Source organism: Rhinoraja longicauda, chromosome 13, assembly GCF_053455715.1.
Source record: "Rhinoraja longicauda isolate Sanriku21f chromosome 13, sRhiLon1.1, whole genome shotgun sequence".
NCBI lineage: Eukaryota > Metazoa > Chordata > Chondrichthyes > Rajiformes > Arhynchobatidae > Rhinoraja > Rhinoraja longicauda.
In genome coordinates, this window is record NC_135965.1 from 19,707,078 (window position 1) to 19,779,166 (window position 72,089).

Below are 72,089 nucleotides of genomic sequence, written 5' to 3' on the forward strand. Positions count from 1 at the left end.
TGTCCTTTCCATGTGCCTGCCTAAAATGTTTCTTAAATGTTGTGATAGTACCTGCCCCAACTACCTCCTCCGGCAGCTCATTCCATACACCCACCGTCCTTTGTGTGAAAAAGCTACCCCTCAGGTTCCTAAGAAATCTTTCCTCTTTCCTCTCTCACCTTAAACCTATGTCCTCTGGTTCTCAATTCCCGTACTCTGGGCAAGGGACTCTGTGCGACTACTCGATCTATTCCTCTCAGGATATTATACACCGCTATAAGATCACCCCATATCCACCTGCATATGAAGGAATAGAGCCCAGCCTGCTCAACATCTCCCCCTTAGCTCAGTCCCTCGAGTCCTGGCAACATCCTCATCAATCTTCTCTGCAGCCTTTCCAGGTTGACATAATTTTATTCCGTTTTCTAAACGCATTGCAAAGGGAATGGCCTAAACATTCCCTTGTATAACTCTGCAAAACATGGTTCTGAATATATAAAAATAAGCTTCACCCAAATCTCCCTGCGACCGCGTGGGTTTCATTCGGGTGCTCCGGTTTCCTCCCACATCCCAAGGACGTGTGGGTTTGTGGGTTAATCGGCCCTCTGTAAATTGCCCCTAGTGTGTCGAGAGTGGATGTGCAAATAGGATAACATAGAACTGCTGTGAATGAGTGATCGATTGTCAGTGTGGAGTTGGTGGGTCAAAGGGCCTTTTTGCATGCTGTATCTGCGTAGCATGAAACCCACGCAGCCATAGAAAGATCACGAAGACTTTACATAGGCAGCACCTGAGGTCAGAATCGAACACAAGACTCTGGTCCTGTGAGGCAGAAGCCCTACCAGCTGGGCCACTGTATGCCGCCTTTTGGTGAAGTACAATAAATGTTAGTCTTGCAAACCGTAACACCATTCTGAATAATGAATTGGAATGAATCATACATGCCCAGATCAATAGGAAGCCATCGCAGAAGACAACTAATACATGGTTGCATTATCATCTATCAAATTGATGTACTGTTATGTTATTCTCTCTTGCAGAACAGATTAAGGGTCTTGACTTGAAACGTCAAGGTAGCAGAGTGGCAGGGCAGTGGAATTGCTGCCTTACAGCGCCAGAGAACTGGGTTTGATTCTAACTACGGGTGCTATCTGTACAGAGTTTGTAGGTTCTCCCTGTGACAGCTTGGGTTTTCTCCGGGTGTTCCAGTTTCCTCCCACACTCCAAAGCCAGCACCACCATTAAATGTGATCATGGCTGATCATTCTCACTCAGTACCCCGTTCCTGCCTTCTCCCCGCACACCCTGACTCCGCTATCCTTAAGAGCTCTATCTAGCTCTCTCTTGAATGCATTCAGAGAATTAACCTCCACTGCCTTCTGAGGCAGAGAATTCCACAGATTTGCAACTCACTGACTGAAAAAGGTTTTCCTCATCTCCGTTCTAAATGGCCTATCCCTTATTCTTAAACTGTGGCCCCTGGTTCTGGACTCTCCCAACATTGGGAACATGTTTCCTGCCTCTAACGTGTCCAATCCCTTAATAATCTTATATGTTTCGATAAGATCCCCACTCATCCTTCTAAATTCCAGTGTATACAAGCCTAGCCGCTCCAGTCTTTCAACATATGACAGTCCCGCCATTCCGGGAATTAACCTAGTAAACCTACGCTGCATGCCCTCAATAGCAAGAATATCCTTCCTCAAATTTGGAGACCAAAACTGCACACAGTACTTCAGGTGCGGTCTCACCAGGGCCCTGTACAACTGCAGAACTACACTCAACTGCTCTTGTTATGAAGGTCAACGTTCCATTGACTTTCTTCACTGCCTGCTGTACCTGCATGCTTTCTTTCAGTGACTGATGCACTAGGACACCCAGATCTCGTTGTATGTCCTCTTTTCCTAACTTGACACCATTCAGATAATACACTGCCTTCCTATTCTTACCACCAAAGTGGATAACCTCACACGTATCCACATTAAACTGCATCTGCCGTGCACCCGCCCACTCACACAACCTGTCCAAGTCACCCTGCAACCTCATAGCATCTTCCTCACAGTTCACACTACCACCCAGCTTTGTATCATCTGAAAATTTGCTAATGGTACTTTTAATCCCTTTATCCAAGTCATTAATGTATATTGTAAATAGCTGCGGTTCCAACACCAAGCCTTGCGGTACCCCACTAGTTACTGCCTGCCATTCTGAAAGGGACCCATTTATCCCCACTCTTTCCTTTCTGTCTGCCAACCAATTTTCTATCCATGGCAGTAACCTACCCCCTATACCATGTGCTCTAATTTTGCCCACTAATCTCCTATGTGGGACCTTGTCGAAGCTTTCTGAAAGTCAAGGTACACCACATCCACTGGCTCGCCCCTGTCAATTTTCCTAGTTACATCCTCAAAAAATTCCAGAAGATATTGTATACACTGGAATTTAGAAGGATGAGAGGAGGTCTTATCGAAACGTATAAGATTATTAAGGGGTTGGACACGTTAGAGGCAGGAAACATGTTCCCAATGTTGGGGGAGACCAGAACAAGGGGCCACAGTTTAAGAATAAGGGGTCGGCCATTTAGAACTGAGATGAGGAAAAACTTTTTCAGTCAGAGAGTTGTGAATCTGTGGGATTCTCTGCCTCAGAAGGCAGTGGAGGCCAATTCTCTAAATGCATTCAAGAGAGAGCTAGATAGAGCTCTCAACGTGGGTTGTTTTTAAATGTGCTATACAAATAAAATTGACTTGACTTGACTTGACTTAAGGATAGCGGAGTCAGGGGGTATGGGGAGAAGGCAGGAACGGAGTACTGATTGAGAATGATCAGCCATGATCACATTGAATGGCGGTGCTGGCTCGAAGGGCCGAATGGCCTCCTCCTGCACCTATTGTCTATTGTCTATAAGATTAGTCAAGCATGATTTCCCCTTCGTAAATCCATGCTGACTCGGAACGATCCTGTTACTGCTATCCAAATGCTCTGCAATTTCGTCTTTTATAATTGACTCCAGCATCTTCCCCACCACTGATGTCAGACTAACTAGTCTATAATTTCCTGTTTTCTCTCTCCCTCCTTTCTTGAAAAGTGGGATAACATTAGCTACCCTCCAGTCCACAGGAACTGATCCGGAATCTATAGAACAATGGAAAATGATCACCAATGCGTCCACGATTTCTCGAGCCACCTCCTTAAGTACTCTGGGATGCAGACCATTAGGCCCTGGGGATTTATCAGCCTTCAGTCCCATCAGTCTACCTAATACCATTTCTTGCCTAATGTGAATTTCCTTCAGTTCCACCGTCACCCTAGGATCTCTGGCCACGAGAACATCTGGGAGATTGTTTGTATCTTCCTTAGTGAAGACAGATCCAAAGCACCAGTTCAACTCGTCTGCCATTTCCTTGTTCCCCATAATAAATTCCCCTGCTTCTGTCTTCAAGGGACCCACATTTGCCTTGACTATTTTTTTCCTCTTCACATACCTAAAAAAGCTTTTACTATCCTCCTTTATATTATTGGCTAGCTTACCCTCGTACCTCATCTTTTCTCCCCGTATTGCCTTTTTAGTTATCTTCTGTTGCTCTTTAAAAGATTCCCAATCCTCTGGCTTCCCACTCTTCTAAGCTTTTGGTAAGTTGTAAAACATTGGGCCTAGGTGTGTGCATTAATGGGTTGATCTCCGGTGAACACGGACGCGGTGGGCCGAAGGGCCTGTTTCCGCGCTGTATCATTAAAGTCTAAAGTCTATAGTCTAAAAGTAATGTCTAAAGTCAACTGCCCATTTCCCACCACAGACTCTACCCAACCCGCTGAGTTCCTTCGGCAGCGTATTTGTTTACTGTTATTATACACCATTCATTCCTGGATAGCAACAGTGCTCAGTTAGTTGTTGGTGTGTCGACAGAAGGAACAGTAGATGCTGGAATCTTGCGTAGAACACAAAGTGCCGGAGTATCTCAATGGGTCAGGCAGCATCTCTGGAGCACAGGGATAGGTGACGTTTCGTGTTGGGGCCCGTCTTCTAGTTGTTTGTGTAATGGAGTTTCCTGTAAGCAAACTGTTTACATGTGCATCTAGCTGATATGGAGATCGAATTCTGTCCACCTATTTATCAAAAGTGCACAGTAAGTAAAATTAACGATAACTAAATTGGGAGTATTAGATAAAATGTAGCATTTATAGTGTCACAGATACATACAGCGTGGAAACAGGCCCTTCGGACCAACTTTCCCGTACCAACCAACATGTCCCATCTACACTAAACCCACCTGTCCGCGTTTGGCCCATATCCCTCTAAACCTATTCTATTCATGTACTGTCTAAATGTTTCTTAAATGTAGCGATAGTCCCTGTCTCAACTACCTCCTCGAGCAGCTCATTCCATACAACCACCGCCCTTTGTGTGTAAAAATTACCCCTCAGGTTCCTATTAAACCCTTCCTCCCCTCATCTTAAACCTATGGCCTCTTGTTCTTGATTGCCCTACTGTGCGCTAGAGACTCAGATCCATCTCTCTCATGATTTTGTACACCTCTATAAGATCTTGTGGAGGATTTTCCTAACCTCAAAGCATTAAACAGCACAGCTGGTAGAGTTGCTGCCTCACAGCGTCAGAGACCCGGGTTTGACCCTGACCTTGGGTGCTGTCTGTACGGTGTTTGCACGCTTACCTGTGACCGCGTGGGTTTCCCCCGAGTTCTCCAGTTTCCCACCACATCCGAAAGATGTGCAGCTTTGCAAGGTTTGTAGGTTATTTAATCTTCGTAAATTGCCTCTAGTGTGTGGGGAGTGGATGCAAAAGTGGGACAACACAGAGCTAGTGAGAACGGCTGATCAATGTAGATTTGATCGTCATAGATTCGATCTATGACGGAGATTCGGTGGGCAGTAGACTCGATGGGCTGAAGGGCCATGCTGTATCTCTAAACTAAACTAAATCTCACCACCCTCCACAAGTAACAATGGATAAAAAGGTAGAAAGTTGAAACAGATTTGGTCACTATTGAGTAAGATCATGAATGATCTTCTACCTTTGGTTCTTTCTTGTATGAAGCCCACATTCTGTGGTTCACTTAATATCTGCTGGCCTGTTTCTTGCAAATCCCATTTGAAAACAAAATCCAAACACATTTGTGTCTAACAAGCTCCCCATACAAACTAGCATGTCATTGACCAAACAATCTGCTTTACTGATTTTGGTATATTGATAAATATTAGGTGGGATATTGAGTCAAAGAGTTATAAAGTACAGAAACAGGCCTTTCAGCCCAGGATAACCATGTCAACCAAGATGCCTACTTGAGCTAATCCCATTTGCCTACAGCTACCCCATAACCCTTTCCTATGCATTGAGTTATAAGTTACCTTAAACCTTGGGCGGTACAGTGATACAGTGGTAGAGATGCTGCCTCACAGCGCCAGGGACCCGGGTTCGACCCTGACTACGAGTGCTCTCTGTATGGAGTTTGCACATTCTCTCTGTGGCTACAAGGGTTTCCTCCGCCCACCTTCCAAAGACATGCAGGTTTGTAGGTTAATTTGCTTCTGCAAATTGTAAATTGTCCCTAGATAGATCTAGTGTTTAGCATTGAACTGGTGTACAGGTAATCGCTGGTCGGAGCGGACTCGGTGGTCCGAAGGAGAAGAAGAGTCCTCACCCAAAATGTCACCTATTCTTTTCTCCAGCAAAATCAGCATTTTTGTGTCTATCTTCAGTGGTCCGAAGGATCTGTTTCCACGCGGCATCTCTAAAAACTTTAAAAAACTATGCCCTTTAGTTTAAAACTCCCCAACCCTAGGAAAAAGACTGACTATCAACCCTATCTATGCTCCTCATCGATATACTAACACTCTTGTTTATTTGTTTGTTTGTTCCTGCACTGCAGCCAAAACGGTACATGATAGCACGACAATTTTAGGCCCACCTTACTCATTGTCGTCCCTTTGGTGCTAATGGAAGAAGTTTCATTGAAATCGGTGTTATATTTTTGAAGTTATTCACATTTTGAAGTTTAAATCTATGTCCTAGGGAGGGAGGGAAGGAGAGGGAGGGAGGGAGGGGGAGGGGAAAGGGGGAGGGGAGATGGAGGAGAGGGGCAAGGGAGGGGGAGGGAGGGGGGAGGGGGTGGGAGGGGGAGGGGGAAGGGAGGAGGGAGAGGAGGAGGGAGGGAGGGGGAGGGAGGGGGGATGGGGAGGTGGGAAGGGGAGGTGGTGGGGGTGGAGGAAGGGGGAGGGGAGGGGGGGGATGGGGGAGGTGGGAAGGGGGTGGAGGAAGGGGGAGGGGAGGGGGGAGTGGGGGAGGGGAGGGGGGAGTGGGGGAGCAGAGGGTGCTGCACCAATGAAGGAGAGGTTTGGGCTCAACAGGTCCACTTGGTCTAATGATTTTATAAATTTCCATGAAATCACTCCTCAGTCTTCTGCACTCGGTGGAAAAAAGTCTCAGCCTATCCAGTCTCCCCTTATAACTCATGTTACACCCTTGTGAATATTTTCTGCACCCTCACGAACTTATACTGGAAAGAATATTAGTGCTTATAATGTATTGGATACAGTGTATAATTCCCCTCTTCTCGTTCAAAATGGCAAGAGTGGATCTTTCCCATCCACCCGAGAGGACAGGCCAAGCTCCAAACTATAAATGAGATTGCAGAGCCTAAAGTGAGAGGGGTAAAGATTAAAGGGGAGGTGTGGGGCAAGATTTTTACACAGAGGGTGGTGTGTGCCTGGATGAGCTGCCAGGGGTGGTGGTGGAGGCAGAGTTAGATATGATAGTGGCATTTATAGATTCTAGTTTAGTGTAGTTTAGTTTACAGATGCAGCGCTGAAACAAGCCCTTCGGTCCACTAAATCTGCTCCGGCCAGTGATCCCCGCAGAGTAACGCGGGGATCACTTCATCACGCCGAACAACATGCCCCATCTACACTAATCCCACAAGCCAGTCCTATCCATGTACCTGTACAAATATCTCTTAAACGTTATGATAGTACCTGCCTCAACTACCTCCACTGGCAGCTCGTTCCATACACCCACCACCCTTTGTGTAAAAAAGTTACCCCTCAAATTCCTTTAAAATCTTTCCCCCCTCACCTTAAACCTATGTCCTCTGGATCTCGATTCCCCTTCTCCGGGCAAAAGACTCTGTGTATTTACCAATGCCTCAGTGTAATTTAGTTTAGTTTAGAGACACGGCACGGAAAAAGGCCCTTCGACCCATTGAGTCCATGCCAATCATGAATCGGTAGTTCACACTAGTTCTACATTATCCCACTTCCCCATCCACACCCTACACACCAAGGATGATTAACAGACACCAAATTAACCTGCAAATCTACATGTCTTTGGGAAGCTGGAGGAAACCGGAGCACCCAGAGAAAATCCACGCTGTCACGAGGAAAATATGCAAATTCCACACAGACAGCACCGGAAGTCAGGATGGAACCCGGGTCCCTGGCTCTGTGAGGCAGCAGCTCTACCAGCTGTGTCACTGTGCTCTCCTTTGTGTTTTTAATAGTCTGGCTCCTTGATCAGTTGAGGGAGGATGGTAGGGGGATTAAATGGCAGTTTAATAGTAATCTACTATTCTTACACTACAATCATTGCACTCTTGTGCCTGTGAATAGTAAAATCTTACTGAATTGGATGCAGAGCAAAGAATTTAACTGTATCTAGTTATGCAACAATAAAGTACCATTGAGCCAGTACCATTGATGGAGATTCTGTGAGGGGCAGCATAAATATAAAGGACCAAATGATGTCCCTTCACATCTTAGAAGAAACTTCTTTTGATAAAAAAAATCTAAATGTTATTCCCTTTATCCTGTATCTGTACATTGTGGACAGCTCAATCGTAGTCAAGTACAGACTCTCCGCTGTTTAGCACGCAACAAAAAAAGGTTTTCACTTTTCACGTGCCAATAAATTAAAACTAAACTAGATGTATTTCTTGAGTAAAGCAAAGGAGAAAGTAAATGGAAAAGTCACAGTTTAATATCACAATTAGAAAAATCCATGAAGCCTTTTAAATTATTAATATATTAAGATTACAGAACAATGATCTGATATACAAAAGATATATACATTTTTCAGTAACATTGGAAGCATTTCAGACGGAAGGCACTGATGGGACTGAAACATTGTTCACTGGAACATGAGCTGCCTTGGATAGTTTACTGAAACACAAAGGTCTGGAACAACTCAATGGGTCAGGCAGCATCTGTGGAGGGAAATGAGCAGATGATGTTTTTATTGGTTCATAAATCTTCTTCAGACCAAATCCGAAAAAGGGTTCTGAATCAAAACATCGTCTTTCCATTCCCCCCATGGATGCTGCCAGACCCGCTGAGTTCCTCCAGAGCTTCGTATTTTGCTCGAGATTTCAGCATTTGCAGTTCCCTGAGTCTCCATGGATAGATAATTACAAGCTGATCTGTTCCTCTCTCGTTTGAGAGATACAACGCAGAAACAGGCCCTTTGCTTGTGTATGGAGTGATCGCTAATCAGAGTGGACTCAGTGGGCCAAAGGGCCTGTTTCCACGCTGTATCTCTGAGGTCATAAGTCTAAAGGGTGCTACAATCTGTGAGGACGATGAGAATGTGGCTACATTTTTTTTTTTAAATGGGATTAATGTAGGTCTGAAGTGGGCTGAAGATCTTTGTGGACTTGGTGGGTTGAAGGTCTTGTTACCACACTCAATCTCTCCATACTCTAAACAACGTATGAGGAAGCCATTTTGTTCCACTGAGTTTATGCTGATTCATGGAGTAATCCCCATGGCCATGATTACTCATTCATTTACATATATTTATGTCACTGCATTTATTCATGGGGTTTTCCCAATGACCCATTCTCCCCTCCTTCCTGTCAACACTCATATTCCACCACTCACAATGTAAGTAATTTATAGTTTCTGGTTAATCTGCTGACCTGCATGTCTTTGGGATGTGGGAGGAAACTGGAACAACCGGAGGAAACTTGTATGGTCACAGGGATATTTGCAAACTCCACACTGAAATGGCTGGAGGCTGGGATTGAACTATATGGCAGCAGCTCTATGAGCTGGGCCACAGTCCTGCCATGTATAAGAGTTCATGAATGCCATAGCCTAATGTTTAGCCATCTGATCCTCAGAGAGTCATAGAGTCACAGGCCCTTCGGTCCAACTTATCCACACCGACCAACATGTCCCATCTATACAAGTCCCACTTGCCTGCTTTTGGCCCATATCCCTCCAAACCTGTCCTATCCATGTTCCTGCCTAAATGTTTCTTATACGTTGCAATTGCATCTACCTTAACTACCTCCTCCGGCAGCTCGTTCCATACATCACCACCCTTTGTGTAAAAATGTTACCCTTCAGGTTCCCATTAAATATCTCTCCCCTTACATTAAACCTGTGTCCTTTGGTTCTCGATTTCTATCCTCGAGCTTCACATGGACCACCTCCTACTGATTATTCTAACGCTCTCCGACCCTTCCACTCTTTTCGCTGCATCTGGTTGTCTAAACACCTCTGCTATTGCCAGACAGTGACAAATCTTCGGAAATAAATTTTCTCTCCTCCCCCTCCCCCTCCATTCCTTTCTCAGACTTCAGAATTCGCAACTCTTTACCCTTTTGACTTTTGGCAGCATGGTGCGCAGCGGTAGAGTTGCTGCCTTACGGTGCCAGAGACCCTGGTTTGATCCTGACCACGGGTGATGTCCATATGGTGTTTGTACCTTCTCCCCATGACCGCTTGGGTTTTCTCCCACACACCAAAGATGTGTAGATTTTTAGGTTAATTGGCTTCGGCAAAAGATTGTAAATTGTCCCTCGTATGTTGGATAGTGCTAGCATACGAGGTCGGCACAGAATCAGTGGGCCGAAGGGCCTGTGTTTGCACTGTATTTCTAAACTAAACTGAACTGGACTCTCACCTATTTTTTCATCCCAGGCCTTTGTCCAATAATCTGCCTATCAAGAAACTTGATAGCGGCCCGATACCTATTACCGGCTATGATCTGTCCTGCTCCTCCTCCCTTCCAGCCTTCCTTCACACCGCGCACCACCAGTTATCAGTCTGAAGAAGTATCCCAACCTGGAACAACACCTATCGAGAGATGTTCTCCAGAGATGCTGCCTGACCTATTGAATTACCCCAGTACTTTGTGTCTTTCTTTAGGAAATTCTTTGATGTTAAAGGCAAGTTATTGATAAAGGTAGAGAATTATTCAAAGTTATAGCATGATATGGAATTAATTACTTCCTGAGAGAGATGGCAGGAAGTGAACAGTGATTTAATGCACTAACACAGAGTTACTGAAGTGCAGATTTGATCCAGTTTATCATGAAACACCATTCATTGTCAAATGTATCTTGTAAACATTTGTTGAGTTCCATACATTCGCAATGGCTCATTCTTGTTTCCGACCACTTTATTCTTATTATTCCAATTTATTATCCTTGAGAGAGAATGTCTTTCCCAGTAGCCAATGAGTAAGGGCACAGTCAACTCTTGCATTTAAAGAGATGATAATCTAGATGTTAATCCGTCTGAAGAAGGGTCTCGACCTGAAACGTCACCTATTCCTTTCCTCCAGAGATGCTGTCTGACCCGCTGAGTTTGGGTCTGAATTCTCTTAATCTAGTAACAGTTGACTTCAATCTGACGCACTTCCATAAATTGAGTTCTGAAGGAAAGTCTTGCCATCGTAACAGATTTAACAATCAGCTTTTAATCAGGAATTATGTGGAGCTTATCACATTAATGTTCTTTTTCTCCTGATTTTCCAGTTTGAGTATTTTAACTTTTATGTTATCCTTCAAGCAAGTTGATCCACATGATTTTGGGTTGTGAACCTCCTCAGGATATCTACATTCATAGTTCAATGGTGGAACTCTCACTTCCGGGTCAGAGGTCACATGTGAGTTTGAGGTGACCTTTTTCCAAGGCCTTCTTGAGGTTGACTCGGTATACTTTACAACAAAGTCTCTTGGGGATTGTACCCCTAGAATGTCTTTAAAAAGTCAACAAATATCTACAGTGCTGGAATGTGAGGTATGGAAAAACTTACTTCTACGATCACATTTTAAAAAACGATTTTAAAGCTTCTTGATTAAAGCTGCATTGTTTAAAGTCATGCGCATATACGAGCGACTGCTGGATGAGAGGGGAGAAAAGAAGTCAATGACATCTTGTTCATATTCTCGAACCCAATATTCTTGAAATGCCTGCTTGACAATCAGGCAGAAATGATCCATCGATATGGTCAGATAGCCTGTCAGTTAACCCACTGGCAAACTTGCCAGTAAGCCAGGCTAACTCAAAGTAGGTTAGTTTTGTTGTCCTGCTTGGCCCTGTTATGGTCTTTCTGGGCTTCTGCAGTGCCCATGGTCGGTTCAGGTTGTAATGGTGCTAATGTGGACATCTCCAACTCCCTGCTCTGCTGTATGTATGCCAAGCTGATGGCAAACGTGCTACTGGAGGTGTTGTAGGCCGGGTCAACCTCTTTATTCCTCAGCCACATTTTGATGAAGGTTCTGAAGCCTTGCCCCACAAAAATATAGAGCAGGGGATCAAAGCAACTGTTCGCCACGGCCAGGCACAGCGTGGCCACCACGGACCTGCGGAGGATGTTCTCCAGGTCGCAGTTGTCAGGGTGATGTACCAGGAAGTGTAAGTGCACCGTCCTTTGTATGTGATAGGGGAGGAAGCAGATGAAAAACACCCCCAGGACCAATATGGTCATCGCCACGTCTCTCTTGACCCGTTTCGATTTGCAGTCGAACCTCACCAAGTGTCTTATCATCAGCACGTAGCAGATGACAATGACCGTGAGTGGGAGCAGCAATCCGACAATGAGAGCAAAATAATTCAATTGCACAATTCGAGTCCAGGAATCCACATGCACCGGCTCGAAACATTTGACTTTGCCGTTGAATGGTTGACTTCCGTTCAAAAGGAACGGAGCTGAAGACGCAAGCACAAACAGCCAGACGCTGACGCATGCTATAATGCAGCGGCGGAAGGTCAGCACACTTTGATGCATGGCCTGGTGGACTAGAGATAGATATCGAGACACACTGAGGCAGGTCAGGAAGAAAATACTGCAGTACATACTGACGTAGAAAAAATAGCTCGAGATCCTGCACAGAAAATCTCCGAACGGCCAGTTACCTTGTCTCAGGTAATACACCACACGCAAAGGTAGGCTGAGGCAGAAGAGGAGGTCAGCAATGGCAAGGTTCATCAGATAGACAGTGCTGGCATTCTTTCTCTTGGCAATGCGACAGAACACAAAGAGAGCCAATATGTTGGAGAACAGACCAATGACAAACACAAGGCTATAGACCGCAGAGTAGACCATATACTTATACTGGTCGTTGGATTGGCAGGACTTGGTTGTGTTGGCATGTGACGCGTTGGCGGAACTTGCTTGAGGAGTTGTGTCGGTCAACATCTTCAGTATCTATAAGAAGACAAGAGATGTTGTGTTAGTTGTGTGCTCAAACATCAGCCAGTGATGGTTTGGTGACCAATTCACATGTTCAAGAGACAGGAGATGTTAAAACTGACTGACATTCCAGTTAGCAGGTCTTTCTATGGTAGGACACATTGGGCAGAGGCCCCATTTGCCCGATAACCTGGTTCAAAGATAACCGAGAACATAGGACTCGCAAAGCACAAGAATAGGCCGATCATTCCATCATATTAAGGCAATAGTATCAAGAGAGTCAAGAGTGTGTAATTGTCATATGTAGCAACAACAGAACAATGAAATTCTTCCTTACAGCAGTATGACAGACTTGCAGACACAATACACACAGATAACATAATAAAAAGATTAACAAATTAATCACTCCAATACGAGTGCAAAAATAAATGCCATCCATGGTGCAACCAAAGACAGTGTTGTGTAGTGTTCAAGAGCATGATGGTTGTTGGGGAGAAGCTGTTCTTGAACCTGGTGGTCATGGTTTACGGAAAATGACACTGAATAACGAGCTAGGCTTCTAGGCATAGACCAATAACTTTACGATTAAAAGACGCAAAGTGCTGGTGAAACTCAGCAGATTAAGCAGCATCTCTTGGGAATTTAGCTAGGTGACGTTTTGGGGTCAGGACCCTTCTTCAGACTGATTGTGGTGAAAATGGAGGGAAGGGGGGGGGGGGGAGAAAGCTGAAAGAGAGGCGGCACGGTGGCGCAGCGGTAGAGTTGCTGCCCCACAGCGTCAGAGCGCCAGGTTCAATGCTGTCTTACGAAGTTTACACGTTCTCCCCGTGACCACATGGGTTTTCTCCGGGTGCTCCAACTTCCTCCCATATTCCAAAGGCGTACAGGCTTGTCGGTCAATAGGCTTCAGTTAAAATTAGAAATTGTGCCTAGTGAGGAAGATAGTGCTAGTGTACTGATCGCTGGTGGCATGGGCCGAAGGGCCTGTTTCCGCGCTGTATCTCCAAAACGAAATAACTTAACTAATAAAAGACACTAAGACACTAAGAAAACTTAACTAAGAAAAAAGTTCAGTATATATATATTTTTTTTCACAAAATGCTGGAGTAACTCAGCAGGTCGGGCAGCATCTCTGGAGAATATGGATAGGTGACGTTTCGGGTCGGGACCCTTCTTCAGACTGATTCAGATAGGGGGGGGGGGTGAAGGCTGCAAGAGAGGTGTGGTGGGACAAAGCTTGGCAAGTGATAGGTGGATACAGGTGAAAGGGGGGGGTTGATTGATTGGAGGGAACAACAGATGCTTGCAGTTCTTTGTCTAAACTTAATTCTAAACATCCTAGCCTCTAACCATTTGCCTGCTGACTTCCTTCCAAAATAATCCATGTTACTCCATTTACATGGGAACAAAGTCGTATAGACTCTTCTCATATCTGCAAATTTTCCAATCCTCGGTTACTTTTAGTTATCAACTATTTTGTGTAGAGCTTATCTGCCTCTTGAATCTTTTACTGACGCCTAGCCCCACTCACCATTCTGCACATTCACCACTCTATGCAAAAGAGCCCTTGCACTTGTGTTTTTTTACACATTTAAGCTTTTTTTTTCCAGTTTTGTTCTCTCTAGACTTTAGGCTTTTGAGCTACAGCGTGGAAACTGGCCCTTCGGCCCATCGAGTCCGTGTCGACCAGCGATCTCCCCGTACACTAACACAATCCTACTCACTAGGGACAATTTTACAACTTACCGAAGCCAATTAAACCTACAAACCTGTTGTAGAATCTTCCATGAGAGTAAACATCCTCTCCACATTCATCCTGTCTAAGAAATGGATACGTCTCAACTAGATTTAGTTTAGTTTAGTTTAGAGACACAATGTGGAAACAAGCACTTTGCCCAACCGAGACCGTGCCGACCAGCCGACGCTGACCAGCGATCATGTGTACACAAGTTCGATCCAGCACACTCGGGACAATTTACAAAAGCCAATTAACCTACAAAGCTGCACGCCTTTGGTGTGGGTGGAAACCGGAGCAGCCAGAGAAAACCCATGCGATCACAGGGAGAACATACAAACTCCATACAGACAGCAGCTGTGGTCAGGATCAAACACAGGTCTCTGGCGCTGTAAGACAGCAACTCTTCCACTGCGGCGCTGTGCCACCAGACTGACCCTCATCCCACAATATTCCCTTACCTGTACGACACAAAAGACTGCAGATGCTGGAATCTTGAGCCGATAAGAAACTGCTCGAGGAACTCAGCGGGTCAGGCAGCACCAACAGTGGAAAATGGACAGTCACTTTTTTGGGTTGTTACACTTCATAAAAGTCTGAGGAAGGGTCCCGACTCAAAATATTGTCTCTATGTTTCCCTCTATGATGCCGCTTGCCCGTTGAGTTCTTGCAGTAGTTTGTTTTTTTGCTACTTAATTGGTCCTCATGAGTAATGGCTGCATTACTGGGATCATCCATGTAAGCATTCTGTGAACACGTCCAATGAGATAATATCATTTCTTAATAAGCCAACCAAGATTATTGCACTGCTCTACTTTTGGTTTCACCTGCACAGATGCACTAAAAACGACTGTGTATTAGATCACGAGAGGATTAGATAGGGTGAATGCACAGAGTCTTTTACCCAGAGTACGGGAATCAAGAACAGGAGGACAGCTTTAAGGTGAGGAGAGAAAGATTTATTAGGTACCCGAGAGGCAACATTTTCACACAGAGTGGTGGGTCTATGGAACGAGCTGCCAGAGGAGGTCGTTGAGGCAGATCCTATAGCACCATTTAACGTAGTACAGCTTTCTACAAACTTTTCTTTGCTTAGTTTAGTTTAGTTTATTGTCCGAGGTACAGTGAAAAGCTTTTTCTGCGTGCTAACCAGTCAGCGGAAAGACTATACATGATTACAATCGAGCCATCCACAGTGTACAGATACATGATAAAGGGAACAACGTTTAGTGCAAGAAAAAGTCCACTAAAGTCCGATTAAAGATCGTCCGAGGGTCTATAATGAGGTAGATAGTAGCTCAGGACTGCTCTCTAGTTGTTGATAGGATGGTCGACAGTATCATGTAAATGATACTGTCGTTTTGATATTCTTTCTAAGATTATGAATTTCACATTTTCCTGCCTTATATTCCCTTTGCCAACTATCTTCCGCTTTGCTCTATCTATTGTACTTGGGGTTGACTTAATTATGTTCATGCATGCATGGTATATCTGCTCCGTTTTGCTGTACCTCGATAGATGTGACAATAATAAACCTAAACCTAATCCTATCCTTAATCTCTTGTCATGCACCTTGTCCAATGCCTTCTAGTTGAGGTGTAAATATTCTCCGTCACTGGTGAAAAGTGCCCTGTTTTTTAAAGTACGGCGATATTTTACAAGACCAGCGCGAGTGGAAGGGTTCTTTCAGGGGTACCATCTCTGGGAACGCAGCACTCCATTGGGACCATACTGGAGTAAAAGTCAAGAGTTTGGATACAGCTCTTAAGGTTGGACATGAACTCTTAACCTCCCGACTGGTGAAGACAGGATCATCTCTTGAGAATAACATTCAAAGCAAAAACTGGAGAGCAGCTGGAAGAACTCAGGAGGGAAATAACGTTTCAGGTCGAGAGCCTTCATCTAGACTGGGAAAATATTTCAAAGGTCTTGTTCACAAACTCCTGACGTAGTACTTTGTTAGTGTCAGGCCCAGTTACATTGAGGGACCTGCTTGACTGAGTTTTGCAAGTTACATGATTTCCAAAAATAGATGTCTTGGGAAGAAGAGCGACATTATCCTTCTGCATCATTGATTTCTATATTTTTATATATTTTTATGACATGAAGGCCATTTGGTTCATGGAGTGCTTTTTGGTTCCCAGAAGAATTATGGGCATCTCATTGGAAAATACAAATTGTTGGAGTAACTCAGCCTGTCAGGCAACATCTGTGAAGGGATTGGACAGGCGATGTTTCAGATCGGAACCCTTCTTCAACATCTGCAGTTACTTGTCTTACCTTTATCTATCTCATTCCTGTATTTGTTTTCATCTAAGAAATTTTAATTTCAATCCCCATTAACTCCTGCCAACTTCTACATTTGGGATAATTTACAGTAACCAATTAATCTATAAAGACAGATTAGAAAATGTCACCTGCCCTTCTCCTCCAGAGATGCTGCCTGACCCATTGAGTTACTCCAGCATTTTGTGCCTATCTTTGGTATAACCAGCATCTGCAGTTTTTTGTTTCTACCTTTGGGATGTTAAGTTTAGTTTAGTTTTAGTTTAGAATTACAGCATGGTAACAGGCCCTTCAGCCTAAGCTAACCATTAATCACCCGTTCACACTAGTTCTATGTTATCCCACATTCTCATTATACACCAAGGATAATTTACAGAGGCCAATAACCCTACAAACCAGCATGTCTTTGGGATGTTGGAGGAAACCGGAGCACCCGAACAAAACCCACATGGTTACAGGGAGAACAGGCATATTTTGTGGAATTGTCATTATCGTAAGGAAAAGGGAACTTACAGAAAAGGAACTGGGGTTGTGGGGTATAAAGGCACATAAATGAGCAGAAGAACCACCAAAACAATCTGGGTCATTGGCTACCTAGATGTTTGATCTATCTAGATAAGGTGGGCTGATACAAAGAAATGCTTGATACAATATCCGCTGATAAAGTGCGTTCAGAGCCAGCCACTAATCAGTGTACAGCTGCAAGAATTTGTCGAGTCCCTTGATAGAACATAACAGCACAGCACAGGATCACGGCCTTTGGCCCACAAAGTCTGTGCTGAACATTGTACCAAGTCCAAACTAATTTGCTATGCTTGCACATGACCCATGTCCCTCCATTTCCTGCTTATCCAAAAGCCTCTTCAATGCCACAATTGTATCTGCCTCCAACACCACCCTTGTCACCAATCACTCTCTGTGAAAAAACACTCCCACACATTTCCTTTAAACTTTGCCCCTCTCACCTTAAACCTATGGCCTCTATTCTTTGTCATTTCCACCTTGGAAAACGATGCCTCTCATGCTTCTGTCAGGTCCCCCCTCAGCACCTCTCCATTTCCTGCATTTCTATGTGCCCAACAAAAACATCTGGGCGGCACGCTAGCACAGCGGTGCAGTTGCCCCCTTACAGCACCAGAGACCCGGGACCGATCCTGACTACGGGTGCCGTCTGTACGGAGTTTGTACGTTCTCCCCGTGACTGCGTGGATTTTCTCCGGGTGCTCCGGTTTCCTCCCTTATTCCAAAGATGTACAGGTTTGTTGGCTTCGGTATAGATTGTAATTTTTTCCCTAGTGTGCAGGATAGTGCTTGTGTAAACTAAACACTAAAGTGAAACTAAATGAAACTAAACTAAACTAAACTATGGTATCTGTTCCCTTTATCGTCAGAGGATGGTATCCTCGAAGCTCTCCCCCGTCAGCTGCTGGCGGATGTCTCGCGGCAACTGCTGCAGGTAGGTAAATTCAAAGAGCGGGCAGGGCTGGTGGTCGTCCATGAGCGTGAGCATCTCGCTCATGAGGGCCGAGGGGATCCGGTCGCAGAGCCCGCCCATGTTAAGGACCTGACAGGCGCGCTGCATTCGGCTCGGCCCGTAGATCCGGAGCAGCAGCTTCTTGAGGCCTGTGTATTTATTCGCCGCTGGCGGATTATCCAGGTAAGGAGCGACCCAACCGGCCGTCTGCTAGTCCAGGGCGCCTACCACATAGTGACAGCGGGTCTCCTCGGGTGTAATGCCACGGATGTAAAATTGGGATTCGGCCTGTCGAAACCAAACCCCCCCGGCTGCGAGTTCCAAAATGTAGGGAGCTTCAGCGATACCGCGTTGAGTTCGGTCTCGAGGCCTTGTGGGCGGCAGCGGCAGAATGCATTTTCTTTTCAAACTTACCCTCCAGGATTACCCTTCCTGGGCGTCGGGGTCACCAATGTAGCGGGACGAGAAGGAGTCTCGCCAAAAACTAATCGGACACGAGTTGCGTGCACTAGACGTGTTTATTCTCTCCAATACAGCTCCCTACTCCACCCCGGGTCACGGGCGTTGCCTGGCCTTAAATACCAACTCAGGTACCGACCCCGTGGCTAGCGCCTCCCACACCAAGATGCCGCCCTCTAGCGCCGATGGTTCGTTCTGCCCTTGGGTTGCCACCAGGTGTCACCACACCACTATTATTATCTTGCCACCTTTATTGTCTATATATATATATATATAAATAAATAAAACTTTCCCTTTCTTCCCCTCCCCTTCCCAGTTCTCCCTCTATCTTCCTGTCTCCACCTATATCATTCCTTTGTCCCGCCCCCCTGACATCAGTCTGAAGAAGGGTCTCGACCCGAAACGTCACCCATTCCTTCTCACCTGAGATGCTGCCTGACCTGCTGAGTTACTCCAGCATTTTGTGAAAAAAAATATATATATACTGAACTTTTTTTTGTTTATTACAGATTTTACAGTCTTATGTTTACATGCTGCTGCAAATGAGAATTTCATTGTTCCGTTTCGGGACAAATAACAATAAAGCACTCTTGACCCGTGACCATCTATCCTTGTTCCCTGTCATGCCCTGCCCTGCTCTGCCTATTCCTGTCACCTGCTGTCATTGACTTCTGTACAACTTCCAGTTTCCTATCTGCCTCACTACTGAATTGGAATCTATCACCTTTCTAATTGAGATTAAGATGATTGAATTAAAGATGGACTGGCTTTGGAGGGGAAAGATTAACAAATGCGTATGTTCTGTGCAAAATAAAAAGTCTCAAGCAGAGAGTGGTTGTAAGTACCGCTACATTGCCCCACTGACTGCTAAAGTTTGTTTGCAACTTGTGGAGTTGATCAGCCATATTACGGACGGGAGCCCTGATTACATGTCATGCTCACTGATCATCTCTGGAAAACATGGATAGGTGAATTATTAGGTGGTGTGATCACGAGAGGACATATGTCCAGCAAAGTCCAAGTAAAGACAACCTATTGCTGTTTCTTCTCTTCCTCAGCATCACCTCGGAGTTGAGGATGATTTACCTTCCAAAAGTTACTGTGAGTGTGAATATTTTAACATCATGCACCTGCTATGTACATAGACCTGCTAGATCGAGGTCTTGTTCCAGTGGCAAAAAGTTCCAGGACAGTTGGATCTGAAAAGAGGGGTCTTGACCCAAAACATCACCTATTCCTTTTGTCTAGAGATGCTGTCTGACCCGCTGAGTTACTTCAGCTTTTTATGTCTATCTTCAGACCAGTTGGAGATTGGACACCAATGTAAAAAGTTACTCTGACAATCATAGACGCACACATCCCTCATGCACCCACTGACCAACTTCCTCAATGTAACACTTGAAGGAGTCTTAACAATATTTCATTTAGTTTAGATATACACCATGGAAAGAGGCCCTTTGGCCCACCAAGTCCACACTGACCATCGATCACCCGTTCACACTAGTTCCATGTTATATCACTTTCTCATCCACTCAATACACACTAGGGGCAATTTACAGATGGCTAATTAACTTACAAACCCACAGGTCTTTGGGATGTGGGAGGAAACCGGAGCACCCGGAGGAATTCCATGTGGGTCATGGAGATCATGCAAACCCCACATGAACAGCACCCGAGTTCAGGATCGAACCAGGGTCTCTGGTGCCGTGAGGCAGCGGCTCTACCAGCTGCTCCACTGAACAGTCGGAGCGGGACCTTTGTATAAATGAGGTGGTATTGTAGTCCTTGACCCACTGACTAACTTCCTCAACATAAAGTTTGAAGGAGTCTTAACTCAGACCGGATGGGCTGAAGGGCTGTTTCCACACTGTATCTCTAATCTAAACCAAAAATGAAACGAAATATGATCCAGCACAGGAAGATCGTGCATCACATTGGGGCCGATATTAAGCTGTGCACTGATCATAGCTTATGGACCTTTGACTTGTTCATCTACTGGAGTACTTAATCAATTGAAAATGAATTGGCTGCAAGATCTGACCCCCACGTATCAAGTGCTAAGAGATAAATTACTCAAATTACAAATTAAGTCACTTTCCGATCAGCCAAAATTTGACAAAGTACAGACTCTCGAAATACTCAAGAAAGGAAAACAACATTATATTTCAGAAAGAAAAATTAGTTTGTCTGAGTTTTATCCCAAGATACTCTTTGAAGTTCTAAATAGGGGCAGTTATCAAAATTCACCGCCTTCAGATAATTAACACTGGAATAGGATTTAATTTTTTTTAATGCACTTAGTAATGATGATGTGAAAGATTGGTTGATCTACATTCACTAATAACTTTCAGATAGAGCCGGTAAAATACTACCAAAGGAAGAGATTGCAGGCTCTGGAGAAATAACAGAGCACAGAACACAAGTATCGGAGTAACTCAGCGAGTCAGGCAACATTTCAAGAGCAGAAGCGTCCGGACATGAATCGTCACCTACCCATGTTCTCCAAAGATGCTGCCTGACCCACTGAGTTAATCCAGCACTTTGCGTCTTCTTTTGTGAAGCAGCATCTGCAGTTCCTTGTTTCAACAGAGGAGTAGGATTAATTCAGTAGCATACTCAAAGGGACAGTATAGCTGTGATGGACTGAAGGGCCTCCTTCACCGCTGTGTGATTCAATGATCCCTGGAAGCAGTTGCAGTAGCCCACCAATCAGGAAAACAATTCAGTCAACATTCTTGAGCAGTAGTGCGCCCTTGAAAGTTCAAAACAGACAGGCTAATTAGTATCGCGTTACTGTCAGCGCGTTACAAAGGCTGGAACTCACATTTCGGGTTGCCTCCGAGAGGGTAGATTAGTTGGACAGCTGCTGGCAGTTCAGTGTGTTCTGCTCGAAACCAATTACAGCTCCACTTCCACCTCTGAGCATGTCTGTGCTGCTATTTATCTGAGTAATGGCAATGTGGTCAACTGCGCAGTTCACACCCACGCAAAACTCACGCAGCAACCGTTTCTAAGGTACGTTGTATTGGCATATGGGTGCAGAGGAATTAAGGGAAACAGTGGATTGTGAAAGATACAGGGCACTTCACACTCACTCATTCACGCGCACACACACACACACATAGACACACTAACGCACATACACATACGCACACATGGACACACAAACGCACATATGCACACAAACGCACATACACATGCACACACGCACACACACAGACACAACCGCACATACACATGTGCACACAAACGCACATGCACATGTGCACACACACGCAGATGGGCACGTGTGCACACACATCCACACACACAATTACGACCTTGCTCACAACACACCTGGGCACACATACACACACACACTTACAACCATGCTTAGGACACATATGGACACACACACACACCATGGCCCTGAGATTTTCTGTACCCTCAACAGTCTGTATCCACTGGAAGTACATGTAGGCCGGCGGTTCCCTGAAGTCGGTGGAGATGTTGCACTTCATCCCCTCAAGGTGCCTGCTCCACTGTGTAACCTCCCCATAGAATGGCTACTTTGAGGACGTTGTCTCGCCGGTGGAAATTCTGTGAGACCCTCTCAGCTGGGGTGGCACATTGACGCAGCAGTAGAGATGCTGCTCTACTTACAGCGCCAGAGACCCGGGTTCGATCCTAACTATGGGTGCTGTCTGTATGGAGTTTGCACGTTCTCCCTGCGACCACGTCGGTTTTCACCTATAGCGTTCAACTTAATGCAGTCTGCCGTGTGTAAATGGGGTCCTAACACCGGAAATGGTGGCCTGAAGAGGACACTGATTATTAGGATGTGTTTGTAATACGAAAAAATGTGTTTGCTTATAGTCATAGAGTGTGGAAACAGGCCCTTCAGCCCAACTTGCCCCTGCCGACCAAGATGCTCCATCTACACTAGTACCACTTGCCTGTGTTTGGCCTGTATCCATCTAAACCTATCCTATCCATGTACCTTTCAAAATGCTCCTTAAACATTGTGATAGTACTTGCTGGCTCATCTGTTGGCGCATTTATCGAAGCTTATGAGAAAGTGGGCCTTACACTCAAAATCTGTAAGACCAACTGTTCTCCACATACCATGTCTGTCACAGCCCACCACACCGTTCTTTGACATTGAAGGTTCATGGTGAGACTGTGGAAAATGTGGAACACCACCCTGAACTCGGGAGCTTCCTGTCGGCAATGATGAAAGTCTCACACGTGACACCATACATGCATCCACGCATGCATGCTTGCACACATGCACATGTACACAAACATTAGGACATGCAAACATATGAAATTGCATATAAATATGTACACGCACACGCACATTGAAACAAGCAGGTACACATGCACACACAGGAACACTCAGATGCACACACATACACAGATGTACACACTGAAATTTTGTATAAACAAATTTGCACACAGACACAGGCATATGCTGCATAGTCACACGAATAAACAAGCAGCACACACACGCATACACAAGTGCATGCACACAAACATTCACACACATCACCAAAGTCACATAGAACTGAACGTACACGCATATACATGTATACGCAAATAAATACACAAAAGCATGTTCTCGCACTCATATACAGCAATACACAAACACACACAGCCACACACACCCACATACAAATATATAAATGCAAAGCATGATCACAACACACACACACACACACACACACACACACACACACACACACACACACACTGAATCACAAATATTCAAAATCACTCTGCATCTCACTTACTGATACAATGCCATTTCCATGTCTTAAACACAACCTGATTACATCTGATTCTGGTCAGATCAATAGATGGCCTTGTGTTCAGAAGCAGAAGTGTGCAGATGAGTACTGCAGTGTATATATTTTTTGTTTTTCTCGTAAATCCCCAGAAATTCTGAAAAGATATAGCTGCCTGATTTTCACTTTAGTCCGTCTACAAAGCATTAAAGGTTCGGCGCTGCAAAGAAATATTTCACAAAGGGTTGCAGTCTGTGTCCCTGCATGCATTCGGGCCCTTGTCAGTTTTAATGCATTTTTCATAGCCAAAGACGGAAGGTTAAGTTTCAGTGAACCTTGCTTCTATCCTGTTACCAAATCAAGTTCTGCTTTTTTTTTTCTTATTCGTTTTCTAATCCAGTCCTTGAATTCTTGGTGGAAGGAAGGAGAAGAATATATGTGTGACAATTGAATTGAATTGAATTGAGTTGAATACTTTGTTGTCACATGTGACAAGCCACAATGAAATTCTTAGCTGTAGGAAGGAACTGCAGATGCTGGTTCACACCAAAGATAGACACAAAATGCTGGAGTAACTCAGTGGGGCAGGCAGAATCTCCGTATAGAAGGAATGGATGAAGAAGGGTCTCGACCCAAAACGTCAACTATTCCTTCTATCCAGAGATGCTGCCTTTCCCGTTGAGTTACTCCAGCATTTTGCGTGGGTTTTCTCTGGGTGCTCCGGTTTCCTCCCGCACTCCAAAGACATACGGATTTGTTGATTCATTGGCTTCAGGAAAAATTGGAAATTGTCCCTAGTGTGTCGGATAGTACTAGAGTATGGGGATTACAGGTCAGCTTAGACTTGGTGGGGCGAAGTCCCTGTTTCTGTACTGTATCTCTAAACTAAGCTAAACTAATCTTATTAGATGGCAGAAGAGTGTGCTATTCTTACAGTTTCCATGCACTGTGGAAAGCACCCTGACTGGTTGCCCCATGGCCTGGTATGGCAATTCTAACGCACAGGAACGCAAGAGGCTACAGAGAATGGTGGACTCAGCCTGGTCCATCACGGACAAAGCCCTCCTCTCCATCTAAAGCATCCACATGAGGAGCTGCCGCATGAATGTGACATCTATCATTAAGGATCTCCACTATCAAGGCTATTGGCTTTTCTCGCTGCTACTGTCGGGTAGAAGGTACAGAAGCCTGAAGTCGGGAACAGCTACCTACCTACATAAGGGGCGGCATGGTGGCACAGCGGTAAAGTTGCTACCTTACAGCGCTTGCAGCACCGGAGACTCGGGTTCGATCCTGAATACAGGTGCTGTCTGTACGGAGTTTGTATGTTCTCCCTTTGACTGCCTGGGCTTTTCCAAAGACGTACAGGTTTGTAGGTTCATTGGCTTGTGTAAGTGTAAATTGTCCCAAGGGTGTGTAGGACAGTGTTAACGTGCATGGATTGCTGGTCGGTGCGGACTCGGTGGGCCAAGGGGCCTGTCTCCATGCTGTACTTCTAAACCAAACTAAAGTAATAAAGAAACAATTAGACTGGTACATGGATAGGAAAGGATCATGGGATATGGGCCAAACGCAGGCAGGTGTAACTAGTGCAGATGGGACATGTAGGTTGGTGTGGACAAGTTGGGCTGAAAGGCCTGTTTCCATGCTGTAATACTCTATCATTCTCCTACTCTATGTCTCGATGACTCGATAACCATCATGTTCTTGAACCGACCTGCATAACCCTATATTCCTACCTGAGCAACAGAACTCTGTGGACCACCTCTTGTGCTGCCACAGACCCTTTTTGTCTAAAAGTGTTTTGCACAAATATCTTGATTTTTGCAAAGTCTTTATATTTTCGCTGTCTTGTAGAATTGATGTATGATTGATGTTTTTGTGTTTTGCCTTTGTTCACGTGACTCTGCTGCAAGCAGAGTATTCATTGTACCTGTTCCTCACCCTATTTGACTGTCATTGATCAATCGTTACCTTTAATCACCAGAATGTTACCTTAAAGAACAGGATGGGGTTTATCTTGGTGGAGAATATTACGGTCTGTGGGAACTTCTTGTGTGTGCATCGTTTTCCTTACTTCTTCCACATTAAGCATCTTGCAGTTCATGGAGGGACCTTCGGGTGTATGTCCACAGATTCCGCAAGTATAACGATGGATGGAGGGATGGAGGGATGGAGGGATGGATGGATGGAGGGATGGATGGATACAGCCTGGAAATGGGTCTTTCAACCGACTGAGTCCACGCCGACCATCAATCACCCGTGAACTCTTCTTCTTTCTCCTTTTGTATGTCAACTACAACAGTCAAAAGTGGCAATTGGTGCTTCAGAGTACCGTAGTTGACGCTTTGCTGCAAATTTCACCAGTTCCGTGGAACTACCCAGGGTGGACGACGAGGACATAAAGCAGCTCCCACCTCGCCCGTGAACTCTAATTCTACATTAGCCCACTTTCGCATCCACTCTCTTTGCACAATGAGCAATTTTACTGAGGCCAATTAACCTACAAACCGGCACATCTTTAGGATGTAGGAGGAAACTGGAGCACTCGGGGAAAACCCACGTGGTCACAGGGAGAACGTGCAAAGTTCACGCAGACAGCACTCGAGGTTAGTATCGAACCCGGGTCTCTGGCACTCTGAGGCAGCGGCTCTACCAGCTGTGCCACCGTGCCACCCACAATGACGCTCAAAAGTGTTGTATTCTTTCCCATCTGAGGCAAGAAGTATAATAGCAATGAGAATATGCTACAACTGCTTGACTATGGCATTTAATTTAGTCCATCAAATTGCTTGAAAGATGTAAAAAGGCAAAAAAAGTGCAGATGCTATAAATCCGAAATAAAGGCCTGAGAATATTCAGCAGTTCAGTGGAGATAGGAATAGAGTTACATTTGTGGCACGGTGGCGCAGCGGTAGTTGCTGCCTTACAGTGCCAGAGACCCTTGTTCGATCCAGACCCACACACTAGAGGCAATTTAAAATTTGTGCCGAAGCAGATTTCCCCAGTAAATATAGTGAGGCATTGATCTCCCATGGGATGAGAGAGTGTGCTGCTCGAGTTTAATTAGGGGTCAGGAAATATCACTCACGATTCGAATTCAGAGGCACAGAGTTCAAGACCCCTAGCCCGCAGAGAAAAAAAAGGGTGGTACAGTGGCGCAGCGGTAGAGTTGCTGCCCTACAGCGCTTGCAGCGCCGGAGACCAGGGTTCGATCCCGACTAAGGGTGCTGTCTGTACGGAGTTTGTACGTTCTCCCCGTGACCACATGGGTTTTCTCCAAGATCTGCGGTTTCCACCCACACTCCAAAGACGTACAGGTTTGTTGGTTAATTGACTTTCTCTAAATGTAAATTGCCCCTAGTGTGGGCAGGATAGTGTTAATATGCAGGGATTGCTGGTCGGTGTGGACCCGGTGGGCTGAAGGACCTGTTTCCGTGCTGTATCTCTAAACTAAACTAAACTAAACAAAAATTTAGAATCAAGAGTCAAAAGTCAAAGAGTGTTTAATTGTCATATGTACTGACAACTGAACAAAGAAATTCTTGCTTGCAGCAGCTTAACATGGCCGTAAACATAATATACATAGGTAAATAAACATATTAATGAATAATAATGAAAATTTAATGAATTAATAACTGTAATACCAGTGCAAAAGAAATCAAAGTCCCTAGTGCAACCAAACACATAGTCCATAAAGCTTGTGGTTGCAGAGGTTAGTGTTGTGCGGTGTTCAAGAGCCTGATGGTTGTTGGGATAAAGCTCTGTTTGAACCTGGTGGTGACGGTTTACAGGCTCCAACTAAGTTACTAATTTTCAAAAAGGAATAAGCACATGGTGGTTAGCATTACGCAGGCAGGTGAGACTAGTGTAGATGGAACATGTTGGTCGGTGTGGGCACGTTGGGCCCAAGGGCCTGATTCCACACTTCTTCTTCTTTCTCCTCTAGGGAGCATAGGCCATTGATGAATGTCCTCCACCTCACTCGGTTGTTGCCGGTTCTTTTGAGATCTCCCCAGTTGAGCCCTCTCCCAGATATTTCTGCCTAGACACCTCTTCTCCAGCTGTTCCTGGGGCGATCACTTTTCCTTTATCCTTGGGGGTTCCATTTCAGGGGTTGCCGGGTGATGTTTGTGGCAGGTTTTCTGAGGGTGTGTCCAATCCAACTCCATTTGCTCTTTCGAATTTGTAAGTCAATGGGATCCTGGCTTGTTCTTTTCCACAGGTCCACATTGCTTACTTTGTCTCTCCTCCAGATGTTTAGTATTCTCCTGAGGCAGGTGTTAATGAACGTTTGCAGCATGTTTGTTGTGTGTTTTGTTGTTTTCCTTGTCTCTGATCCATACAGCATTACCTGCTTCATATTTGAATTAAAGATGCGTACTTTGGTGTTGATCGAGATGTATTTTGAGCTCCAGATCTTCCTGAGCATGTTATACACCACCCTAGCCTTATTGATTCTGCTTTTTATGTCTGCATCTGCCCCTCCAGTGGTGTCAACAACACTGCCTAGGTATGTGAATGTTTCCACCTCCTCCAGGGCAGTGCTGTGCATGAGGACAGGGCTGCTGGTTTTGGAGTGGACCTTCATCACCTGTGTCTTTGCTGCATTGGGTGTAAGACCAAGTTTTGTTGCAGCTTGGTAGAGTCTGTCCGTCTTTGTTGACTGGATAGCATGCAACTGATTCCACACTGTATGACTCTATTGTTCTGTGACTCTTTTCACCTGCACACCGGGCAGTATTTACAGTGGACAATTAACCTGCCAACCTGCACGTCTTTGGGATGTGGGAGGAAATTGGAGCACCTGAAGGAAACCCACGCGGCCACATGGTGAACGTACGAACTTCACACAGACAGCCCCGGAGGTCAGATTTAAACCTGGGCTACAGAAGCCATGAGGCAGTCGCTCAAACTGCTGCATCACTGTGCTGCCTTTCGTCGGAAGTGACTCAGTGTGGTATCATATCATATCATATCATATATATACAGCCGGAAACAGGCCTTTTCGGCCCTCCAAGTCCGTGCCGCCCAGTGATCCCCGTACATTAACACTATCCTACACCCACTAGGGACAATTTTTTACATTTTACATTTTACATTTTACCCAGCCAATTAACCTACATACCTGTACGTCTTTGGTAACCGGGCATGTTTTAAATTACAGAAAACGGAAGGGGATGGGAAGTGCAAAAGGAATGAAAAGTGATTGAGAGAGAGTGAAGAAGGCTCTGTGTTTTTAATTTTTTGCTACCTCCACGGTTATACTGTAGCATTCTGGATGTACTTTAATAAGTACCACGTTGATTGTAACATGTGGTTGCAAAAGACACTTCAAGAATGCAAATGTGGCAATGCTTAGCCTCTGTAACTGGGTCAACTTGGGTACAGTGCTTTGTTGCGTGGTAACGCCGATAGTCATGAAGTGCTTTGAGAGGCTGGTCCTCTCACACATCAAATCCAGCATCCCTGACTCACTGGACCCACATCAATTTGCATACAGGGCAAATAGATCCACAGAGGACGCCATCTCTCTGGCTCTTCACACTGTCCTGACTCACCTAGAGAGACAGGGCACGTACGTGAGGATGCTATTCATAGACTATAGCTCCGCCTTCAACACGGTCATCCCCACCAAGCTCATCACCAAACTCCACCAGCTAGGCCTCAGCTCGTCATTATGTGACTGGATCCTGGACTTCCTGCTGGAACGACCGCAGGCAGTGAGAATGGGCCCGCACCTGTCCTCCACTATCACCCTGAGTACCGGCACACCACAGGGCTGTGTTCTGAGCCCCATGCTCTACTCCCTCTTCACACACGACTGTGTTCCTGCATTCGACACCAACACCATTGTCAAGTTTGCAGACGACACAACGGTGATCGGGCTTGTCACCAACGGGGATGAAACAAACTATAGAGCGGAGGTGCAGAACCTGGCGGACTGGTGCTCGGATAACAACCTGTCCCTAAATACCACCAAGACCAAGGAGCTGATCATCAACTTCCGTAAGTCACATAACGGGGAATATGCCCCGATCTCTATCAACGGGGACAGTGTGGAGAGAGTGTCCAGCTTCAAGTTTCTGGGCACTCACATTTCGGAGGACCTAACATGGTCCAATAACACTGCTGCGCTGGTCAAGAAGGCACAACAAAGACTGTTCTACTTAAGAACACTGAAAAAGTCTGGTCTACCCCAACAGCTGCTGACGACCTTCTACCGCTGCACCATAGAGAGCATCCTAACGCATGGCATCCCTGTGTGGTACCTCAGCTGCACGGAGGCAGAAAGGAAAGTTCTACAGCAGGTAGTCCATAGAGCTCAGAGGGCCATCGGAACACAGCTACCAGACCTGGAGGGCATCTACAACACACGATGCCTCAGAAAAGCCACCAGCATCCACAAAGACTCTTCACACCCCTGCAACAGTCTGTTCGAACTCCTTCCATCGGGCAGACGATACAAGGCCTTCTACGCCCGCACCTCCAGACTCAGGAACAGCTTCATCCCCAGGGCCATAGCTGCTATGAACCAGTCCTGCTGAGCCGGATGGCCACAACGCATAGATCAACTTGCACTTTACCCTGTCTAAAAACTGTTCCAACTGTTTCGTTTCGTTGGGTTGCTGTTAATTACTTAAATTATTGCATCGTATGGGAGGCGCATTCCCAATCTCGTTGTACCCCTGGGTACAATGACAATAAAGATATATTGTATTGTATTGAATTGTATCCAGTCAACGAAAAGCCTATACATGATTACAATCAAACTGTCCACAGTGTAGAGTTACGGGATAAAGGGGATAATGTTTAGTGCAAGACAAAGTTGAGTTAAGGATAGTCCAAGGGTCTCCAATGAGGTAGATGGTAGGTCAGGACCGCTCTCTAGCTGGTGAGAGGATGGTTCAATTGCCTGTTTCCTCCAACACTCCAAAAACATACCGGTTTGTAGGAAAAAAAACCTGCAGATGCTGGTTTAAATCAAAGGTAGACACAAAATGCTGGAGTAACTCAGCGGGTCAGGCAGCATCTCGGGAGAGAAGGAATGGGTGACGTTTCGGGTCGAGACCCTTCTTCAGACTTAAGAAGGGTCTCGACCCGAAACGTCACCCATTCCTTTTCTCCCGAGATGCTGCCTGACCCGCTGAGTTACTCCAGCATTTTGTGTCTACCTACAGGTTTGTAGGAGTGGCTTCGGTAGAGTTGTAAAATTGTCCCTAGTGCTAGTGTGCAGGGTAATAGCTGGTCGGCACAGACTTGGTGGGCCAAAGGGCCTGTTTCTGCGCTGTATCTCCAAAGTCAAAATCAATAGATGGGAATAAACTGTCTTTGAATCTCGAGTTATGTGTTTTCACACTCGTGACCCAGCTAAACCTCTGTACTGAGATAGATAAGAACATACTCCAGGGCGTGCCTTCAATTTAAAGTTACTCGTTTTCAAAGAGGAATAAGCACACGGCGTTAATATTACAATCATACCAATTTAATAGCTGGAAACTTGTCCTCTCTCAGATATATATAAAGGATCACGTTGGCACTTTTCTGAATGGGAGCAAGGAGAGTTATTTTGTTAGTGAAGGACCTTAACCTACGCCTTAAGTTTAAGCAAAGGTTCTGGTCTCTTACCTCAGTGGAGGTTGTGGTCACATTTATTGTGCTGCAATAGAGTCCACACTTCAGAAGTCTCAATGATTATAAAGTGCACTCAGGATATTCTGAGACTGGGGCAAGACACTGTATAAAAACCACTGGCTTTTTTTTGCCCACGGTTGCTGTTGCATGTTTGCAGGCATTACTGTGTATGATGCATAAGGGTAATTGAGTCGCACAGCACGGAAACATGCCTTTCGGCCCAACTCGTCCATGCCAGCCAAGTTGCCCCATCTAGGGTAGTGCCACCTTTACACTTTACATTAGACTTTCGAGATACAGCTCGGAAACAGGCCCTTTGGGCCACCATGTCTGCACCGACCAGCGATCACCCTGTGCACTGGCACTATCCTGCACACCAGGGACAATTTACTATATTTCACAGAAGCCAATTAACCTACAAATTTGTATGCCTTTGGGACGTGGGAGGAAACTGGAGCACCCGGAGAAAACACAGTTACAGGGGGATCATGCAAACTCCGTACGGACAGCACCTGTAGTCAGGGTCGAACCCGGTCTCCAGACTGTGAGGCAGCAACTACCGCTGTACCACCGTGCCGCCCGCATTTGGCCAATATCCCTCTAAACCTTTCCTATCCACGTACCTGTCCCTCTGTATTTTAAATGTTGTTAGAGTACCTGCCTCAATAACTTCCTCTGGCATCTCCTTCCATACACCCACCACCCTTTGTGTGTGGAAAAAATTGCTCTTAAGGTTCCCATTAAATCTTGATCTTAAACTTGTCTTAAACGTGTCCTCTGGTTCTTGACTCTCTTTTCTGGCATAAAAGACACGGCACATTCAGTTTACTTGCAGAATGACTAACAGATCTGAATGTTGGAAACAGCATGCATTACACAGTTGCTAAAATATTGCGTGATAAAATAAGTTTGACTGAACAAGGGGTTTCTATCCAAGACTCCGTAGGCAGTAGGTTGAAAATCTGTATTATTTTCTTTCTTTACTGAAATTATACGTCATCTTCTGATCCGTATTTCTTGCATTATACCACTTCCTGGGGATCGCTTACAGATGCACATTTCTGAGCAGAGGAAATGTTTCAAAATATTTTGTTGCCATAATTTGACTCAGCGAGGAGCAGGATATTACAAAACCACTAAAGTTGGCTCTTAAAGACGTCAGTGTTTGCTGAAACATCTAGGTTATGCAGAGCACTGATAATAGTCTGAAGGGTCTCGACCTGAAACGTCACCCATTCCTTCTTTCCCGAGATGCTGCCTGACCCGCTGTGTTTCTCCAGCATTTTGTGTCTGCCTACACACTGATAATAGAGTTCTTCACTGTTTTGGATCAGTGTGGACACAGCCCAGACCATCACACAAACCACCATCCCTTCTATTAACTCCATCTACACTTTACTCTGCCTCCGCAAGGCCACCACCATAATCGAGGACAAGTCTCACTCCCGGTCACTCCCCTCTTCTCCCCTCTCCCATCAGGCAAAAGGCACAGAAATGTGAATACGCACATGTCCAGAGTCAGAGACAGTTTCTTCCTAGCTGTTATCAGGCAACTGAATCATCCTTTCAACAACTTGAGAGCGGTCCTGAGCTACCATCTACCTCATTGGAGACCCTCGGACTATCTTTAATCTGACATTAATGGACTTTATCTTGCACTAAACGTTATCCCCTTTATCCTGTATCTCTACACTGTGGACGGCTTGATCGTAATCATGTATACTCTTTTTGCTGACTGGATAGCAGGCAACAAAAAAACATTTCACTGTACCTCGGTATACATCACAACAAACTAAACGAACTAACTGCTAGTCTTATAAGGTGCTAATTCAACATGTGTGTCGAGTGTGTCGAGTGGGCATGTTTATAAAAGAGCTGTGGATTTTTCCATTTGGAACGCCAACAATGGCAAGAATTTATTGGCAATGATTTTAGTCAAACGTTAGTCAGACCTTTGGGAAAGTTGCCCAAATAACTGAAAGACCCATTAATGGGGGTCAGCTCAACACTGAGGGGTGCCAAGGTCATCAGCAATAATTGCCAGCTAAAGCAGGAGTTCAATTCACAATCCTTAGATGTAAGCACAAAATCTACACTCGATGCTCCAGTACAATAATAGATTGCACTGGAGAGACCTTGGCCTGTAAGTCCAAAGACCCTCAAAGTTGGCAGCCAGATAGATAATGATTGAGTTTAATTTAGTTTACTGTCTCATATATTGACAAGCTTTTGTCGCGTGCTAACCAGTCAGCGGAAAGACTGCACATGATTACAATCAAGCCGTCCACAGTGAACAGATACAGGATAAAAGGAATAACATGAAGAGCATTGTTGAAGTAAGAAATGCTGCTGCTGGAGCAGAGATTTAAAAGGTTTTAAAGAGTGGAGTGGTTATAAGGCGTGATTGCAAATCCACTTGTGTGACTAGCGCACACAGAGTTGCCTGGCTCTGGTGCCATCTTGGATCGTTACCTTAACGTGGTTAAGAAGGCACATACGATGCTGGCCTTCAGGACATAGTACATAGAAGAGGACAGCACAGGAATGGGCCTTTCGGCCCACAATGTTGGTGCCAAACATGATGTCATGTTAAACTGATCTAATTTGCCTGTAAATAATCCTTATCCCTCTATTCCCTTAACTTCCACGTGCCTATCTAAATGCCTCTATCTACTACCGTTGTATCTGCTTCCACCACCACCCCTGAAAATGCATTCCAGTCCCCCACCACTGTGTATGAAACACTCCCCGCCATCTCCATTAAACTCCCCCCCCTCCCCCCAAAATCTAAAAGATACACCCTCTAGTGTTGGATACCTCCACCCTGGGGGAAAAAAGTTCTGACTGTTTACTCTACGCCTCTCCTAATTTGATATACTTCTACCAAGATTTTATATACCGATCAAGACATTGAATACAAAAACAAAGAGATTATGGAGAGTTCCTCCAGCACTGTGATTTGCACAAAGTTCCATCATCTGCAATTTCCCATGTCTCCATTTAACTGCAAAAAACCTTCCCCTTTCTCAGAGGTAAATACAACAAGAAGACATAGATTTTGGGTAAGGGGTGAGAGATTCATAGAGCATCCGATGGGAGATGCAAGGAACTGCAGATGCTGGTTTACAAAAAAAAAGACACAAAATGCTGGAGTAACAATGAGACAGCATCTCCAAAGAAAAATGTTTGGGTTGTGACCCTTCTTTATTTATTGTGGTGGGGGGGAGAAGGATTAAGCCTGGCAAGTGATGGGTGAATAGGTGGATACAGGTGGAGGGGGGTTGATAAGCAGATGGTTTAGTTTAGTATATTATAATCACCTGTACCAAGGTACTAACCCTAATGCAAAGAACACAGATCAAGACACAAAAAGTGTGAGATAAGGGTAGAAGAGATGTGAATTGTGAAGTCAGAGGAAGGGATATTGATCAAAAGGCTCAGATAGGCGGTGGAAGGGGGGAAATGGGTGCAAATCCGGATGGGTCGCAGGCAAGAGTGGGAAAAAAAGGGAATTTCTGAGGGGATCTTTAAGTTCCAGAGAATTATGTTCATGAAATACACTGGAGAGAGCAGGTAAAAATAGGGTGTTTAGTTTAGAGATAAAGGTCCTTCGACCCACCGGGTCCACACTAACCAGCAATTACCCATACACTAGTTCTACCCTACATGCACACTAGGGGCAATTTACAGAGGCCAATTAACCTACAAACCTAAACATTTCTGGAATGTGGGAGGAAACCGGAGCACCCGGAGAAAACCCATGCAGTCACAGGAAGAACATGCAAACTCCGCCCAGACACCACCCATAGTCAGGGTCGAACCAGGGTCTCTGGCACTGTGAAGCCGCAACCCTACCGCTGCACCACCGTGGGTGACAACATTTAATAAGTGCCTGAACAAGTACTTCAATCAATTCGGTTCAGGGGGCAATGGGCCAAGTGGTGGTAAATGAGATTATTCAGGATGGTCCATTAGTCAGCATAAATGTGGTGGGCTGAATGGCCTGTTTCCACACCATATGACTCTATATTTTTCACAGGAGATGTTAAATCGGCCTCATAAGCCCAATAAAAAGGGTGATTGTATTAGTTAGCACAAAAACAGGAAGCGTTGTTCTGTGGTTACCTTTCCAACATGAATCTTTCCATCAATGTAATTGGAAACAGTTTACTGGCACACTTAGTGCATTGACATTCCTGCCCACATTTTAGGTTTTGTAGTTTTGGTTTTAGTTTTAGAGATATAGCGTGGAAGCGGGCCCTTCGGCCCACCAAGTCCATGCCGACCACCGATCCCCGTACACTGACACTCTCCTACACACGAAGAACAATTGATCATTTTTACCAAAGCCAGTTAGCCTACAAACCTCTACATCATTGGGATGTGGAAGGAAACCGGAGCACCTGGAGAAAACCCACGCATTCACTGGGAAAACGTACAAACTCCATCCAGACAGCACCTGTAGTCAGGATTGAACCTGGGTTTTTGGCGCTGAAAGGCAGAAACTCTGCCGCAGTGCATACTCCTGGTCATTACAGCGGACGATTAAAAGCCAACCACATTGTCATGGTTCTGATGTCTCAGGCCAGACTGAGAAAGGATGGCAGATTTATTTTCCTAAACATCAGTAAACTCCATGTGATTACAAGGAATCACAGTTGGTGGTTTATACCAAACAAAGACATAAAATGCTGGAGTAACTCTGTGGGTCAGGCAGCATCCATGGAGAACATGGATAGGCATTTCAAGTTGGTACTCTTCTTCAGACCGATTGCAAGGGTGGGGTGGGGGGAGGGAAAGAAAGCTGCAGAAAAGGAAAGGCAGCACTGAACGTGGCCGGTACTAGGTGAATACTAGGTGCTAGGTGAATACAGGTCAGGAGTTTATTTGATAGGCAGGTTGTTGGACAAAAGCCAGAGATGAGGAGACTGAAAAAGACAAAGAGTTGCGAATTGTTAAGCTTGGTGATGGAAAAGATGAGAATTATATAGCCATTGGAAATGGTGCAGGTGGAGGGGGAGAGGGCGGGGGCGGGCATGGGGGAGGGGGAGGGGGAGGGGAGAAGCCAGCTGAAGGTCAGACATGGTTCAGGGGAGGGGAGGTGGTGGGAAAGAAAGAGTGGGTTCTTGGGGAAGAAAGGGAATAGGTTAGGGATAGGACACGGAGCTGATTATGGATTTGTGACGTAGAATTGAAGAATTCAACATTCATACCATTGGGTTGTAAGCTACCCCAGCAGAATATGAAGTGTTTAAACTAGCCAAGTGGAATATGAGGATCAATTCAATTGAAGAGCGATATGAGGAATATGAAGAATAAGAGGACTCATAGAGTCGTACAGAATGGAACCATGCCCTTCGGCCCAACTTGCCAAAGCCAATCAAGATGCCCCCTCTATACTAGACTCACCTGCCCACGTTTGGCCCGTAACCCTCTAAACCTTACCTATCCATATACCTGTCCAAAGGTCTTCCAAACGTTGTTATAATACCTGCCTCAACTACCTCCTCTGGCAGCCCATTCTATACATCCACCACCTTTTGTATAACAAACATTGCCTCTCAGGTTCCTATTAAATCTTTCCCTTTACGTATGATTAATCCACATGGATTAGTATGACAATCTGGAAGTTTCCTGATCATAACATCGCACGGTCACTTCATGAATTGCATCAAATTTCACCTATGGGGAAATTAAATACTTAGCTTCCGATTATTAAAGAATGTGAGTGTAGGAGGTGGAATGAGTAGGTTTGCAGATGGCGTGAAATTTTGCGGAAGTGTTGACAATGAGCAGGTTGGTGTTAGGTTACAGTCTGGTGATGTGAGATTTGTGTTCATACCTCTGGATCTTTATAAAGTCATGCAGCCGTATCATCACACAGTGCAGGAAGAGGCCCTTCAGCCCATCATGCGATGATCATGTATCCATCAAGGCTCAACTCTATTACCGGTAGTATAAGAAAATAACTGCAGATGCTGGTACAAATCGATTTATTCACAAAATGCTGGAGTAACTCAGCAGGTCAGGCAGCATCTCGGGAGAGAAGGAATGGGTGACATTTCGGGTCGAGACCCTTCTTCAGACTGATGTCAGGGGGGCGGGACAAAGGAAGGATATAGGTGGAGACAGGAAGATAGAGGGAGATCTGGGAAGGAGGAGGGGAAGGGAGGGACAGAGGAGCTATCTGAAGTTGGAGAAGTCGACGTTCATACCACCGGGCTGCAAACTGCCCAGGCGAAATATGAGGTGCTGCTCCTCCAATTTCCGGCGGGCCTCACTATGGCACTGGAGGAGGCCCATGACAGAGAGGTCAGACTGGGAATGGGAGGGGGAGTTAAAGTGCTGGGCCACCGGGAGATCAGTTTTGTTAATGCGGACCGAGCGCAGATGTTCAGCGAAGCGATCACCGAGCCTGCGCTTGGTTTCGCCGATATAAATAAGTTGACATCTAGAGCAGCGGATGCAATAGATGAGGTTGGAGGAGGTGCAGGTGAACCTCTGTCTCACCTGGAAAGACTGTTTGGGTCCTTTGATGGAGTTGAGGGGGGAGGTAAAGGGACAGGTGTTGCATCTCGTGCGGTTGCAGGGGAAAGTGCCCGGGGTTGGGGTGGTTTGGGTAGGAAGGGACGAGTGGACCAGGGAGTTACGGAGGGAACGGTCTCTGCGGAACACAGAGAGGGGAGGGGATGGGAAGATATGGCCAGTGGTGGGGTCCCGTTGTAGGTGACGGAAATGTTGGTGGATGATATGTTGGATCCGCTGGCTGGTGGGGTGGAAGGTGAGAACGAGGGGGATTCTGTCCTTGTTGCGAGTGGGGGGAGGGGGAGCAAGAGCGGAGCTGCGGGATGTAGAAGAGACCCTAGTGAGAGCCTCATCTATAATGGAGGGGAAGCCCCGTTTTCTGAAGAACGAGGACATCTCGGAAGCCCTAGTGTGAAACACCTCATCCCGGGCGCAGATGCGGCGTAGACGGAGGAATTGGGAGTAGGGGATAGACTTTTTGCAGGGGACCGGGTGGGAAGAAGTGTAGTCCAGATAGCTGTGCGAGTCGGTGGGTTTGTAGTAAATGTCCGTCACTAGTCTGCCTCCTGTGATGGAGATGGTAAGGTCCAGAAACGGGAGGGAGATGTCAGAGATAGTCCAGGTATATTTAAGGGCAGGATGGAAATTGGAGGTGAAGTGTATATTACCGGTACTTGGTCTGTAGCCTTCTATGGCCTGGTGATTCAAGTGCCCGTTTCAATATGCCGTAGTTGCGGTCAGAGTATCTGTCTCCATTACCCCCCTCAGTTAGTGCCTTCGAGATCCCAGGCACCCTTTACCAGAAGAAAATTCTACTGCTTCAATCCCCTCTAAATCCTTTTCCTCCTTGCTGTAAATCCACGTCCTCTGATTATAAACACCTATGCCATGGGGAAATGTTCCCATTATCTGCTCCATCTAGGCAGCACAATGGTGCAGCTGGTAGAGTTGCTGCCTCACAGCGCCAGAGACCAGGGTTCTCTCCTGACCGTGGGTGTTGTCTGTCTGTGTGTGGAGTTTGCACGTTCTCCCTGTGACCACATGGGTTCCCTCCGGATGCTCCAGTTCCCTCCCACATGCCAAAGGGTTTGTAGGTTAATCTGCCTCTGTAAATTGTCCCTGGTGTGTGCGTGTAAGACAGAACAAGTGTATGGGTGATCATTGGTCGGCGCAGACTCAGTGGGGCGAAGGGCCTGTTCCCACGCTGTATCTCTAAACCAAGCTAAACACTCCACTTCCACCCACTCTCGCCAGTGTATTCTATGTACTTATAATTAATCGGCCTCTGTAAATTATCACCAGTGTGCAGTGTGGATGTGAAAGTGGGATAGCATAGAACTAGCATGAACAGGTGATTGATGGGCTGAAGGGCCTTTTTCCATGCTGTATCTCTAAACTAAACTAAGCTATGACCCTCATCATTTTCTACACCTTTATCAGGTCCTCTCCCAGGCTTTGTTGCTTCAAGGAAATCAGCTGACCCAGTCTGTCCTCATAACAGAAGTATTTCATTCAGCCAACGCCCTGGAGGTGAATCTCATCTGCTTTCTCCCCGATGCAATCACGTCTTTCCTCTGGTGTGGAAACGGAGCTGTTGGTAGTACAGCAAATGATGCCCAACCCAATGCTTAATAAAAGTTGCACCATAACCTTCCTGTTGTGATATCCTAAACCCCGGCTAATGAAATCAAGCACAGATCACATAGAAAATAGGTGCAGGAGGAGGCCATTCAACCCTTTGAGCCAGCACCGCCATTCATTGTGATCATGGCTGATCGTCCACAATCAATAACCCGTGCCTGCCTTCTCCCCCTATCCCTTGATTCCACTAGCCCCTAGAGCTCTATCTAACTCTCTCTTAAATCCATCCAGTGATTTGGCCTCCACTGCCCTCTGTGGCAGAGAATTCCACAAATTCACAACTCTCTGGGTGAAAAAGTTCCTTCTCACCTCAGTTTTAAAGCATCCTCTTTGCTGTCCTCCTCACCTTATCTACCTGGCAGGTAGCATGGTCCAGCGTGGTTGGGAAACGGCTCCTTCCAAGACCCCTAGAAGATACGAAGAGTTATGGACGTTGCCCAGTGAAGCAAGCAAACCAACCTTCCTTCCATTGACTCCATCTACACTTCACACTGTCTCGGCAAGGCCACCAGCATCATCAAGGACGAGTCTCACCCCAGTTATTCCCTCTTCGCCCCTCTCCCATCAGGCAAGAGGTACAGAAGTTTGAAACACACATCCCCAGATTCGGGACAGTTTCTGCTCAGCTGTTATCAGGCAACTGAACCATCCTCTGACCAACTAGAAAACGGCCCTGACCACATATCTACCTCATTGGAGACCTGCAAACTTTCTTTAATGAGACTTTACTGGACTTTATCTTGCACGAAACGTTATACCCTTTAACCTGTATTTGTAGTCTGTGAATGGCATGATTGTAATCATATATAGTCTTTTAGCTGACTCGATGTCACTCAACAGAAAAAGCTTTTTCACTATACCTTGGTACACGTGACAATAATACTAAATTAAACAAAACTAAACTATCTGAGCTGCCACCTTCAGTGGTCCAAGGACCTATGTGTACCATGGACCTTTACTCTATTTCACCTTTTGCTCTGGAACATAGAACATAGAACATTGAACAGTACTGTACAGGAACAGGCCCTTCAGCTGAACATGATACCAAGATAACCTAATCTCATCTGCCAGATCTACCATTCATTTTGCAGCTGGCACCGTGAAATGGCAGCAAAACCTGGTGACTCTTGCTTATGGACTTAGTGGGCTGTTTCAATGCATTCTGTACTTAATCGGTGATTGTACTAATTTTACTGATCTGTGTGTAAAAAAGAAAAATTCACCCAGGTACATGTGATAGTAAAGAACCATTGAACCAATGAAAATGAAAAGTGTACTATCCATTCAGCGAAAGGGTTATACATGGTAATCTTGATACATGATATACATGACAATCAAGCTTTACACAGTGTGGTGTGAGGTTTATTGCAAGATCAAGTCCAATAAAGTCTGATTAAAGATCGTTTGAAGGTTTCCTAAGAGGTAGATGTGAGATCAGGACTGCACTCGAGCTGGTGAGAGGATGGTTCGGTTGCCTGATTACAGCGGGAGGAAACTGTGCCTGAATCTGGAGGTTTTCCTTTTTCAAACTTCTGCATCAAACATCTTACCAAATGGGAGAGGGGAGATATGCGGGAGTGATCGGGGTGAGACTGGCCATTGGTTATCATAAGATCATAAGTGATAGGAGTAGAATTAGGCCGTTCAGCCCACCAAGTCTACTCCGCCATTCAATCATGGCTGATCCATCTCTCCCTCCTAACCTCCTACCTTCTCCCCGTAACTTCTGACACCTGTACTTTGCTGTTCCATTTGCCATGACAGCATGGTGTGGATGGAATCAATGGAAGGCTGGTTGGTTTGTGTGATGGTCTGGGCTACGTCCACAAACAGGTTGCTACCAGGTCTGTAGGGTTTGAACTATAAGGAGAGGTTGCATAGGCTGGGTCTGTTTTCCCTGGGACATAGGAAGCTGAGGTCAGATCTTATAGAAATTTATAAAGTCGTGTGTCTTCTTATAACTGTAAATATAATTTTGGGGATCTTACAGACACTGAGAGCATATTTTGGACATGGTTTGAAAGAAAATCACAAAGTGCTGGAGTAACTCAGCAGGTCTAGCAGCATCTCTGAAGAACATGGATAGGTGATGTTTTTGGCTGGGATCCTTCCCAAAATGACACCTATCCATGTTCACCAGAGATGCTGCCTGGCTCACTGAGTTACTCCAGCACTTTGTGTCCACCTTGGGTGGAAACTAGCATCTACAGTTTCTTGTTTCTTCATGTTGAGGAGTGTTCAATTTTGAACCAATTTTATAACTTCATAAGTTCATAGGTTATAGAAGCAGAATTAGGTCATTCGGCTCATCAAGTCGACTCCAACATTCAATCATGGCTTTCCCTCTTAACCTCATTCTCCCGCCTTCTCCCCATAACCCCTGACACCCTTTAAAAATATTATCAACAATGTGGATTGAGATTTGGGTAGCTAATTGCTCTGCAGCCCACCAGTTAACCATCCCTCAATGCCAAACAACCATAAATTCACAACTTTAGTCCAGACAACTTATTTTTGTGCTGATGTGGTGAGGTAGCAAATAAACCATACACTTCCAGTTGTGTTCTCTTCACCGCATCCTGCCTTTGTGGTCTGTGTTACGATTTCTGATTAAGTTTTGTTTTTAACATTGTTGAATTGATAGCGATCTCTGCACTGATCTGGTCTGTGCTGTCTTTGGGACTGTGCCTATGTACTTGATCACTGTATCAGAGCACAGGCCAGCCACCCGTTGGCCATGGTTGGATTGGAGAGGGAGAAATCAATCCCATCTGATAGAGAACTATAGCCGTGAGCTTGTCGACTTCAGTGACAATATCACAAGATGTCCTTGACGTTCCTTGGAGGTGGCGTCACAGGTAGTCAAAAAGGTTTTTGGCACATTGGTCTTGAGTAAAGTTGGGAGGTCACTTTGCCGTTATACAAGACGTTGGTGAGGCTGCATTTTGTGTATTGTGTTCAGTTCTGGGCACCATGTTACAGGAAAGATTATGTCAAGTTGGAAAGAGTACAAGGATGTTGCCAGGACTTGAGGGTCTGAGTTACAGGCTGGGACATCCTTTGAAGCACAGGAGGATGAGGAGTGATCTTATGGAGGTGTATAAAATCATGAGAGGAATAGACCGGGTGGATCACAGAGTAGGCGAATCAAGAAATAGAGAAACAGTTAGGCTTAAGGAGAAAGGGAAAAGATTTAATAGGAATCTGAGTGGTAATCATTTCACACAAAGAGCGGTGGGTGAATGGAACAAGCTGCCAGACGAGGTAGTTGAGGCAGGGACTATCACAACATTTAAGAAACAATTAGACAGGTGCATGGATAGGACAGGTTGAGAGGGATATGGGCCAAGCACAGGCAGGTGGGACTAGTGTATCTGGGACATGTTGGCCGGTGTGGGCAAGTTGGGCCAAAGGGCCTGTTTCCATGCTGTATGACTACGACTATGACTCTATGTCACTCCTACCATCAGGAGGAAGCGATAGGAGTCTGAAAACCCTGATCTCCTGGTTCGAGAACAGCTTCTTGCCAACAACTATCAGGCTCTTGAACATGACAAACTTTAACCTCAACAATGAACTATGAACTGTCTTGGTTGCACCATTTTCTTTGGGCTATTGCACTAATATTGGGATTTTTAATTTATTGAATTTTTATTTATTATGATATAGCGTCATTGAGACATACAGCACAGAAACAGGCCTTTTGGCACAAGTTGCCCATGCCAACACAAATTCCCATCTATCCTAGTCCCACCTGCCAGCCTTTGGCCCATATCTCTCTAAGAGATAGACACAAAGTGCTGGAGTAACTCCACGGGTCAGGCAGCATCTATGGGGGACAAAGGATAGGTGAAAAGCAAGAAAAGAAAGATGAGCAGAACCATAAACTATGAACAAAAACGTTCCCTGTCCAAGTGTCTTTTAACAAGGTTGTGTAAGATACATTTACCAAGCAGTTCTCTCAATGTTTTACATTAGAACTTCCTTTGGATCTTGTTGCAATTTGATCACTGTGTTCTCTGAACCTTTAGAGTTTTGACTTACGATAGCGCGTATAAATAGGTCCTTTGGCCCAACGATCAGCGATCACCTGGTACACTAGCACTGTCCTATACACAAGGGATAATTTACAATTTTACCTGTCAATTAACCTACAAACCTGTACGCCTTTGGAGTGTGGGAGGAAGCCAGAGCACCCGGAGAAAACCCACGGGGTCACAGTGAAAGCGTCCAAACTCCATACAGACAGAACCGGTAGTCAGGATCGAACCCGGGTCTCTGGCGCTGTAAGGCAGCAACACTACCGCTGCGCCACTGTGCACTCTTAAATATGCTGAAGAGATTTGCCTTGCTCCTACTATTCCAACCTCCCTATCCCACCACTTCTCCTCTCTCCACGTCTCCACAAAGAGCTGAGACTATAATTCAGGTGTTGCCAAGTGCAGGGGCAAGAAGAGGGAGCAATTCAGGAGTTAGAGTCATAGAGTCATAGAGTCCTTATGCACAGAAAGAGGCCCTTCGGCCCATCGTGTCCGCGCCGCCCGTTACCAAACACAGTCTAATTTTAATCGTTTTTTCCCGCATTTGGACCGTAGCCCTGAATGTTGTAGCATTTCATGTGCCCATCCAAATGCCTCTTAAACGTTGTGAGTGTTCCCGCCTCCACTACCACCCCAGGCAGTGAGTTCCAGACTCCAACCACCCTCTGGGTGAAAAAGTTCTTTCTCACATCCCCCCGAAACCTCCCTCCCCTTACCCTGTATCTATGTCCCCTCGTTGTTGAACCTTCCACCAGTGGAAGAAGTTCCCTGCCATCTACCTTATCTATGTCCCTCATGATCTTGTACACCTCGATCATGTCCCCTCTCAGCCTTCTCTGCTCCAGGGAAAACAACCCCAGTCTGCTCAGTCTCTCCTCATAGCCGAGGCCCTTCATCCCTGGCAGCATCCTGGTGAATCTCCTCTGCACCCTCTCCAAAGCTATCACATCCTTTCTATAATGTGGGTGACCAGAACTGTACACAATACTCCAGCTGCGGCCTCACCAGTGTTCTGTACAATTCCATCATTACCCCCCTACTTACTCCAAAGACGTACAGGTATGTAGGTTAATTGGCTGGGTAAATGTAAAAATTGTCTCTAGTGGGTGTAGGATAGTGTTAATGTGCGGGGATCGCTGGACGGCACGGACTTGGAGGTCCGAAAAGGCCTGTTTCCGGCTGTATATATATGATATGATATGATACTTTTATATTCGATGCCCCGGCTAAAGTTGATCTGTCATTTCTGACTCACTGTGAAAGAGGAACTGCTTTGGCATGGCAGAACAGCACAAAACACTGCAACACCAAACTGTGCCCTCATTACCTCCCGTGATCCTCCCAAAGAAATTGCCTTGTTGCCATGGTGACAGGAAAATAGAAATATTTATACCGAGGCCTTAAACTATGCCAGATGGCCATTCCAGTTGTGATTGAATAAAGAAAACTGAAGAGTGAAATTTGATTGTAAATATCAAAGACCATGGGAATACGCATAATACTATAACTCAATTACCCTGCACTTCCCTGGTAAACAGTTCTGATGGTAACATTTGAAGAGAGTTTTCTGCCAAGACACAGCTGCCCAAAAGTTATTTTTTTGCATCAAAACAGCTTTGGTTTATCCAAGAAAATGTCATTACGTGAATTTGATTTTGCTAAAAGAAAAATTGTCTCCCATCCTGCTGGGAGAGTGTGCAATGTAATGGAAATGGATGGAAGTGTGGTTTGAAGGAACGAGGCGCCTGACCCAAGTTAAATAATATTACATTTATATAGCGCTTTTCATACACTATAAGTATCGTCCTAACCAATTGCACAGAACCATTCCCCACCCAAACAATTATTCACCTCAGTGGCAAAACCCTGGTTGTTGTGCTACGCAATGTTTGTGGTTTTATCAATACTGAGAGTCACAGAGTCGTACAGTACAGAAACAGACCCTTCAGCCCAACTCGTCCACACCGACCCAGAGGTCCCATCTAAGCTAGTCCCATTTGCCCGCCTTTGGTCCATACCCCTCTAAAACTTTCTATCCAAGTACCTGACCTAGTATATGCTGAGGAAGTACACATTGACGTACTCTAACCACACATAGACATAAAATATTCAGTAGGGCGGCAAAGTGGCGCAACAGTGCAATTGGTGCCTTACAGCGCCAGAGACCCGGATTCGATTCTAACTACAGGTGCTGTCTGTATGGAGTTTGTACCTGTGACTGCGTGGGTTTTCTCTGGGTTTCTCCCACATTCCACTTGCCAGAGGCTGGTGAATCTGTGGAATTCATTGTCACAGACGGCTGTGAACATTGCCAATGGATATTTTTAAGGTGGAGCCTGACAGATTCTTGATTAGTTAGGGTGTCCGTGGTGTATGGGGAAATGCAGGAGAATGGGGTTCAGATGGAAAGATCGATCAGCCAATGAAGGAGTCAACGTGATGGATGAATGGCCTAATTCTGCTCCGATAATCTATGAATTTATAAACTTCATTTTATAAATTATAAAAGTTCCTTTTAGCTGTTCACTGCCCTGTTCACTGTGTTTTGCTTCTGCGATCCTCTCCAACTCCTCTCCATCACCCATTTCAGGATAATGCCAAAATCCAACTGTACCCAGTTGCCAACTTTCCCCAATGAGAGACTAGTGATGGAGCAGGAATCTCCTGCAGTTTGCCAGCTGATAGACCTGATACAATTCAGTGACTTAATTCATTTCAAAGAGGGCACAAGATACAGGTAAATTAAAACGCAAAGTGCTGGAGGAACTCAGCGGGCCAGGCAACATCTGGGGAGGAATTGGATAGACAACGTTTCGAGTCAGGGCCCTTCTTCAGACATGATTAATTTAAACTTTAGACTTTAGAGATACAGTGTGAAAACAGGCCCTTTGGCCCCCCGAGTCCGCATTGACCAGCGATGACCTTGTACACTAACACTATCCTACACACTAGGGACAATTTACAGAAGCCAATTAACCTACAAACCTGAAAGTTTCTGAAGTGTGGGAGGAAACCAGAGCACTTGAAGAAATCCCATCACACCTACATTGAAATTTCAATCCTGCTCAATCGTTTGTGTCTGGATTTCCATAATGAGTTGGCTCCTTGTGGAAATTGAATTCTGGCAGCAAGTTTAGACATGCAAAAGAGACAGGATTAATGGCAAACATTGAAATTGGACCCATCATTGTAAGATAGTCACCAAAAGATCCATAAGGAGATTGATAAGAAATTATTTAAAGGGCTAACCTGTATTGGGAATGCTAGACATTCTACGTAATTATATGTTAGGATCCAAATCTGTTCAAATCTTTCTCCATCACTCATTTGTATTTCAACATTGTCTAATGCAATACTTTGACGTATTATTGCATTGGAGGGTAATGCTGAATTCCTGTTGTTAGCCAATTGTCAATTTTCCTAATAGGTAAACCCAATAAGAACATGATCACCCAGTGGAATGGTACTAAGGGAGTTCTCAATAGGAAAATATGTCTGCATCAGGCAGTACAAAGAAACTGCAGTGAGCACATTAGATGTGAATGAGTCACCATCTTAATAAAGCCAAGGCTCTGTTTATGTAAGAGGATAACACAGCTGATATAAATACATATTGTACCCTCCATTGAATTTCATTTCCATTACTCAGAATTACAATTGTTCCCAGGGGAAGGTTTTATTTTCACTTATGGATTCACTGTATATGACCCTGGTAGACTTTGAGGATCGCTAATTGAAGACAAACATTGTCTCCCAGTTAAATAAAATCTTGGCAGGGTCAATATCAAGATCAAATCTTGCCTCTCGATCAAAATTATGCTGCGTCGGACACAGTAATCTTACAAGGGAAATAAACAGTGGTCATAACGTGGATACACCAACCTAATAATATAGACTTTAGACTTTAGAGATTTTTAGTTTAGTTTAGTTTAGTTACAGAGGCCCTTACAACAGGCTCTTCAGCCCACCGAATCTGTACCGACCAGCGATCACCCTGTACACGAGCACTATCCGACACACTAGGGACAATTTACAATCTCTACCGAAGCAAATGAACTTACAAACCTGTACGTCTTTGGAGTGTGGGAGGAAACTGGAGCACCTGGGGAAAACCCACGTGGTCACAGGGAGACCGAACAAACGCGGTACAGACAACACCCGCAGTCAGGATCGAACCCGGATCTCTGGCGCTGTAAGGCAGCAACTGTATTGCTGCAGCACCATGCCGCCCTTAATGTAGTAGATTATAAACCCCCGGCCACAGACGTGTGCGATAGAAGAAGCAATGTGCTGTGCAAATCCAGAAGCTACTTTGTCATAGAATCATAGGGTCAAACAGTATGGAAACGGGCCCTTCAGCCCAACTCATTCCTGCGGACCAAGATGCCCCATCTAGGCTAGTCCCATTTCCCCACATACCTCCAAACCTTTTCTATCCATGTATCTGTCCAAGTGTTTTTAAAATGCTCTTGTAGTATCTCCCTCAACTCGCCCCTCTGGTAGCTCATTCCTTATAACCACCACCCTCTATGAGAAAGTTGCTCCTTTGGTTCCTATTATATAGTTCTATATGACTTAAATAGTCCAAAATGACTGTGGTTAGGCTGAATTTATAGTATTGCAGGTAGCCCTGGTCGCCCCATTACAGCGAGGATGTAGAGGCTTTGGAAAGGGTGCAGAGGAGGTCTACCAGAATGGTGCCTGGATTAGGGGGTGTTAGCTATAGGGAGTTCTTATACAGGGAGCCAGGACTGCAGTTTCAAAATCAACCTTCCACTATCACCCTCTGCTTCCTTCCATGAAGCCAGAGACTTCCATGAAGTCTTGCATTATGTTCAGCACAGACTTTGTGGGCCGAAGGGCCTGTTCCTGTTCTATGCACTGTGTTCAATGTAAATCTTTCCCCCTCTCACCTTAAAACGATGTCCCCTGGTTCTTAACTGTGAAAGGTGCAATTGTACCTACGTGTACTTACGTGGGGACATCTGCCCACTGACCAGAGGTTGAAGGATTGGGCCAGTAGGGAAGGATACTCCAGAGCACAGAATCACAGCGACGGCGTACATGATGTAATGTGGTGAAAGGATGTGGTTGACCAGCTGTGGTGGGAATTGACAGGCCTTCGTGTTTCCCAAACCTGCAGCTCACGATCGCAAGCACTCACCGATCGGCCCCTCTGGGCCCAGCAACCACAGCAATGCACTCAGGAAGAGCGTTGACTTTCAACTTTAGACTTTAGAGATACAGCACGGAAACAAGTTCAATCGGCCCAGCGGGTCGGTGCCTGCCACTCCCTCTTCTCCCCTCTCCCATCGGGCAAGAGATGCTGGAGGTGCGATGAATCTCAATGCTCCACGCGTTCCGTTTACATCTCAAGCTGCCTCAGCAAGGCCACCAGAAAGAATCAAGGATGAGTGGCACCTCAGCCACTCATTCTTCTCCCCTCTCCCATTTCTATGCCTCTCATGATTTTGTACACCTCTATGAGATCACCCCTCATTTTCCTGCTTTCCAAGGAATACAGTCCTAGCCTGCTCAATCTCTCCCTGTAGCTCAGGCCCTCAACTCCACGCAACACCCTCATGAATCTTCTCTGCACCCTTTCCAGCTTAACAACATCTTTCCCATAACAGGGTGACCAAAACTGAACACAATACTCCAAGTGTGGCTTTACCAATGTCTTGTTACCAAACAGAGCCCTCTTAATAGACAATAGACAATAGACAATAGGTGCAGGAGTAGGCCATTCAGCCTTTCGAGCCAGCACCGCCATTCAATGCGATCATGGCTGATCACTCTCAATCAGTACCCCGTTCCTGCCTTCTCCCCATACCCCCTCACTCCGCTATCCTTAAATCTCAGCTTTGTTCTTAGGTTTTCATTCAGAATTGTGAGCACTCAAGAACTGCTCTCATGGCATCTCATACCAATGTGCGTGGCTCGGTTCGAAACAGAGAGGAAATCCTGGGTGGCTTTAACGCTTTTTTCCCCCCCTTGTGTAGGATTAGTGACTTGCCCTGCCCCCTGCACTAACAACAGGATGCTAATGTTAAAACACTCACTATGGACAAGTCATTTCTGGAGACAAGATGCAGAAACAAGGAACTGCAGATGCTGGTTAATACACAAAAGGGCACAATGTGCTGAAGTAACTCAGCAAGTCATCTCTGGACAACATAGATGGGTGACGTTTTGGGTTGGAGTCGCTTCCAGTGACACTGCCTGACCTACTGAGTTATCAGTTTAAGTTATCAATGGAAGCAACCCCGACCTGAAATGTCACCTACCCATGTTCTCCAGCTATGTTGCCTGACCCGCTGAGTTGCCTGACCCGCTGAGTACATTGTGTTCTCTTGTGTATTAACCAGCATCTGCAGTTCCTTGTTTCTACTTCAGGACTTCTGTATTTTGCATGGGTTTTTTGAACTTGCTCGTGCTCACTAGCTATACTGGTACCTTGTGTTTTACGCCGCCTTGATTTATGCCTGGCACCAAACCACTACAGACTTCAAACAACTAAGGTCGCTCCATTTACTTCAACTTGAACTATTATGGTTTGGCTTATCTGTTAAAAATGATCAACTAGTAGAAACAATGAACTGCAGATGCTGATTTATACTGAAAAAAAGACATAATGTGCTGGCGTAATTCATCGGGTCAGGCAGTATCTCTGGGGAAAAAGTATGGTTGATGTTTCGGGTCGTGTCTGGGGAAGGATCCCGACCCAAAACGTCGCCCATCGCTTTTCTCCAGAGATGCTGCCTGACCCGCTAATTACTCCAGCATGTTTCGTCTTAAACTGATAACTCAGTAGGTCAGGCAGTGTCACTGGAAGCGACTCCAACCCAAAACGTCACCTATCTATGTTCTCCAGAGATGCCACCTGACCAGCTGAGTTACACCAGCACTTTGTGTCCTTTCAGGAGACGTTTAGTAATAAAAACATACCCAATTCCTTATTTTCTAGTGAAGTCCCTCTATTTGAGGTTGAGATTAGAGTAATCTTCACATAGCAGCTAACATTCTGAAAGCCCCTCCCTTTCTGTTTACCCGATCTATTCATCTCACGATTTCGTACACATCTATAAGATCACCCGTCATCCTCCTGTGGGGAGAACATACAAACAACACCCATAGTCAGGATCGAACCAGGGTCTTTGGCACTGTAAGGCAGCAACTCTATCGTTGTGCCACTGTACCACCCTAATGATGTAATGAAGTCATAGTACTGTGCCATATTATGACATGCAACACACCAAGAGTACCTGGAGTACACTGCCTGAGAGATTGGTGGTAGCAGAGTCAGTAGTGTCTAGGTAAGCATTTGAATCATCTTGGCATAGAAAGGTTATTGCCAAGTGCAGGAACATGAGATTAATGTGGATGGGTGACTAATGGTTGATGAGGATGATTCCAGTCTGGCATGGACTAGGTGGGCCGAAGGGCCTGTTTCAGTGCTGTACAACTCAATGACCCGATGACTTAGGGTGATAGAGAGCTGCTGCCCTAAAGCGCCAGAGACTCGGGTTCAGTCCTGACCTTGGGTATTGTCTGTACAGAGTTTGTACATTATTTGGACAAAGTGAGTTCCCTCTGGGTGCTCTAGTTCCTCCAACTTTCCAACGACGTACAGGTTTGTAGGTTAATTGGCTTTGGTAAAATTGCAAATTGCCTCTAGTATATACGATAGTCCGAGTGTACGGGTTGATTATGGGTCGGTACGGACTAGGTGGGCTGAATGGCCTGTTTTCACGCAGTATCTCTAAAGTCCAAAGACTCCATGACACTCAAGCTATCCAAGTCTAATTTCAGAGTCACAACATCCTCATCGTGTTCAGCACAGATATTGTGGGCCGAAGGGCCTATTCTCGTGCTGTGCTGTTCTATGTTCTATGTTCTGAGACTCACAAATCACAGAGAGTAGTTGGAGTACCCGCTTGTGTCATGGGTAAACTTGGAGACCTTACTTTCTGCCCCCTCCTCCAAGACTGCAATTAAATAGGAAGGAACTGAGGGCCAACATTCACTTCCTTGTATTCCAATGCTCTGCTTTTTCTTCAGCGTTGTGAAGCTTCTTCCTTCAACGTGCCAAACTCGGTAACAGATGGCAGTCTTTAGAGGCCACGTGAGTGCTTTATTAAAAGCAAATTATTCGGAAAAATTAAAAATAGACCGACAGCCATCTGAAAGGGAAATCATGAATTCTTCCTGTTCATTGAGTGAATAAATTACTTCATAACCTTCAAATGTGTTCTCTTGCAGTACACAGTGGCACAGCAGTAGAGTTGCTCTTTTACAGCGCCGGAGACCCAGATTCGATCCTGACTACGGGTGCTGTCTGAACATAGTTTGTACGTTCTCCCTGTGACTGTGTGGGTTTTCTTCGGGGTGCTCCGGTTTCCCCCTACTCTCCCAAGACGTACAAGTTTGTAGGTTAATTGGCTTCTGTAAATTGTCTCTCGTGTGTAGGATGGAATTAATGGATGGTGATCACTGTTCAGCGTGGACTTGGTGGGTCGAAGGGCCTGTTTCCACACTGTATTTGAGTGATTGATTGATACTTTATTGTCAAAACAACTTGATACAGTGAAATTCTTTGTTTTGCATATAATACACATGTATGCAAAGAGTCGCCACATAGAGGGTGCCGAGAAAGTTACAAAAGTAATCAATATATTTCCGATGGTCCCTCTTCCTTCTCGCCCCACCATCTCTGCTGTGACCCTCTTTGTTCTCTCAGCTGCCCCCATGCCGGGTATCTCTAAGCTAAGCTAAACTAAACTAAACTAAACTAAACTAAACTAAACTAAACTAAACTAAACTAAACTAAACTAAACTAAACAAAACTAAAGAAAGTATCGCAGCTTGGTTTGGGACCAGCTCTGCCCAAGACCGTAAGAAATTGCAGAAGGTTGTAGATGTAGCCCAGTCCATCACGCAAACCAGACCCCATTATTGACTCCATCTACTCTTCACGCTGCCTCGGAAAAGCAGTCAAACTAATCAAAGACATCTCATCTCAGTCTTTAGGAGGTGTACTTCCCACCTTTAGGAAAAGGGGAAGTACAAAGAGATCTGGGCATCCTTGTACATCAGTCACTGAAAGAAAGTACAGGTACAGCAGATAGTAAAGAAAGCTAATGGCATGTTGGCCTTCATAACAAGAGGAGTTGAGTACAGGAGCTAAGAGGTCCTTCTGCAGTTGTACAGGGCCCTGGTGAGACCACACCTGGAGTATTGTGCGTGAATTTGGTCTCCAAATTTGAGGAAGGACATTCCAGCTGTTGAGTGAGTGCCGCTTAGGTTCACGAGGTTAATTCCCGGTATCGTGGGACTGTCATATGTTGAAAGAATGGGGTGACTGGGCTTGTATGCACTGGAATTTAGAAGGATGAGAGGGGATCTTATAGAAACATATTAGATTATTAAGGGATTGGACATGCTAGAGGCAGGAAACATGTTCCCGTTGTTGGGGGAGTGCAGACACAGGGGCTACAGTTTTAAAATAAGGGGTCGGCCATTTAGAATAGAGATGAGGAAAAACTTTTTCACCCAGAGAGTTGTGAATCTGTGGAATTCTTTGCTTCAGAAGGCAGTAGAGGCCGATTCTCTGGATGCTTTCAAGAGAGAGTTAGATAGAGTTCTTAAAGATAGCGGAGCCAAGGGATATGGGGAGAAGGCAGGAACAGGGTACTGATTGAGGATGATCAGCCATGATCACAGTGAATGGCGGTGCTGGCTCGAATGGCCTACTCCTGCACCTATTGTGTATTGCCTATTGTCTATTGTCAGTCATTCCTTCTTCTCCCTGCTCCCATCCAACAGAAGATACAGAAGAGTGCACCGCCAGACACAGGAACAGCATCTTCCCCTCCGTTATCAGGCTTCCGAACGGTCCTTCCACAAGCTAGGGTACTGTCCTATTCATCTCTGCCTCACCATGGACAACGGTAGCACAGCGGTAGAGTTGCTGCTTTACAGTGAATGCAGCGTCGGAGACTCAGGTTCGATCCTGACTACGGGTGCTGCACTGTAAGGAGTTTGTACGTTCTCCCCGTGACCTGCGTGGGTTTTCTCCGAGATCTTCGGTTTCCTCCCACACTCCAAAAACGTACAGGTATGTAGGTTAATTGGCTGGGTAAATGTAAAAATTGTCCCTAGTGGGTGTAGGATAGTGTTAATGTACGGGGATCGCTGGGCGGCACGGACTTGGAGGGCCGAAAAGGCCTGTTTCCGGCTGTATATATATGATATGATATGATATGATATGATGCGCTACAATGGTGTGAATTATATTTTGCACTCTGTATCCTCTAAATATTGAATTTGACTTGATTGTATTCATGTATGGTAGATATATCTGACCTTATTGGATAGCATGCAAAACAAAGCTTTTTACTGTACCTCGGTACATAAGACAATAATAAGCCGAAATCTAAACCAGAAGAAGAATTTGACCTGAGGGAACATCAGTCTCCACAACAATTATACCATGTTATCTACGCCTTTGCAATGGTCTTGAAGTCTCATAATCGTTCTTGCCGTCTGCCCTTCCTTCTAAAATCGTGATAATGAAGATATAATCAAAGCTCTCATTGTCCCAACAAGTTGACCAGAAGGCATGAACATACAGCTTAGGAACAGGAGCAGGCAACAAGGGCCTATCAAGCATGTTCTGCCATTCAATAGTTTAGTTTAGTTTAGGGATACAATATGGAAATAGGCCCTTCGGCCTACCGAGTCCACACCGACCAGCGGTCACGTACACTAGTTCTTTTGAACAAAGTTTATTTCTGATTTTTTATTAATACAGCTTTGACAATTCAATGCATGAACACATTAGTGCTGATAGATATCCCCCCACCCACCATCCCCCATCCACAATACCATTCAGAGGGTATACAACTTAAGATATGCAAGGAAAATAAGTAAATAAGTAAACATAAACATAAGCATTAAAAAAGACAAAGTTAAAAAAATTTTTTTTTTTAAATTACCAAATAAATAAATAAATTACAAATGATTTTAAAAAAAAAGATAAATTGTTAGAGGTTTAAAGCAGTACACCATATTATCTAGGGCACTAACACGCATAAAAACAGAGAAGAGGGAAGTAGAAAAATCGGAATGTTAAGACATATCAGGGACCATTCTCATACTTCAATTCCACTCTTAATTATATACACACATATCAAAGACTACGACACCATACAATTATCAGAGCCTAAAGCATCAATACAACTAGGAAAAGGTTGCCATATCAATGTAAACTTGTCAGCTGATTCCCTAACAGTATACCTAATCTTCTCCAATTTAATAAAATACAACATATCCCTAATCCACTGTGCAAATGTTGGAGGGTTACAATCTTTCCATCTGATCAAAATTTGTCATCTGGTCACCAACGTGGCAAAAGACAAAAGATTTAGTTTATTATTATTATTTAATGCAAGATTTTGTGTTACCACACCGAATAAAGCAAGGGGAGCTGATGGTTCTAAGGATTCATTAGTAGTTTGGGAGAGCATATCGAATATTATTTGCCAAAAATTAGATAACTGATGACAATCCCAAAACATATGAATTAAAGTGGCTTGGTTCTGCCTGCAACGGTCACACATGGGGTCTATATTGGGTGTGAATTGGGCGAGCTTAGCTTTTGTCCAGTGCAGTCGGTGGAAAATCTTAAACTGCATAACAGTGTGCTTCATGCATATCGAAGATGTGTATATACCCCCAATCATCTTTGACCAGATGGAGTCTGAAATTTTCATACCCAAATCCCCTTCCCACTGCTCTTTTAAGGAGTTAAGACATGTCATGTTTTCTCACGTTAATAAAGAATATATGTCACCTATCTTTCCCTTTCTGAATGATGTGATGTCATTAATTGAGTCTTGGAGTGTGTCTGAGGGCTGTGGAATTGAGTGATATTAGAAGATATGAAGCTACGGATTTGCATATACCTAAAGAAGTGTGACCTGGAAATATTGAATTCCTGAACAATCTGCGCAAAAGATGCAAACAAACCATTTATAAACATGTCTTTAAATGAACAGACCCCATGATTGAGCCAAGCACTGAATGAAGCATCTGTCGAAGGTGGCAGGAATGCATGGTTCCTTACAATCGGAGCGAGTATTGAGAATTTACAGATATCAAAGGATTGTCTGAATTGCTTCCATATTTTTAAAGAATTAATAACAACTGGGTTAGCAGTGTATTTGGTAATAGGCTCAGGATATGGCAGACCTGAACATAATAAGGCAAATAATGAGGTGTTCTTACAAGAGTCTCTCTCTAGAATTAGCCAGTCAGGTACAGTGGTTAACACATTTCTTTCCATCCAATAAGAAATACTTTTCATATTTGCTGCCCAATAGTAGAAACTGAAAGTTTGGCAGTCCAAGCCCTCCCTGCTGATGAGGTATCTGTAGTATAGCTTTGCATATACATGGATTATTTTAATTCCAAATAAAGGAAGAAAGCTTTCTATCCAGAGAAATGAAGAACGTTTTAGTTAAGAAAACTGGTATACACTGAAACATATAAAGAAGCTTGGGCAATATGTTCATTTTTATAGTGTTAATCCTACCTGCCAGAGATAGAAGTAACAGATCCCAACAGTCAATATCCTCTTTAATAGAGGACAGGAGAGGGGGGAAATTTGCTGAGAAAAGGTCATTAAATTTATGTGTGACCCAGATACCAAGATATTTTATTTTGTCCCTGCACACTTTAAACGGGACCGTACGTACAAACAGGGATTCTCTTGCCGCCAGATTTAAGGGCATCAATTCACTTTTTTTGTGTGTTAACTTTGTAGCCAGCGATTTTGCCAAATTTACTTAAGAGATTAAGAACTGCAGGAAGAGATGAGGAAGGATCAGACAAATAAAGTAACATATCGTCTGCATATAGCGAGACTTTATGTTCCAACCCTGCCCTTGTAATACGTTTAATATCTTTATTGCTACGTAAGGCTATAGCCAACGGCTCAATTGTAATCGCAAAAAGGAGGGGGGACTGTGGACAACCCTGTCTTGTCCCTCGTGTCAGTGAAAATTAAGGTGATATATTATTATTAGTACATACTGCCGCCATTGGCGAGCTATATAGAATTTTGATCCATGATTAAAAAATTAGTCCAAATCCAAATCTCTCAAGAGTATGAAATAAATAGTCCCACTCCACCCGATCAAAAGCCTTTTCAGCATCGAGAGATATAACCACTATCGGGTCTGTCGGGTAGAGATGGGCTATAAATTATGTTATACAGGCGCCTAACGTTGAAGGAGGATTGCCGACTTTTTATGAAGCCCGTCTGGTCTGGTGAGATTATTGTTGGAAGGATTTTTTCAAGATGGCGAGCGATCATTTTTGCAAACATTTTGCTGTCCACATTGAGCAAAGAGATAGGACGATAGGAGCCACATTCCCGTTGATCTTTGCTCTTTTTCAGAATAAGTGAAATGGTAGCTTGTCACAATGTTTCAGGCAGTGAGGCAACTGACAAGGAGTCATTATACACTGATTTTAAAATGGGAGCCAATTGATTAGAAAATGTCTTAAAGAATTCTGTTGGATCTCCGTCTGGACCAGGGGATTTTCCACACTGCATACTCCTAATGGCCATCTCAATTTCTCCTGTTGAAAACGGAGACTCTAGCTCGGCTGCTGACACAGGGTCTATGTGAGGGATCTCAACGCTTTCAAGAAATGATTTAATTAATTGATCATCCTTCAGCGATTCAGATGAATCCAAGTTACGGTAAAACCTCATAAAGTGTGAGTTGATGACAGAATGATCCATACCTATCATACCAGATTCATCCCGGATCTCAGGGATTGCCTGACTTGCTGCTTTTTGGCGAAGTTGGTATGCAAGGATCCTCCCTGTTTTATCGCCATGCTCATAGTAAGTATGGCGGGACCTAACCAAGAGGTGCTCCGCTTTTAGTGTGATTAGTAGGTTAAATTCTTTTTGGAGGAGCAGGCATTCTTTAATTTCATCAGCTGATGGAGATGTCGCTAATTGTGAATCAAGGTTACTAGTCTGAAGAAGGGTCTCGACCCGAAACGTCACCCATTCCTTCTCTCCCGAGATGCTGCCTGACCTGCATGAGTTACTCCAGCATTTTGTGAATAAATACCTTCGATTTGTACCAGCATCTGCAGTTATTTTCTTACACCATCAATTCATTTGTACGGGTATTTCTGGTTTTTCGTATCTGTGCGTTGTAAGAAATAATCCGACCTCTTAAGTATGCGTTAATTGCTTCCCATACTGTTGATGATGACATATTTAGTGTTTGATTAATTTCTAGAAAGAGATTAATCTGTGATGAGATAAAATCTGAAAATGTTTTATCTGAAAGTAAAAGTGGGTTGAGATGCCAAGGCCTGTGAACAGGTTTTGTGGCTGGTAGATTAAGCTTCAGTTTATGGGGAGCGTGATCAGAAATTGCGATCGCATGATAGTCACATTCCTGAACAGCTGAAAAAAAGGAATACTTGCGAGCAGTGGGATTAAGAGTACGCCCAACATCAGCAATACCACAGGTATCAAGAAACAACTGAATTGAAAGTGCAGCCTTAGAGGTTGACATAGTTTTAACAGAGCTACGGTCTAGTCTAGGGGTCAACACACTGTTCATATCTCCACCTATTATCAAATGATGTTCATTTAAATCAGGTAATCAGGGGAAGATATTACTGAAGAATGCAGCGTCATCCCAATTAGGGGCATAAACACTAGCTAAGGATGGATGAGAGGAGATCTTATGGAAACGTATAAGATTGTTAAGGGGTTGGACACGTTAGAGGCAGGAAACATGTTCCCAATGTTGGGGGAGTCCAGAACAAGGGGCCACAGTTTAAGAATAAGGGGTAGTATGGCGAGTCCGAAACTTGTTGGTTGTAAGAGGAGTTTATTGCAGCCGCAATATTCGGATACAGAGTTAAACAACAAGGTAAAGGACAACCAATACAAACTTACTGTCTTCCTTGAAGACTTCGACGAACTGACTCAATCGGGTGCCAAACGCGCACATGACATCGCTGGCCAATCAGCGATGTCGCTCTCTGGACCAATCCCTATGGTCGCGTTCCCACGTGACCTCGCTGGGCAATCCGAGGGTTCGACGACCTGGACCATTCTCTATGGTCGCTACATGACCCCCCCCAGAACCCGAGGTGCGGAACCTAGCAGGGAGCCGGATTTCGCGACCATAACGAGTACGGAGAGGGACAGCCTGAACCACAGGAGCCGGAGGTTCCGGACTTGGCGGAACAGCCGGAACGAGAGGTTCTGGAGGAACTACCGGAACGGGGGGTCCTGGAGGGACTGCCGGAACGGGGGGTCCTGGAGGAACTGTCGGAACGGGGGGTCCCGTACTACGCGGAACTAACGGAGGTCGGCTTCTCCTAGGGGTTTGACCGACCAGGACTGGTTGATCCGGGTCCAAATGGGCAGGTTTGAGCCGGGACACCGAGACGAGCTCACTCTTGCCGCACATGTCTAAGGTGAAGGTAGCCGTTCCCTTACGTAAAACCCGGAACGGCCCTTGATAGACCCTCTGCAACGGGGCGCGATGGGCATCTTTACGCAGAAAAACAAACTCACAGTCCTTCAGGGAAGACGGTTCATGTACCATGGGACACCCATGACGTGAAGTCGGAACTGGAGCCAGGGAGCCCACCCGTTCCCGGAGAGATGCTAACACTGATGGGACTGTAGGCAGCAGGTCTGAAGGGTCCGGAAACAGATCTCCGGGTACTCGAAGTGTCGAGCCATATACTAGCTCTGCGGACGACGCACCGAGATCTGGCTTAGGAGCAGTCCGGATGCCCAAAAGAACCCAATGGAGTTGGTCTACCCAGTCCGGGCCTTCAAGCCTTGCACTGAGGGACGCCTTAAGTTGGCGGTGGAACCTTTCTACGAGTCCATTTGCTTGGGGGTGATATGCAGTCGTGGGTTGTAACTTGGACCCGTACAGTTCTGCCAGCGCGGCCCAGAGGGACGAAGTGAACTGTGGCCCTCTGTCAGTGGTAATAACTGCCGGGACCCCGAAACGAGCTACCCAATGAAGGGCCAAAGTCCTAGCACAAGACGCTGACGAAATATCAAACAATGGGAAAGCCTCTGGCCACCGGGTGAACCGATCCACCACCGTGAGGAGGTGGGTGTAGCCCCGGGAGGAAGGCAAAGGCCCGACCAAATCCACGTGGATGTGGAAAAAACGAACAGCCGGGACCTCGAAATCCTGTACGGGGGGCTGGACGTGGCGCTGGACTTTAGCGGTCTGACAGGGCACGCAGGAACGTGCCCACCCCGCTACCTGTTTCCGCAGGCCATGCCAGACAAACCTCGCTGCTACCAAGGCAGAGGTGGAGCGGATGGACGGGTGCGCCAGCCCATGAATGGCATCGAAAACCCGGCGCTGAAGGGAGGGCGGTACTACCGGCCTGGGACGGGGAAGAGAAACATCGCACCAGACTTTCGTGCCCTCCGACCCACAAGCTACCTGGGCCAACTTCAATCCCGAAGTGGTGGACCGGTAAGCCGAAACGGTATCCGCTAGGAGCTGTGCCTCTGCAAGCTCCTTGGGATCCACTTCGCAGTCCACCGCCGAAATAGGGGGAAAAGCAGGTCTAGACAGGGCGTCAGCAACGGCATTAAGCTTAACCGCGACATGACGGACATCGGTGGTAAATTCGGAGATAGCGGTCAGGTGCCGCTGCTGGCGGGCCGACCATGGGTCAGACAATTTCAAAAAAGCAAATGTTAATGGTTTGTGGTCCGTAAATGCCACAAATGGGCGGCCCTCGAGGAAGTACCTGAAATGACGAACAGCTAAATAGAGAGCCAGAAGCTCTCGGTCAAATGCGCTATACTTCAGCTCGGCCGAATTTAGTTGCCGGCTGAAAAACGCTAAAGGCTGCCAACGGCCACCGACCTGCTGCTCCAGAACCCCGCCCACCGCCACGTCAGAGGCATCAACCGTCAGGGCCGTGGGGGCGGAGGGGCTCGGATGGACCAACATGGTGGCGTCTGCCAAAGCTGCCTTAGCTGCTGTAAAAGCCGACTCAGCGGTCGGGGACCACAACAACTCTACCGGATTCCCTGCAAGGCATTGGAAGAGTGGGCGCATGACTCGCGCAGCTGCCGGAACGAACCTATGGTAGAAATTAACCATGCCTACGAACTCCTGTAGCCCTTTTACTGTGGTGGGCCTAGGAAATGCCCGGATAGCCTCCACCTTTTCGGGCAAAGGGGAGGCGCCGGCAGGGGTAATTCTGTGCCCTAGAAAATCAAGAGCAGGAAGGCCGAATTGACATTTGGAGGGTTGGATTATGAGCCCGTGGTCTTGGAGCCGCTGGAACACGGTCCGCAAATGGGCCTGGTGTTCCTGCACGGAGGGGCTGGCTACCAGGATGTCGTCTAAATAAATAAACAAAAACGGTAAACCCCGGCCCACGCGGTCCATCAGTCGCTGGAAAGCCTGTGCCGCGTTCTTTAAACCGAAAGGCATACGCAACCATTCAAACAACCCGAACGGAGTAATTGTTGCAGTTTTCTGTATGTCCTCCGGTCGCACCGGAATCTGATGGTATCCTCGCACCAAATCGATTTTGGAAAACACCACCGCTCCTTCCAGCCCAGATGAAAAATCCTGTAGGTGCGGTATGGGGTAGCGATCAGCCGTGGTGACAGCATTGAGACGCCGATAATCGCCACATGGTCTCCACCCCCCAGATGCTTTGGAGACCATGTGTAACGGCGAGGCACACGGGCTGTCAGACTGACGGACAATTCCCATTTCCTCCATTTTCCTGAACTCCGCCCGTGCCACCACCAGTTTGTCTGGCGGTAGTCTCCTGGCCCGAGCGAAAACGGGAGGGCCTTCGGTGCGGATGTGATGGACCACACCGTGCTTAGCCGAAGGCGTGTCAAAACGTTGGACGAGCAGCTCCGGAAACTCTGCCAGAATCGCAGCATACGAGTCGGGGGCCGCGACGACGGCCTGGACAGTAGGGCTGGGCGAGGAGGCGATTGTCGGAGCGACGTGCTCATCTTCGGCGGAGGGTCGGAGGTCGTTACCGCGGACATCAGGAACCAGTGAAAAAGCCCAGAGAAAATCTGCGCCCAGGATCGCTTGTTTGACGTCGGCTATGATGAATGGCCATTCGTACGTGCGGAGGCCTAACACAAGGGACATCTTCCGTGTACCGAAAGTGCGAATTGGGCTGCCATTAACCGCGATGAGGGTGGGACCTGTCTTACCCGATCTGGTTTCGAGGTCGGTCGGCGGCACTATGCTGACGATGGCTCCCGTGTCTACCAAAAATTCTGTGTCCGTGAATCGATCATGGACATAGAGGCGCCGGTTCTGGCCAATCGTAACTGCCCCTATGTACGATCGGCCGAGGCATTTCCCGCGAAGGTACAAGGCAAACGACAGTTGCGGGATTCGTTACCCCATCGTAGGTGATAATAGCACCAGCCGCGCTTGTGCGGATCTTTTTGGCGGGCTTTCTGAGAATTGGCGGGAGACATGGCGCCATCTTGCCGTCGCTGTGGCGTGGTCACTGATGTCGAGACTTTGTTGATCGAACCACTCGCCTTGTTTTTTGCCGCTATGAGCGCGTCCGCTTTCGCTGCATATGCTTCGGGGTCCTTAAACGAACAATCCGTGAGCAGCAGTCGGACATCCTCGGGCAGTTTCTCGCGGAATGCCTGTTCGAACATAGGGCAATCCGTATGCTTACCGGCTAGCATCATCATTTCGGCCATGAGGACGGAAGGCAGTTGGTCTCCAAGATCCGGTAGGTGCAGAAGTTTTGCCGCACCACCATGCTTATTAAACCCGAAGGTTCGCAGTAATACTTTCTTCATGGCCTCGTACTTGTTTTCCGCAGGTGGATTCACGATGAACCGCATCACGCGCTTGGTTGTGTCCGGCGATAGAGCGCTGACGAGGTAGAAGTACTTCGTTGATTCGTCCGACACCTTCTTTATATGAAATTGAGCCTCGGCGTGGATAAACCAAGCTTGCGGTGCGTGCGTCCAAAACAACGGTAGATGAATGCCTGCCGCGCTTGACTCCGGTGTGCCCTGCTCGGTCATCGTCAACGAGGCGTCGGGTTCCTGCTCAGTCGGTGATCGTCCAGATCACGTCGGGGTCACCAATATGGCGAGTCCGAAACTTGTTGGTTGTAAGAGGAGTTTATTGCAGCCGCAATATTCGGATACAGAGTTAAACAACAAGGTAAAGGACAACCAATACAAACTTACTGTCTTCCTTGAAGACTTCGCTGAACTGACTCAATCGGGCGCCAAACGTGCACATGACATCGCTGGCCAATCAGCGATGTCGCTCTCTGGACCAATCCCTATGGTCGCGTTCCCACGTGACCTCGCTGGCCAATCCGAGGGTTCGACGACCTGGACCATTCTCTATGGTCGCTACAGTAGGCCATTTAGAACTGAGATGAGGAAAAACTTTTTCAGTCAGAGAGTTGTGAATCTGTGGAATTCTCTGCCTCAGAAGGCAGTGGAGGCCAATTCTCTGAATGCATTCAAGAGAGAGCTAGATAGAGCTCTTAAGGATAATGGAGTCAGGGGGTATGGGGAGAAGGCAGGAATGGGGTACTGATTGAGAATGATCAGCCATGATCACATTGAATGGCGATGCTGGCTCGAAGGGCCAAATGGCCTCCTCCTGCACCTATTGTCTATTGTCTATTGTCTATGGTAACAGGGGTGTTATATAATTTGCCTGTAACAATGACATATCGGCCCAAAGTGTCTGTGTCAATCTGGGAAGGGATGAAAGGCATATGTTTACTAATAAGAAGTGCTGCCCCTCTTGACTTAGATTGAAATTTGGAATGATAAACTTCATCAACCCATCTAGCACGCAATCGTGAATGGCTAGATATATTTAGGTGAGTTTCCTGAAGGAATGCAATGTCCACCTTTAACTGATGTAAATGTGTCAGGACTCTTTTACGTTTCACAGGATGATTCATCCCCTTAACATTCCAGCTCACAAACAAGATTGGGCAAGTAGCCATCCCTCCCCTAGTCACATTCTGTGCCATGACCAGAGATAATGAATATATCTAGAGTCAAATGATAATTTGCAGGTCAGGCCCCTATCGTTACATAAATATATATATACACAGTTAAAAAATAAATACATAAATAAATAAATAAATAGAAAGTATGACATAAAACAAATGGAAGAATAAATCTGAATGGAAAAACATCTTTAAGTCCCTCATTTCCCCTCCCTTCTCAGATGCTGGTTTAAACTAAAGATAGACAGAAAGAGCTGGAGTAACTCAGCGGGTCGGGCAGCATCCCCGGAGAAAAGGAATAGGTGACGTCTCGGGTCTGAAGAAGGATCTTGACCCGAAACATCAGCTATTCCTTTCCTCCAGAGATGCAGCCTGACCCGCTAAGTTACTCCAGCTCTTTGTGTCTAATGTCTCACCTTTTCAGGCATCATTGGAGAGCAAGATTTCAGTTTTTACAATGCTGTATCGGAACATGATAGCATATTGCGGATCTTGGAATGAAAGATAGCGATAGTGTACGACATACTGCAACATGAAACAAATTTAAATTTAGTGTCATTATAAAATGTCTGCTGATACAGGGTGAATATCACTGGGGTACTCTTTCTGTCTATCTTCAGTTTAAACCAGCATCTAAAGTTCCTTCCTGCCCAAGCTGAGAAGTTATAATGTTTTGTTTTGATTTCAAGTTTCCTGCATTTGGTATTTTGTTTTATCGTTACTTAGGGGGAAATTCTGTTCTTGAGATGTCCCTGGTTACGACAATTTGGATTCAACAAAGCATAGAAGAATAGATTAGGTGAATGCACAGAGTCTTTTACCCAGGGTAAAGTCATAGAGTCATACAGCACAGAAATAGGCCCTTCACCCCAACTCCGTCCGTGCCGACCAAGGTGCTCCATCTACGCATCCCATTTGCCCGTATTTGGTCCATATCCCTCTAACCCTTCCCTACCCATGTACCTGTCCAACCAAAGCAATCTAAACGTAGAGGTCATACGTTTAAGGTGAGAAGAGAAAGATTTAATACGGACCTGAGGGGCAACCTTTTTATTCAGATGGTGGTGGGTGTATGGAACGAGCTGCCAGAGTAGTTAGTCGAGGCATGCACTATAATAGCATTTAAAAGACACTTGGACAGTTACATGGATAGAAAAGGTTTAGAAGGATATGGGCCAAACGTGGGCAAATGGGACTAGAGTGGATGGGGCATCTTGGCCGGTTGTACGTCTTTGGAGTGTGGGAGGAAAGTGGAGCACCTGGAGAAAATCCACGCTGGGCAAGGGGAAAACGTACACACCCCATAAAGACAGCACCCATAGTCAGGATCGAACCCGGGACTTTACCTACAACTCTACCTCTACGCCACCATGCCGCCCACAACGTTTAAAAAGCATTTAGATAGGTACATAGGCAGGATAGGTTTAGAGGGTTATGGGCCAAGATTGGGAAGGTGGGACTAGTGTACATGGGGCATGTTGGTCGGCGTGGGTAAATTGGACCGAAGTGCCTGTTTCCAGACTGTATGACTCTCTGACGCTCTATGACTCTAATTAGCCTTACAGGGAGACACCGCCACCTGCAGGTTCCAGTTCAAGTTGCACGCCATTTGGTTTGTCATCTATCACCGTGTTGCTTCTTTGTTAGATCTATAGTACTTAGTTTAATTTAATTAGAGAAACAGTATGGTGGTGGAGGCAGACACGATAGCGGCATTTTGTAGACTTGGATAGGCACATGGATATGCAGGGGATGGAGGGATACACTGGTACTTCCACAGGTGCACAGGAGAGAGCATATTGACTGGTTGCATCACGGCAAATTGAATGCCCAGGAACGAAGAAGACTGCAAAAAGTGGTGAACCCTGCCCAGTCCATCACGGGTACTGACCTCCCCACCATTGAAAGGATTTACAGGAGTCGCTGCCTCAGAGACCCACACCACCCTGGATGCACACTCATTTCACTCCTGCCATCGGGGAGAAGACCCTGAAACTGTAAAGTCCAGGTTCAGGACCAGCTTCTTCCCGACAGCCATCAGGCTATTAAAGACTGCAACCTTCAAATAAGCTCTGAACTACATAGAATTGTGAGCATTGGTTTTATCTTTTTGTGTTATTATTGTTTGTTTGTTTGTTTTATGTGTGTAGATTTTTTAGGTTTAGATTTAGAGATACAGCGCGGAAACAGGCCCTTCGGCCCACGGAGGCCGTGCCGCCCATCGATCCCCGCACATTAACACTATCCTACACACACTAGGGACAATTTTTACATTTACCCAGTCAATTAACCTACATACCTGTACGTCTTTGGAGTGTGGGAGGAAACCGAAGATCTCGGAGAAAACCCACGCAGGTCACGGGGACAACGTACAAACTCCGTACAGACGGCGCCCGCAGTCAGGATTGAACCTGAGTCTCCGGCGCTGCATTCGCTGTAAGGCAGCAACTCTACCGCTGTGCCACCCTGTATGTATGGATATCTCTCTCTCTCTCTCTCTCTCTCTCTCTCTCTCTCTCTCTCTCTCTCTCTCTCTCTCTCTCTCTCTCTCTCTCTCTCTCTCTCTCTCTCTCTCTCTCTCTCTCTCTCTCTCTCTCTCTCTCTCTCTCTCTCTCTCTCTCTCTACAGAGAGAGAGAGAGAGAGGTATAGATATATATATATAAATATAATATTGTTATTGTTTACAGAGTACTATGTTCACATATTCTGTTGTGCTGCTGCAAGTAAGAATTTTATTGTTCTGTTTGGGACATATGACAATAAATCACTCTTGAATTATTGACTGGTATTGTGCCAGCAGGTAAGAGTTGGTCTTGGCATCATGTTCGGCACAGTCATTATGGGCCGAAGGGCCACCACTTGTGCTGTACTCTTTTATGTTCAATATATCTGCCTTCAGCACCACCCCTGGCAGTGCCTTCAGGGCACCCACTAATCTTTGTTTAAAAAACTTGCTCCACACATCTTAAATTTCCTCTCTCACCTTATAACTATGTCCTCTCGTGTTGGTCATTTCCACCCTGGGAAAAAGCCTCTGCCTCTCATAATTTTAAACGCTTCTATCAAGGCTTCCCTTAACCTCTGGTGCTCCTAAGAAAACAATCGAAGTCTATCCAACCTCTCCCTGTAGCTGAATCTTCTCCCGAAACGTCACCTGCCCATGTTCTCCAGAGATGCTGCCTGACCTGCTGTGTTACTCCAGCACTTTGTGGTTCTCTAATCCAGGCAGGAATTCTGGTAAACCTCCTCTGCACCCTCTCTAATGCCTCCACATTTTTCCCATAATGAATAAAAACAATGAAAAGCAGAACAATTGGGAAAAAAACAATGAAATCAATATAAATATATGCTATTCAGTCTGAAGAAGGGTCTCGACCCGAAACGAGTCTGAAGAAGGGTCTCGACCCGAAACGTCACCCATTCCTTCTCTCCCGAGATGCTGCCTGACCTGCTGAGTTACTCCAGCATTTTGTGAATAAATAAATATATGCTTAATGGATAGCATGGACTAGTGGGCTGAAGGGCCTGTATCTGTGCTCTATGACTCTGTGAGTCTAGTGGCAATGCCTTTTGAGTTCCGGGGACCTCCATACAGCCAATAACATTGCACTACGCTGGAGTAACTCAGCAGGTCGGGCAGCATCTCTGGAGCGAAGGAATGTGTGACGTTTCGGGTCGAGACCCTTCTTCAGACTGAAGAACTTCAGTCCCGAAAAGTCACACATTCCTTCTCTCCAATAGTCAATGGTCAATAGTCAAGTTTATTTGTCACATACACATAAATGTGCAGTGAAATGAAAGATTACCCAGAGTCCAACAATAAGAGCAATAAAAATAAGCAATAACACACACAATCATAAACCAACACCAAACAAAAAGAAACATCCATCACAGTGAGTCTCCTCTAGTCACCTCCTCACTGTGATGGAAGGCCAGAATGTATTTTCTCTTCCCCTGCCGTCTTCTCCCGCGGTCAGGCTGTTGAACTTGCTACGTTCCAGGCCGCGCCGGATGGTGAAAGGTCCGCGGCGGGCTGACACAAGCCCCGCAATTTGGGGCGGGCGAAGATGCTGCCGCTGCCGGAGCTCCTGATGTCAGCCCCCACCCAGGGGGCTGCGAGCTGCCGAGTCCCAGGTGGAGGCCGCCAGTTCCAGGGGTTTGGCCGATGGTAGGCCGCACCGGGAACGGAGACACGGCCCAGAAACAAAAGGTCGCGTCTCCGTTCGGAAGAGACAATCCCCCCCCCATAGTACACAATCCAAAAAAACGACATCACATTTACAGTACAATCAAGACAAAAAAACAACATAAAAACACAAAGACAGACGGACTGCAGGTAAGTCGCAGCTGCTAGCCGGAGATGCTGCCTGACCCGCTGAGTTACTCCAGCATTTTGTCATACCTGCGATTTGTACCAGCATCTGCAGTTATTTTCCTAAATAACATTGCACTGTTCATTAATATTTCGTAGATACTGTACTCAAGTTTAATGGAGGTGTTCAAAATCAATGTAGGCTTTCAGTGGAGTAAATAAAGGAGAAAGTTTCCCGTAGCTGGAGACTGGTAACTCAAGGATATGAATTACAAAGCAATTTGCAGAAGAACCCCAGGGGAGACTAAAGGAATTCTATTTATGGAGCGGTGCTGAATTCGGGAATGTGTTCCGTGGAAGCAAACTCAACTATCAAAAAGGATAACATCTTGAAAAGGGCATGCTTTCAGAAGAAAGGGGCTGGGGTTGGGACTCTATTATAGCTACCAAATTACTGCCAATTAGACTTTAGAGATAGAGCACGGAAACAGGCCCTTCGGCCCACCGAGTCCGTGCCGAACCGCGATGACCCCATACTCCAGCACTATCCTACACATTAGGGATAATTTACAGATGCCATTTAACTTGCAAACTTGTACGTGAGGAGCTGACAGGAATGTGGGAGAATACCATGGGTGGGGCAGGTTTAGAAGACATTTGTACAGGTACATGGATGGGAAAGTTTAAGAGGGATATGGGCAGGTAGGACTAGAGTGGATGGGGCATCTTGTCAGCATGGGCAAGTTGGGCTGAAGGGACTGTTTCCGTGCTGTATGACTCGATGACTCTAAATGGATGCCTGGTAGTCAGTTTGACCTTGGTGGGCTGAACGGCCTAGTTCTGCACTGTATCTCTCTCTGACTCTACGATTCAAGCATAGTGCGCATGAGAGTTTATATCAATCTGCTGAATCACAAAATAGAAGAGATATAGTTCCATTACATCAATCCACTTGAGACCCACTCCTTTATTGTGGCAATGTCCTTGCTTTTCCTTCCACACCCCAGGCCTGATTCTCATCTCCTCCATCTTCCAGGAAGATTAGGGGTTTGTTGGACCAAATGAAAGAATATTTGTGCGTTGGACCAGTAGAACCCTTCAGTGAGGAAAAACTGGGGTCCTCTGATTGTGACTTAGCTACCGGCGCCCTGAGCAGACAGGGTCAACGGGTCAGGCAGCATCTCTGGAGAACATGGATAGGTGATGTTTTGGGTTGCGGCCCTCCTTCAGACCTTCAGTACAAATATGGAAGCTTGAGCACTGAGATAAGCAGACAATGGGGGTTTGCCTGTAACCTAGAGTGGGCATGCCCTGATGTTGAGCTTAGTTTAGTTTAGAGATAGAGCATGGAAACGGCAGCTTGGGCCCGCCGAGGCCGCGTCGACCCGCAATCCCCATACGCTAACACCATCCTGCACACACGATGGACAATTTACAATTGTACCAAGCCGATTAACCTCTATGTCTTTGGAATGTGGGTGGAAACTGGAGCTGCCAGAGAAAACCCACGTAGCTCACAGGGAGAACGTTCAAACTCCATACAGACAGCACCCTTCTTCAGACTCAGTGCAGGTGGTGGGAGAGAGGAGGATGATGGCAAAGCTAACATCGCTGCTGGACAACGACTGCTGGACAGGACACTGTCACTGCACTGAGTAGCTCCTTCAGTGACAGACTCCTTCACCCCGTGCGTGAAGGAGAGATGTAGGAGGTCCTTCCTTCCCGCTGCTGTGAGACTGCACAACCAGCACTGCTCCCAGCAGACGAGACAACAATAACAGCTAAGAACACACAGAAAACTGATGATAATTTATATATCTTTTGTTTATAATGAATGATCTCTTGCTCTCTTGCTATCCACTTTGCTGCTGTAACACTGTAAATTTTCCCAGTGTGGGACGAATAAAGGAATATATTATTATTAGGGGGGGGAGGAAGAAGCTTCTGAGTGTTGACTAAATACCACAGATTTCCACCAGATGGCAGAGCAATATAATATTAGCCTGTAATAGTTCAAATTGTATAAGAAAATAACTGCAGATGCTGGTACAAATCGATTTATTCACAAAATGCTGGAGTAACTCAGCAGGCCAGGCAGCATCTCGGGAGAGAAGGAATGGGTGACGTTTCGGGTCGAGACCCTTCAGGTCAGACTGGTCTTTCGGGTCAGACTGAAGAAGGGTCTCGACCCGAAACGTCACCCATTCCTTCTCTCCCGAGATGCTGCCTGACCTGCTGAGTTACTCCAGCATTTTGTGAATAGTTCAAATTGTTACAGGAATGATTCATTGGATTTTCGACTGTGTCCTTGGTTAGATAACGGACTTCATGTTTGGCAACATTATGTTTCCCTAATACTACAGTTGCTAATTTGTCGTAGTTTGATTGTTATACATTATCTGTGGGATATTACCTTTCCAGGCCTGTTAAGTGCAGCAAACAAGAATTTAATTGTTCCATCATCGGTATATATGACCATTAAACACTGTCGATATGAGGAACTGCCGATGCTGGTCTACAGAAAAACACACACAAAGTGCTGGGATAACTCAGAGGGTCAGGCAGCAGTTCTGAGGGGGGGTCCTGACCCGAAATGTCACCAATCCATGTTCTCCAGAAATGCTGCCTGACCCATTGAGTTATTCCAGCACTTTGTGTCGTTTTGTGTAAACCAGCATCTACAGTTCCTCACTCCAACATCTCTGGAGAATATGGATAAGCAATGTTTTTGGTCGTTATAAAAGCCGGTGGAAGCTGGGCCTTGAATATTTTTTAAGACAGAGATTGAGAGATTCTTGATAAGCGTGGGGTGAATGGTTACCGTGGGTAGACAGGAGGCCAGAATAGAGGTTAGGGTCAGATCATCCATGGCCTCATCGATGCCAGCAGTGGTGCAGTGGTAGAGTCGCTGCCTGACAGCACCAGAGACGTGGGTTCAATCCTGACTACAGATGTTGTCTGTATGCAGTTTGTACTTGCGCCCTGTGACCACATGGGTTTCCTCCGGGGACTCTGGTTTCCTCCCACACTCCAAAGACGTACAGGTTTGTAGGTTAATTGGCTTCGGTAAATTGTCCCCAGTGTGTAGGATAGAACTAGTGTACGTGTAAATATCACAATAAACGATCACATGGTACAAGTGAGGATGAATGATTTTAATTCAATGTGCATCTTTCCCCTTTGCCAAGGAATACTGTCTAACAACTGAGTAAATGGGAAAATCAGCTATTCGCTCTTAGGTGCATCACAAATAATCTCACCTAGAAAAATGGTTTTATTTCGAGTAGAACACAAAGTCTGGAGTTACTTAGCGGGTCAGACCGCAGCTCTGGAGGGAAGGACAGGCATCGTTTTGGATCAGGACCCTTCTTCAGAGTCTGAAACGTCACCTATCCATATTTTCCTGAGATGCTGCCTGACCCGCTGTTACTCCAGCACTATGTGTTCAATGCAGGATTCAAACATCTGCAGTTCCTTGTGACTAAATAATTTTATGTTAAAAGATGTTTGAACAGGAACATGGGTCGGAAAGGTTGTGGAATATGGGCCAAACATGGATAATGGGGATTAGTTTGGATGAGACATCTTGGTTGGAAAGGACGAGTTGGGCCAAAGGGCCTGTTTCCATGCTGTTTGGCTCTATGACCTCACTCCCCAAGTGAAATCCCTTTGATCTCTGCATCCCTCTCCCATCCTTTCTGCAACTGAAAACCAACTTGCTTATTCCCTTTCCCTGTTCGGATGAAAGCTCTTTGACAAAACCGTGAGCTCATTCTCTCTTACCACAGATTCTTCCTGACCTGCTGAGTGTTTCTGGCATGGTCTGATTTTATTTCAGATTTCCTGCATCTGCAGTCTCGTTTAATCTCGAGCTGACTTAAGCCTAGTCAACAATTAGATGGAAGATCATCGGGGGGTGGGTGGTGGGGGGGGGGGGGGGGAATACAATACAATTGAACAAGCATCTCAGTCACAGTGCATTACAAATATTAATAAGTCAAGCAAATGGTATGTAGTTTAGTTTAGTTTAGTTTAGTTTATTGTCATGTCCAGTGAAAAGCTTTTGTTACATGCTAACCAGCCAGCGGAAAGACAATGCATGATTACAATCGAGCCGTGCACAAGGTACAGATACATGATAAAGGGAATAATGTGAATAACATTCAGTGCAAGATAAAGACAGTAAGGTCCGATCAAAGATAGTCTGAAGGTCTCCAATGAGATAGATAGCAGTTCAGGACTGCTCTCTAGTTGTTGGTAGGACGGTTCGGTTGCCTAAGAACAGCTGGAAAGAAACTGTCCCTGAATCTGGAGGTGTGCGTTTTCACACCTCTATAACTTTTGCCCGATGGGAGAGGGGAGAGGAGGCAGTGGCCGGGGTGCCACTCATCTTTGATTATGCTGGTGGCCTTGCTGAGGTAGCATGAGGTGCAAGTGGAAGGCATGGAGCTTTGATATTCAACTCCCACTCCGGCAGCAGGCAAAGCAAGAATGTTTGTGAATAAATTGATAAAATATTTTATTCTTGATAAGTCTGAGGGAAAGCCCCCCTTACTGAATACTGCTCGCTGTTGAAGACTGCAAAGATATCAGTTTTGGCCCAATGAACGGCAATTTCCTGAGGAGAATCTCTCTGAATCGGTCTCCGAGCAGGAAGTAGAAGATGGGGTTAATGGCCGAACTTAGGTAGGCAATGGGCCTCGTGATGGCGTAGG

General features: G+C 45.7%; 2 protein-coding genes and 1 long non-coding RNA gene across 3 annotated transcripts in view; 1 reads left to right on the plus strand and 2 right to left on the minus strand.

The window, feature by feature from the left end:
* Positions 1–7,965: 7,965 nt before the first annotated feature.
* LOC144599160 (cysteinyl leukotriene receptor 1-like) lies at positions 7,966–21,314 on the minus strand. Its single transcript, XM_078409896.1, has 2 exons — positions 21,194–21,314; positions 7,966–12,430 (listed from the first exon to the last, which is right to left on the minus strand). Exon 2 carries the CDS (start codon positions 12,419–12,421, stop codon positions 11,285–11,287), a length of 1,137 nt encoding a protein of 378 aa, XP_078266022.1. The 5' UTR covers positions 12,422–12,430; positions 21,194–21,314; the 3' UTR covers positions 7,966–11,284.
* A 28,855-nt stretch (positions 21,315–50,169) lies between these two features.
* On the plus strand, positions 50,170–51,296 carry LOC144599161 (uncharacterized). Its single transcript, XR_013547969.1, has 3 exons — positions 50,170–50,292; positions 51,038–51,101; positions 51,239–51,296. It is a non-coding gene; the product is annotated as an uncharacterized LOC144599161 (long non-coding RNA).
* Positions 51,297–71,925: 20,629 nt separating this feature from the next.
* LOC144599371 (succinate receptor 1-like) overlaps positions 71,926–72,089 on the minus strand; it is a 21,800-nt gene continuing 21,636 nt past the window's right edge. Inside the window, exon 2 of the mRNA XM_078410160.1 lies at positions 71,926–72,089. This exon is cut by the window's right edge and continues 814 nt beyond it. Coding sequence (XP_078266286.1) covers positions 71,926–72,089 — 164 coding nt within the window.

Bases quoted from the DNA above. Each gene is read 5' to 3' on its own strand.
- LOC144599160 (XM_078409896.1), bottom strand. From the start codon at position 12,421: ATGTTGACCGACACAACTCCTCAAGCAAGTTCCGCCAACGCGTCACAT.